The 72,089-nt window shown below is 41.1% G+C and overlaps 1 long non-coding RNA gene across 1 annotated transcript; it reads left to right on the top strand.

The window, feature by feature from the left end:
* Window positions 1–28,734: 28,734 nt before the first annotated feature.
* On the top strand, window positions 28,735–30,075 carry LOC106606445 (uncharacterized). The gene is made up of 2 exons (XR_001329055.2): window positions 28,735–29,043; window positions 29,591–30,075. It is a non-coding gene; the product is annotated as an uncharacterized lncRNA (long non-coding RNA).
* The last annotated feature ends 42,014 nt before the right edge of the window (window positions 30,076–72,089 follow it).

Genomic DNA, 72,089 nt, shown 5'->3' on the forward strand with positions numbered 1-72,089 from the left:
ATGAACATAGAAACAATCACGCACAAAAACATGGGTGGAAACAGAAGGTTAAATACATGAACATGTAATTGGGGAAGGAAACCAGGTGTGTAGAAAACAAAGACGAAACAAATGGAAAATGAAAGGTGGATCGGCGATGGCTAGAAGACCGGTGACGTCGACCGCCGAACGTCGCCCGAACAAGGAGAGTGACCGACTTCGGCGGAAGTCGTGACAGTACCCGCCCCCTTGACGCGCGGCTCCAGCAGCGCGCCGACACCGGCCTCGGGGACGACCCAGAAGGCGAGGCGCAGGGTGATCCGGATGGAGACGATGGAACTCCCGCAGCATCGACGGGTCTAACACATCCTCCACCTGCACCCAGCATCTCTCCTCCGGACCGTACCCCTCCCACTCCACGAGGTACTGAAGGCCCCCCGCCCGGCGCCTCGAATCCAGTATGGATCGAACTGCATACGCCAGGGCCCCCTCAATGTCCAGAGGGGGCGGAGGAACCACCCGCACCTCAGACTCCTGGAGTGGACCAGCCACCACCGGCCTGAGGAGAGACACATGGAACGAGGGGTTAATAAGGTAATCGGGGGAGCTGTAACCTGTAACAAACCTTGCTCAGTCTCCTCAGGACTTTGAATGGCCCCACAAACCGTGGGCCCAGCTTCTGGCAGGACAGGCGGAGGGGCAGGTTTTGGGTCGAGAGCCAGACCCGGTCCCCCGGTGTGAACAGCGGGGCCTCACTGCGGTGGCGATCTGCGCTGGTTTTCTGGCGCCTCACGGCCCGCTAAAGGTGCACATGAATGGTGTCCCATGTCTCCTCAGTGCACCTAAACCAGTCGTCCACCGCAGGAGCTTCATTCTGGCTCTGATGCCAAGGCGCCAGAACCGGCTGGTATCCCAGTATGCACTGGAAGGGGGAGAGGTTAGAGGAGGAGTGGCGGAGCGAGTTCTGGGCCATCTCTGCCCAGGGCACGAACGCCGCCCACTCCCCCGGCCGGTCCTGGCAATAAGACCACAGAAACCTACCCACATCCTGGTTCACTCTCTCCACCTGCCCGTTACTCTCGGGGTGAAAAAACGAGGTAAGGCTGACCGAGACCCCCAGACGTTCCATGAACGCCCTCCAGACCCTTGACGTGAAATGGGGTGCCAGAAGACGTGTGTAAACAGGGCCTCCGCAGTCTATAAAGCCGTAGGGAGACCGGGCAAAGGGAGGACTTAGATAACCGATCCACAACGACCAGGATCGTTGTGTTACCCTGTGAGGGAGGAAGATCCGTTAGGAAATCCACCGACAGGTGCGACCAAGGCTGTTGTGGAACGGGTAAGGGTTGTAACTTCCCTCTGGGCAACCGCCTAGGAGCCTTACACTGGGCGCACACTGAGCAGGAGGAAACATAAACCCTCACGTCCTTAGCCAAAGTGGACCACCAGTACTTCCCACTAAGACAGCGCACTATCCGACCGATGCTCGGATGACCAGAGGAGGGTGGCGTGTGGGCCCAATAGATCAAACGGTCGCGGACAGCAGACGGAACATACAGACGCCCAGCTGGACATTGGAGGGAAGTGGGCTCTGTACGTGACGCACGCTCGATGTCCGCGTCCAGCTCCCACACTACCGGTGCCACCAGGCAAGAGGCCGGAAGTATGGGGGTGTGATCCATGGGCCGCTCCTCTGTGTCATACATCCGGGACAGTGCGTCTGCCTTTGCGTTCTGGGAACCTGGTCTGTAGGAAAGGTTGAAAACAAAATGGGTAAAAAACATGGCCCACCTTGCCTGGCGAGGGTTCAGTCTCCTCGCCGCCCGAATGTACTCCAGATTGCGGTCAGTCCAGATGAGAAAGGGTGTTTAGCCCCCTAAAGCCAATGTCTCCACGCCTTCAAGGCCTTGACGACAGCCAACAGCTCCCAGTCCCCCACATCATAGTTTCGCTCGCCGGGCTGAGCTTCTTCGAAAAGAAGGCACAGGGGCGGAGTTTGGTGGCGTGCCCGAGCGCTGAGAGAGCACGGCTCCTTTTCCAGCCTCGGACACGTCCACCTCCACTATGAACGCCAAAGAGGGATCCAGATGAGCCAGCACGGGAGCCGAGGTAAACAGAGCCCTCAGCTGACCAAATGCCCTGTCCGCCTCAGCCGACCACTGCAAACGCACCGGTCCCCCCTTCAGCAGTGAGGTAATGGGAGCCGCTACCTGACCAAAGCCCCGGATAAACCTCCAGTAGTAGTTGGCAAACCCTAGAAACCGCTGCACTTCCTTTACCGTGGTGGGAGTCGGCCAATTACGCACGGCTGAAATGCGGTCACTCTCTGCCGAAATTATTGCAACCCCTATTACTAGCCTGTTCAACCTCTCTTTCGTGTCGTCTGAGATTCCCATAGATTGGAAAGCAGCTGCTGTCATCCCACTTTCAAAGGAGGGGACACTCTTGACCCAAATTGCTACAGACCTATATCCATCCTACCCTGCCTTTCTAAGGTCTTCGAAAGCCAAGTCAACAAACAGATTAATGACCATTTCGAATCCCACCGCACCTTCTCCGCTATGCAATCTGGTTTCAGAGCTGGTCATGGGAGCACCTCAGCTACGCGCAAGGTCCTAAATGATATCGTAACTGCCATCGATAAGAAACAATACTGTGCTGCCGTATTCATTGACCTGGCCAAAGCTTTCGACTCTGTCAATCACCACATCCTCATCGGCAGACTCAATAGCCTTGGTTTCTCAAATGATTGCATCGCCTGGTTCACCAACTACTTCTCTGATAGAGTTCAGTGTGTCAAATCGGAGGGCCTGTTGTCCGGTCCTTATGCAGTCTCTATGGGGGTGCCACAGGGTTCAATTCTTGGGCCAACTCTTTTCTCTGTATACATGAATGATGTCGCTCTTGCTGCTGGTAAGTCTCTGATCCACCTCTAAGCAGATGACACCATTCTGTATACTTCTGGCCCTTCTTTGGACACTGTGTTAACCTCCCTGGGCAAGGTGGGATGTTTGCATCCCACCTAGTCAACAGCCAGTGGAATCGCGTGGCGTGAAATACAAATACCTCAAAATGCTGTCCGATTTCAAAAAGGCTTTACAACGAAAGCAAAACATTAGATTATGTCAGCAGAGTACCCAGCCAGAAATAATCAGACACCCATTTTTCAAGCTAGCATATAATGTCACATAAACCCAAACCACAGCTAAATGCAGCACTAACCTTTGATGATCTTCATTAGATGACAACCCTAGGACATTATGTTATACAATACATGCATGTTTTGTTCAATCAAGTTCATATTTATATCAAAAACCAGCTTTTTACATTAGCATGTGACTAGCATGTGACTAGCATTCCCACCGAACACTGCCGGTGAATTTACTAAATTACTCACGATAAACGTTCACAAAAAACATAACAATTATTTTAAGAATGATAGATACAGAACTCCTCTATGCGCTCGATATGTCCGATTTTAAAATAGCTTTTCGGTGAAAGCACATTTTGCAATATTCTCAGTAGATAGCCCGGCATCACAGGGCTAGCTATTTAGACACCCAGCAAGTTTAGCACTCACCAAAGTCAGATTTACTATAAGAAAAATGTTATTACCTTTGCTGTTCTTCGTCAGAATGCACTCCCAGGACTTCTACTTCAATAACAAATGTTGGTTTGGTCCCAAATAGTCCATTGTTATATCCAAATAGCGGCGTTTTGTTCGTGCGTTCAAGACACTATCCGAAAGGGTAAATAAGGGTGACGAGCATGGCGCATTTCGTGACAAAAAATGTCTAAATATTCCATTACCGTACTTCGAAGCATGTCAACCGCTGTTTAAAATCAATTTTTATGCCATTTTTCTCGTAAAAAAGCGATAATATTCCGACCGGGAATCTGCGTTTAGGTAAACAGACAAAAGAAAATAAAGCATTCGGTCGACTCGTGCACGCGCCTAAGCCGATAGTACTCTGATCGGCCACTTGCCAAACGCGATAATATGTTTCAGCCAGAGGCTGCCTCGATATCATTCAGCTTTTTCCCGTGCTCTGAGAGCCTATGGGAGCCGTAGGAAGTGTCACGTTATAGCAAAGATCCTCAGTCTTCAATAAAAAGAGCCAAGATGAACAACAACTTGTCAGACAGGCCACTTCCTGCATGGAATCTTCTCAGGTTTTGGCCTGCCATATGAGTTCTGTTATACTCACAGACACCATTCAAACAGTTTTAGAAACTTTAGGGTGTTTTCTATCCAAAGCCAATAATTATATGCATATTCTAGTTACTGGGCAGGAGTAGTAACCAGATTAAATTGGGTACGTTTTTTATCCAGCCTTGTCAATACTGCCCCCTAGCCCTAACAGGTTATAAACTTATGATATACAAGCATGTCAACTAAAGAGTATAAATGTAGGAGTCTACAGAGGTGATCCCCTAACCTTGAAACAGTCATAGTTACCAGGCTATAGGTAAAAGTCTACAGAGGTGATCCCCTAACCTTGAAACAGTCATAGTTACCAGGCTATAGGTAAGAGTCTACAGAGGTGATCCCCTAACCTTGAAACAGTCATAGTTACCAGGCTATAGGTAAGAGTCTACAGAGGTGATCCCCTAACCTTGAAACAGTCATAGTTACCAGGTTATATGTGGTCAGTGTGAATGACATTGTGGAAACGGACACTACTTTGTCAAACACACTCACAGACAGATGACATCAGAGACACACAACCAGTAGCTGAAAAGGGTAAAATTCCAAGTCAGCTACTTGAGGATACAGATCTATCTGTAACAAGGTTGTGTTCAGTCCAGTAGCATCAATGTTGTGTCTTTCTTAACATTAAATCAAATCAAATGTTATTGCTCACATGCGCCAAATACAACAGGTGTAAACCTTGTTTTCGTTCAAAGACGAAAGAATAAAAACATGGGGTCGCCTCGTGCACGCGCCTCCAGTCTCTGTTCTCTGATCGACCACTATCAAAATGCGCTAATGTTTCTCAGCCAGGGCCTGCAAATGCCACCATTCAGCTTTTTGCCGCCTTCTGAGAGGCTATGGGAGCCATAGGAAGTGTCACGTTACAGCAGAGATCCCCTGTTTTGGATAGAGATGATCAAGAAGGCCAAGAAATGGTCAGACAGGGTACTTCCTGTACAGAATCTTCTCAGGTTTTGGCCTGCCAAATGAGTTCTGTTATACTCACAGACACCATTCAAACAGTTTTAGAAACTTTGGAGTGTTTTCTATCCAAAGCTAATAATTATATGCATATTCTAGTTTCTGGGCAGGAGTAATAATCAGATTAAATCGGGTACGTTTTTTATCCAGCCGTGAAAATACTGCCCCCTATCCATAACAGGTTAAGCACCAGCTGTCAGAGCAGCTCACAGATCACTGCACCTGTACATAGCCCATCTATAATTTAGCCCAAACAACTACCTCTTCCCCTACTGTATTTATTTATTTTATTTATTTTGCTCCTTTGCACCCCATTATTTATTTCTACTTTGCACTTTCTTCTACTACAAATCTACCATTCCAGTGTTTTACGTGCTATATTGTATTTACTTTGCCACCATGGCCTTTTTTTGCCTTTACCTCCCTTAACTCACCTCATTTGCTCACATTGTATATAGACTTATTTTTCTACTGTATTATTGACTGTATGTTTGTTTTTCTCCATGTGTAACTCTGTGTTGTTGTATGTTGTCGAACTGCTTTGCTTTATCTTGGCCAGGTCGCAATTGTAAATGAGAACTTTTTCTCAACTTGCCTACCTGGTTAAATAAAGGTTAAATAAATAAATAAATAAAAAACTCTCCATCTCCACCCCTGAAGTGGAAATGAGGTACCCTAGGAAGGAGACGGACTGTTGAAAGAACAGACATTTCTCAGCCTTGACATACAGGTCATGCTCCAACAGTCGACCAAGCACCCTGCGCACCAGGGACACATGCTCGGTGCGTGTAGCGGAGTATATCAGGATGTCATCAATATACACCACTACACCCTGCCCATGCAGGTCCCTGAAAATCTCGTCAGCAAAGGCCTGGAAGACTGATGGAGCATTCATCAACCCATACGGCATGACGAGGTACTCATAGTGCTCTGAGGTGGTACTGAAAGCCGTCTTCCACTCGTCTCCCTCCTGGATACGCACCAGGTTGTAAGCACTCCTGAGATCCAATTTGATGAAGAAGCCGCGCCAACGGAAACCCCTACACACCTCCCCGAGCACTTTCGTGACCACCCGGTGAGAGCCCTCTGTTGCCACGAAATAGTGGGGTCATGACAGGCCAACCAGGGTAGGCCCAGCACCACGAGAAACGCAGGAGAATCAATAAGGAAGAGATTGATTCTCTCCTTGTGACCCTCCTGCGTCACCATGCCCAGTGGAGCGGTGGCCTCCCTAATTAGCCCTGTCCCTAATTAGCCCTGACCCTAATCCACTGGAACAATAGGGATCCTTAAACTATGGGCAAATGATCTGTCAATAAAGTTCCCAGCTGCGCCTGAATCTACGAGCGCCTTATGCTGGGAATGCGGGGAAAACTCAGGAAAATTAATATACAAAAACATGTGTGCAACAGAGGGCTCTGGGTGAGCCTGGTGCCAACTCACCTGGGGTGACACGAGAGTGCCCTGCCTGCTGCCTCGACTCCCAAAAATCGGCCAATGCCTTTTTGAAATCGGACAATGTGGTTACATTAAGGAGACGTGTACCTTTAAAATCGTGTAATATAGTGCTTTGTTTGAGAACTTTGAATTATGACATTTTGTGGTTTTGAATTTGGCGCTCTGATTTTTCACTGGCTGTTGCTAGCGTCCCACCTGCCCAAGAGAGGTTAATGTAACCACATTGTCCGATTTCAAAAAGGCTTTATGGCAGAAGCATAAAGTTAGATTATGTTAGGACAGTTCCAACACAAGAAAAAGCACACAGCCATTTTCATAGCAAGGACAGGTGTCACAAAAACCCGAAAACCAGCTAAAATTATGCACTAACCTTTGACGATCTTCATCAGATGACACTCCTAGGACATCATGTTACGCAATACATGCATTTTTTGTTCGATAAAGTTCATATTTATATCCATAAACCCCATTTTACATTGGCGCGTGATGTTCACAAAATATTTTGCCTCCAATACCTCCGGTGAATCAGCACAACAATTTACAAAAATACTCACCATAAACGTTGATAAAATATTAAACTGTTATTCAAAGAATTATAGATGAACATCTCCTTTATGCAAACGCTGTGACAGATTTCAAAAAAGCTTCACGAGGAAAGCACAATTTGCAATAATCTGAGTACTGCACTCAGAAAAATACACTAGGCAATACAGATACCCGCCATTTTGGAGTCATCTAAAATCATAAATAGCATTAGAAATATTCACTTACCTTTGATGATCTTCATCAGAAGGCACTTCCAGGAATCCCAGGTCCACAATAAATGTTGCTTTGTTCAATAAAGTTCATAATTTATGTCCAAATAGCTCCTTGTTGTTAGCGAGTTCAGTTAGCTACTCCAAGTGTAGGAAGCGTGCGGAAAATGTCACAACGAAAAGTAAAAAAAGTTCTATTTACGTTCGTTCAAACATGTCAAATGTTGTATAGCATCAATCTTTAGGTCCTTTTTCACTTAGAACTTCAATAATATTCCAACCGGACGATTGCAATGTCTTGAAAAACGTTATGGAACACAGCTAACTCTCACGTGAACACGCGCCAATGAACGCCAGTACCTTCCTGAGTCAACAACTTCCTACTTCTCTGTTCGCTCTCTGTTCATCATAGAAGCCTCAAACAACTTTCTAAAGACTGTTGACATCTCGTGGAAGCCTTAGGAAGTGCAAAATGAACCCTAAGTCACTGTGTGTTCGATAGGCAATGACTTGAAAGGACTACAATCACCAGAATTCTCACTTCCTGGTTAGATTTTGCCTGCCATATGAGTTCTGTTATACTCACAGACATCATTCAAACAGTTTTAGAAACATCAGTGTGTTTTCTATCCAAATCGACTAATAATATGCATATTTTAGTTCCTGGGTCCGAGTAGTAGGCCGTTTAATTTGGGTACGTTTTTCATCCAGACGTGAAAATACTGCCCCCTACCCTAGAGAGGTTAACAATGTCTACACTGTATTTCTGATAAATGTTGTATTATTTTGATGGACAAAAAACGTGCTTTTCTTTCAAAAACAAGGACATTTCTAAGTGACCCCAAACTTTTGAACAGTGGTGTATGTACGGTCACTGTGGGGACGACGTCGTCAATGCACTTATTAATGAAGCCAGTGACTGAGGTGGTATACTACTCAATGCCATTGGATGAATCCCGGAACATATTCCAGTCTGTGCTAGCAAAACAGTCCTGTAGCGTATCATCCGCGTATTGAGTGTAGCATCTCCGTATTGAGCGAGCCACTGGTACTTCCTGCTTTAGCAAGAATCAGGAGCAAGAATCAGGAGGATAGAATTATAGTCAGATTTTCCAAATAGAGAATGAGGGAAAGCTTTTTTAATCGTCTCTGTGTGTGGAGTAAAGGTGGTCAAGAGTTTTTTCCCTCTGGTTGCACATGTGACATGCTGGTAGAAATGAGATAAAAAGGATTTAAGTTTGCCTGCATTAAAGTCCCCGGCCACTAGGAGCGCCACCTCTGGATGAGCATTTTCTTGTTTGCTTATGGCCTTATACAGCTCATTGAGAGAGGTCTTAGTGCTAGCAGTACATCTCTGATTTTGTCAATATCAGATTTTTTGAAAAGTTACTGTGAAGTAAAATCATAATAGTCATCATCAAAGTAGTACGTTCTAGTATATATCATACTTTATATGGTTCTACTTTACAAACTTACATTTTCATTATGTAGTTCTCAAAATCTGTAGTGGACAAACCAGTTTAAAATCTATAGGTTTACCAAATGGTTAAGTGATTATCAATTTAGAGCAGTCGGATTAAGTAATAGTAAATTCTGTTTTTACAAATGAAAAGACAATCATATCAAAATAAATGTGAGCATTGCTTTGTGGAAAGCAAATACTTTATATAAACATCTATTGCAATGTGAAACGTATTTCTAGATGAAACCCTGATTAAAGTGTCCTCCCTAATCTTTACGTGGTGTAATCTACTAACATGTAAATCAGGAGTGTCCTGTAAGATCTCAGAGCAGTCCTCAGGGTGTATTATGACAGATTCTCTACCCCCACTGACCTTTCTCCCTCAGCTCCTCTGTCAACAGTCTGCTGGATTGACTAATCTGTTGCTTCCATTACGGTACAGAAAGAGTCTCCAGTGGCCCATAGTTGAGGAATCTTCAGTCCTCCTCTCTTTGTGTGTGTGTTTGTTCATGTGTGTGTGTGTTCGTGTGTGTGTTTATGCGTGTGTGTGTACTATCATCACATGAGTATGTGGGTGCATATATATTCTTCAGGGAGACAATTTTTAAAGCACAATATATACTTTTATCATCCGTGCCTTGGTTATATTTGACCTTAATAAAATCTGGTGTTTTCAGCACAAACTTGAAGTCCTGTACCTGGTTCATAAAACAGTGAAGGAGCTAAACCATATATTTTTATGTTGAGCATAAAATCGATTTCTTGTACATAAAACCTGGTTGACTGTGAAAACGGCAAAATAAGTTAAATATATTTCCTGTCATTTCAGCTCTATTGGCGTAAATTTTGAGATTACAGGTTAAGCCTATACTCTATACACACACACACACACACACACACACACACACACACACACACACACACACACACACACACACACCACTTCACTGTACGGATTCATACTAATAAAGTAGCTGGGCCGTTGGATAAATGTGCACATTATTTTATTACTGGCCCAAAGAGGCTAAACTGTTCCACTAATAATGAGAATGATTGATAGTGGTAATTCACCCTGCATTGTAACTACAGTAGTACACCTTTGTAACCTCACATTCAGTAGTTCATATTGGAGGAGAGAGAGCAAGGCCATTTACTCTACATGTATTCTACCACTGATAAAGTTACTTATGAACAGAACAAATATACAGTATTATTAATGAGTGTACTGTATCTACTGTATTCATCATATTGTCTTTATTGTTGTGTTATTAACTCTTAATTACAGTCTGACCATTTTTATATTATGTATTTGTCATGATGTTTAAGTACAATCTTCATAGAGATACAATACATTACATCTAAACATGCGGAGAGTTTAGTTCTTGTTGTTTGTACTCGCTACTGTTGAAATGGTAGTCCATCAACTTGGAGCTGTCATTGGAGGAAAAAATCAATTTGACAGTGAAGTTGAAAAATGTAACACCTTTTGTCAATCTCTCTGCAGTTATTCCACCTGATTGACTGACAAACACGCACGCACACACACACACACACACACACACACACACACACACACACACACACACACACACACACACACACACACACACACACACACACACACACACACACACACACACACACACACACACACACACACAGGGTTGAGCAGAGTGGGCAGACCTGGTAGCGCCATGCATTGCAATCGAACAATTGTTTCCCTGAAAGATTCCCCCTGCACTGCCACTAGAATAACAGTCACTCTGTGTCAGTGAGTTCAAGTAAAACAAATTAGACCCATGATTAATGAATGGGAATAACAGCTCAACACACTGACAGACCAGGCCACAGTGATGGGAGTCCCAGACGGAGATCCCCTTCAGTCCCCTTCTGCCCTCAGAGCTGACATTAACCCATTTAGTATCAACACCAGGTCTCCCCGAGCTCCCATCACTAGGCTGCTGCTGCCCATATAACTCACTCTCACTATGAGCACCTTACAGGGCCCTAGGAGCCCCTCTCTCTAAACCAGGCCAACCTATGACACACAGTCAGTCAATCAGAGACTCATGTATATCATAGCAGTGTTAGTTGACTTATGAAAGTCTATGACAGTCTATGCACACACACACCTCTCTGTGTGAAATGGCTAGGATATTGAAATACTGAAAAAAAAGGTTCAGCACGGCTAATTAATTTCCATAATGTTAAATGCAAACACGTTTCCGAGCAGGCTCCTTTGTCAGAGCAGTATTGCGTCTCAGTGGAAAATATAACATGTTTGAAACGAGGGTTAGAGTGCCTGCACAATACAACTATCTAGATAAGTAATATGTTGGAACATGGCACTTGCATAGCATCTTCAAAAGTAGAATGTATGTTGAATGATATTTACATTTGTTTTATACAATTCATAAAAACATTTTCAATTCTTTTTTCTAACGAAAGCTGATATCTGGCTACCAAAATACTTGTTATCTGGCTAATATAATACCTTTTTTTCTGGCTAACATGATAACTGTTATCGGGCTAACATTATACCTGTTATCTGGCTAACATAATACCTGTTATCTGGCTAACATACTACCTGTTATCTGACTAACATAATACATGTTGTCTGGCTAACATAATACCTGTTATCTGGCTAAGATAATACATGTTATCTGGCTGACATAATACCTTTTTTTCTGGCTAATATTATACCTGTTATCTGGCTAATGTAATACCTTTTTTTCTGGCTAACATAATACCTGTTATCTGGCTAACATAATACCTGTTAATACCTGTTATCTGGCTAACATAATACCTGTTAATACCTGTTATCTGGCTAACATAATACCTGTTATCTGGCTAACAAAATAACTGTTATCTGGCTAACATAATACCTGTTATCTGGCTAACATAATAACTGATCTGGCTAACATTAAACCTGCTATCTTGCTAACATAATACCTGTACTTTGGCTAACATAATACAAGCTATCTGGGTAACAAAATACCTGTTTTCTGGCTAACATAATACTTATTATCTGGCTAATATACTGTAATGGCTGTACCTTTTCCAGGGAACGTTGCATTGCCAGATATTCCATAATGGGGATGAACGCACACACAAACCTCCTTTGCAAGAGTCTGTGTACAAACCCTTTGCATTTATTTGATTAATCTCCCTAGAGGTAGTATGCATTAAACAGTGCTCACAAAATGCAATCAATCTCAGAGTTTGTGTCAATGCCGCTGTGTAGAAAGACTTATGTGTGCGAATAATGGATAATAGCAGTGGGGTGAATGGGAGCTCAGTAGACTACGAGACAAAGCCGTACAAAGATGTTGGGACTGGAGCAGACCAGTTGGTCAGCAAGTCCAGAAACTGCCATTTGGCGTTGACAGCCATGTTGGAGATGACAGACACGACGTGTCAGCACCCTGAGTGCCCTGCGAGAGTGTTACCGGTGGCCTTCACAAGGATGTCTTTCTGCAAACCGATCACTGCGCAAATATACAATACCCTGGCAAGCATGGAGTCCACCGCCCTCGAGTCTCTGTGGATCCCTAGGTTAGAGAACATAATGACTAACCTAAAGAGGTCTTTGTCGTTAAATGCCAATCGTTCAAATACACCCTGTAACCTCCTCCTCCCTGCATTCTATATCTCCTGTTTACTGTTCGACTGTTAGAGAGCACCTCTCCTCATTCACTACTTCAAGCTGACAAGGAAGTGGAGAGGTGAGAAAATCAATGCAACTGACATTCTACTTCCCAGAATGCCACTGGTGTAAATATGACACTGACCCTGGCAGGCACACCTGTTTTAAATCAATAGCTGACTAACCAAAGTTTGTCAGTATTTAAAAACAGTGTTTTGAAGCAGCGTTAGACATGGTGTGGCACATCACAAAACACATAAACAAGTTGGTTTTAACATAATTTAAATGACAAACTCTACAATAAACACTGCTATACTCAAAAAGGCTGCAAACAGAAAATGCAGAACATGCAGAAAGAGTGAGCTCCTCCACCTGACTGTACCCTCTAACTAAGCTACAGCAGTCTCCGGACCATGTGGCAAAACCCAGACAGGTATGACAAGTGTGTGAGCTATTGACCCTGTTTATGAACTTCCCTGGGGGGCCTTAGAGGGACAGACTGTTTGTAAATGGAATAAGATGTTCACCCTGTGAATTGATTTCGTTCGACACCACCAAGGTCTTGACAAAGAAGGACTACTTTCTCTAGACCTCCCTCGGCTACTGAACTGTTAATTTGGTCATTTGTAACTAAGGGCCCTCGAAATACTGTGACTGCAGGCAAGTAGACATGCAGGGACAGGTTGGGATGTTTGGTAACTGAAGGGGAAAAGTACAATCAGAGAGAGAGGAGGGGAGAGAGGGAGAGCAAGAGAAGATAGATTATCCCGCAAGTTCAAGGTTAAGAAAAGTAGATCTGTCTAGAATAACAAATTGAGAGAATCAATCAACCTGTAATTTTGGCAACTGGTCTATTCAAATGCAACATAAATTACTGACATTTAAGATTCCATTTGTCTGCCTTTTCTATTTCAGGTCATGTGCCTTTCAACATGTCCTTGTTTGTCAACTGAATATTGCCATACGATACTTCCAGACACCTCAGAACTTATCCTCCAAAACTGAGCTGTAGTATTACAGTTAGAAAATGTGGTTTAAGGTAGAGGTTTAGGTAGAGAATGACTTAAAGGTAGAGGTTTAGGTAGGGAATGACTTAAAGGTAGAGCTTTAGGTAGAGAATGACTTAAAGGTAGAGGTTTAGTTAGGGAATGACTTAAAGGTAGAGGTTTAGGTAGAGAATGACTTAAAGGTAGAGGTTTAGGTAGAGAATGACTTAAAGGTAGAGGTTTAGGTAGGGAATGACTTAAAGGTAGAGCTTTAGGTAGAGAATGACTTAAAGGTAGAGCTTTAGGTAGAGAATGACTTAAAGGTAGAGGTTTAGGTAGAGAATGACTTAAAGGTAGAGGTTTAGGTAGAGAATGGGAGCTGGGGGAGAAGATCTGAGCCAAGGTCAATGGTAGATTTTTTTTCTGAAACAGTAGGATGCTTTTAAAGAGGCCAGGAATTCCCTGCAAGCTTACAGTCGCAAATTAACATATCTGGTTTATCAGTTATGTCTAGGGTTCTAGCCTGAAATCCATATAATATGTCCAATATACACAATGTACCTTATACTGTAGTTACATCTCCTTTACAGTGTCCATATTAGGACAGTCTCAGTGTCAGCAGGACTTGTATCAGTCCTCTTCAAAAGATGAATGATACTCACATGCACATAGTCTGAACCAGAGCTAGTTGGCTGTCTTCCAGTACACGGAGAGAGGAGACGGCAATACATCTGCCGGAGTCTACTACCAGACTAAAACTTTCAACACTCAAAGCTCAGATTTGATACCTCTGTTTCAGCCTGGAGAAAAGTGTTAGACATCAACTGCTCTAGTAGAAGTGGAGCTTTTTTTCTGGAATGACTTTATGACTTGCAGGGGAATAGTGTACTGTCTCTCCTGTTAAGTTAATAATGACGTTCTGAGTGTTGAACAAATGCACCGACCTAGGAGTTAGACCAAAGACAAATGTGTTGTAGGAGTAGGGTGAGTTCAGGGAATAAGAGTCATGCCCCATCCATCAGGGAGTGTGTACATGCTCACATGCATACGCACGTACACACACGCATGCACACGCACACACGCATGCACACACCTCTCACAGTGATTAGACTCTCTCAGGAAACCTCTCCCCTTCAACTGGCAGGAAATGACAGAGTGAAATTATTGTAGAGAAAAAAAGCTATTTGATTTTCCAAAGTTATTTTTTATTAAGGAAATGAGTCTGAGGCGTCTTGTACTCAGGAGTGTTACAGTAGGACCTGGCCAAGCAATGGCCTGCAGTCATTCAGTAAAATCAACATGTGAGAAAGACTATGTCTGAAAAAGAGAAGAGATTCATCTGATATTAGAGGTACTGACAGGCAGCTAGTGGCAAGTAAGTTACTGTAAAATTTACAGTAATCTCTTTACAGTACAAATGTACAGGTTGTTCTGAAATAAGTAATTCATCTGGAGAAACAATTAGCAACCACATCCCCCTTTCTTTTTGAGTTATTAAACAATTCAAACAAATATACAATAGCTTGAAGAGTTACAATATTGACACAATACCGTCAAATATGTTACAAGGGTACTATTTTATTTAAATATGAATCATATCACTAGGAGTAAAACATATATGCGTAGAACCTCTTCACTACAGAGGCGAAGGGTTGTGTAAAAGCAAGGAGAGAGAGAGAGAGGAGAAAGTGAAAGAGCTCATTGTTTTAGTTCGTAAAAACCAGTAGCAGATAAGGGCCACATGTCTCTATGGAAACCAGAACCACCTGGAGCCAGAGTCCAATTATGGAAACCACAACGTCAACAGGAACGCGTGCTACGGTAGGGAGTGAGAGTAGAGGAAGAAAAGAGCCCCTGATTATGCAAACTATAATCAGAAGGCTAAATATTTAAACTAAAAGGTTGTGTGGACACTGCGCTACATCACAGTTCAATTCCATCAGGCCAGGTAAGCTATCACTCAAGGCCACAGGCCTCAGCCCGATGACACATTTACAGCGCTTATAATGTGAGAGACTGTCACTAGTCCAGAAACCATATCCTTTTATTTTTATAGGGTGAATGCTGAATACTGTAACGGTTACGTGCTTCCTTAAAACGTGTCTAAATCACCCACATCCCATTGAGGGGAGACATTAAGCTAATATCTCCCCTAATAGCCCCTAGCATGTCTGAGGTATAGGGAGTGAAGGGTACTCTATGATTAGTACTGGATACAGTAAGACTGCTGTTGTGAACAGGCCATTATGAGAGAAGACTTGGTAATTTTTTTTTTTTTTTTTTATTTCACATGAGAACAATTTCTCATTTACAACTGCGACCTGGCCAAGATAAAGCAAAGCAGTGCGACACAAACAACAACACACACAGAGTTACACATGGAATAAACAAACATACAGTCAATAATACAATAGAGAAAGTCTATATACAGTGTGTTCAAATGAGGTAGGATAAGGGGGGTGAGGCAATAAATAGGCCATAGTGGCAAAATTATTACAGTATGGCAAATTAAACACGGGGTGATAGATGTGCAGAAAATGAGTGTGCAAGTAGCAGTACTGGGGTGCAAATGAACAAAATAAATCAAATAAATAACAATATGGTGATGAGGTAGTTGGATGGTGTCACGACTTCCGCCGAAGTCAGTCCCTCTCCTAGTTTGGGCGACGTTTGGCGGTCGACGTCACCGGCCTTCTAGCCATCGCCGATCCACCTTTCATTTTCCATTGGTTTTGTCTTGCCTTCCCTCACACCTGGTTTCAATTCCATCAATTACATGTTGTGTATTTAACCCTCTGTTCCCCCCATGTCCTTGTCTGGAATTGGTGATTGTAAGAGTTTGTGCACGTTATGTCTGGCGAGCAAAGGGTTTCGTCCCATTGTATATATTTATTGTTTTTGTTCACTGTGATTTTTATTATTAAACTGCACCGTTGTAACTCAGTCTTTGCTCTCCTGCGCCTGACTTCTCTGCCGCCAGTACGCACGCATTACAGATGGGCTATTTACAGATTGGCTATGTACAGGTGCAGTGATCTGTGAGCTGCTCTGACAGCTGGTGCTTAAAGTTGGGAGGGAGATATGAGTCTCCAGCTTCAGTGATTTTTGCAGTTCGTTCAAGTCATTTGCAGCAGAGAACTGGAAGGACAGGCGGCCAAAGTTGGAATTGGCTGGAGCGCGTGCTGCGGGTGGGTGCTGCTATGGTGACCAGTGAGCTGAGATAAGGCGGGGCTTTCCCTAGCAACAACTTATAGATGACCTGGAGCCAGTGGGTTTGGTGACGGATATGAAGCGAGGGCCAGCCAACGTGTGCATACAGGTCGAAGTGGTGGGAAGTATATGGGGCTTTGGTGACAAAACGGATGGCACTGTGATAGACTGCATCCAATTTGCTGAGTAGAGTGTTGGAGGCTATTTTGTAAATGACATCGTCGAAGTCAAGGATTGGTAGAATAGTCAGTTTTACGATGGTATGTTTGGCAACATGAGTGAAGGAAGCTTTGTTGTGAAATAGGAAGCCGATTCTAGATTTAATTTTGGATTGGAGATGCTTAATGTGAGTCTGGAAGGAGAGTTTACAGTCTAATCAGACACCTAGGTATTTGTAGTTGTCCACATATTCAAATTCAGAACCGCCCAGAGTAGTGATGCTGGACGGGTGGGTAGGTGTGGGCAGCAATCGGTTGAAGAGCATGCATTTAGTTTTGCTTGCATTTAAGAGCAGATGGAGGCCATGGAAGGAGAGTTGTATGGCATTGAAGCTCATCTGGAGGTTAGTTAACACAGTGTCCAAAGAAGGGCCAGAAGCATACAGAATGATGTCGTCTGTGTAGAGGTGGATCAGAGAATCACCAGCAGCAAGAGCGACATCACTGATGTATACAGAGAAAAGAGTCGGCCCGAGGATTGAACCCTGTGGCACCACCATAGACACTGCCAGAGGTCCGGACAACAGGCCCTCCGATTTCACACACTGAACTCTGTCTGAGAAGTAGTTGGTGAACCAGGCTAGGCAGTCATTTGAGAAACCAAGGCTGTTTAGTCTGCCGATTAGAATATGTTGATTGACAAAGTTGAAAGCCTTGGCCAGGTCGATGAATACAGCTGCACAGTATTGTCTCTTATCGATGGCGGTTATGATATCGTTTAGGACCTTGAGCGTGGCTGAGGTGCACCCATGACCAGCTCGGAAACCAGATTGCATAGCAGAGAAGGTACGGTGGGATTCGAAATGGTCAGTGATCTGTTTGTTAACTTGGCTTTCGAAGACCTTAGAAAGGAGGGTAGGATAGATATAGGTCTGTAGCAGTTTGGGTCTAGAGTGTCTCCCCTTTGAAGAGGGGGATGACCGCGGCAGCTTTCCAATCTTTGGAGATCTCAGACGATACAAAATAGAGGTTGAACAAGCTAGTAATAGGGGTTGCAACAATTTTGGTGGATAATTTTAGGAAGAGAGGGTCCAGATTGTCTAGCCCAGCTGATTTGTAGGGGTCCAGATTTTGCAGCTCTTTCAGAACATCAGCTATCTGGATTTGGGTGAAGGAGAAATGTGGGAGGCTTGGGCAAGTTGCAGTGAGGGGTGCAGGGCTGTTGACCGGGATCGGGGTGGCCAGGTGGAAAGTCATTCATTGGCTCTGAAGTTTAGTGTCAGAGAGAGACATGGTCAGCTTGGCTAGAATCCCTTAAATGTCTTAAGACAATCATTCAAACTACAGTATGACTATAAAATAGAAATAGAAACTAAAACATTTGTATGTAATGAGAGGTGAGCAGTGCAGTTGGCGCTGTCTCAGTTTAATATGCTCTTCTATTTTTGTTTGTAATTTAGCATGTGACCATACAATATGGTGCCTTGGATTGTCACGGCTGTCTTCGTCTTCTGACGATATAGCGAAATCGTCGTCTGAAAATGTAGACCAATACGCAGCGGATGTCGTGTTCATCTTTGAATTTAATTAATCGCTCACATGAACACTATACAAAAAACAATAAACAATGACAGTGCAACAGTTTTTCAGGCTAACAATCTCCCACAAAAGACAAACACAAACACACCCTCATATATGGGACTCTCAATCAAAGGCAAATAGACAACACCTGCCTTCAATTGAGAGTCCCAACCCCAATGAACCCAAACATAGAAACAGACACACTAGACTCAACATAGAATACATGAAAATCAAACAGTGCCCAAAAACCCCGGAATACTTAAATCAAATGCCCTTTTTAGAAAAACACCACCCCTAACCACATAAAACAAATACCCTCTGCCACGTCCTGACCAAACTACAATACCAATTAACCCTTATACTGGCCAGGACGTGACATGGATGTAAAGCCTTACAAACTCTAAGTTCATTGTATTCATTTTAATGGATACATTGATCTAAGCCGAAAAGTGTGCTTTTCACGGATGAGTCCTGGTTTCAACTCTACCGGGCAGATGGCAGACAGTGTGTATGGCTTCGTGAGAGTGAGTGGTTTGCTGATGTCAACATTGTGAATAGAGTGCCCCATGGTGGCAGTGGGGTTATGGGATGGACAGACATAAGCTAAGGACAACAAACACAATTGCATTTTATTGATGGCAATTTCAATGCAAGGAGATACCATGACAAAATCCTGAGGCCCATTGTCATGCAATTCATCCACCGCCATCACCTCATGTTTCAGCATCATAATGGACAGCCCCATGTCACAAGGATCTGTACAGAATTCCTGGAAGCTGAAACTGTACCAGTTCTTCCATGGCCTGCATACTTACCAGACATGTCACACTTTTAGTATGTTTGTGATGCTCTGGATCGAAGTGTATGACAGCGTGTTCCAGTTCCCGCCAATATCCAACAAATTCGCAAAGCCATTGAAGAGGAGTGGGACAACATTCCACAGGCCACAATCAACAGCCTGATCAACTCTATGCAAAGGAGATGTGTCGTGCTGCATGAGGCAAATAGTGGTCACACCAGATACTGACTGGTTTTCTGATCCACACCCCTACTTGTTTTGAAGGTGTCTGTATTCCCAGTCATGTGAAATAGATTAGGGCCTAATTTATTTATTTATATTGACTGATTTACTTACATAATTTGTAACTCAGTAAAATGGTATAAATTGTTGCACTTTGCGTTTATATTTTTGTTCAGTATAATCTCATGCTTCTTCCATAGCAGCTTCCCTCGCCTAACAATAAAATGTCCATATAACTGTAGTATAACAATATCATATCATGCTTGACTTCACACGGAGTCTGTTTGGACAATTGAATCAGCGGTGGCTGCAGTTGTAACTCTGATCAGAGGGGTTGGGTTAAATGCGGAAGACACATTTCAGTTGAATGCGTTCAGTTGTACAGCTGACTAGGTTTCCCCCTTTCCCTTCCCTTTATGTTTTCATTCTCAGCCTCTGATTGCGAGAGGCAGTCAGGCGGAGTCGGCACTAGCTGCTGTCATTGCTCAGGCCACACTCGGTGGCCAAATTACACCCAACAAGGACTCAACGAGCCATAGGTCTAAGGGAGAGCAGTTAGGCTAAAATGAACACAAGCCAAAGTGATTTCATAGGTCAGATCACCGCATGTCGTATGCAATGGTAATTACACGCTAACAAATTCAGCACACGCCTCCAGTATAACATGGCTTTTCCGGCCTGTCGGTCAGTTTGCCTGTTTGCTGCTAGGTCTGTCAGAACAAATTGGTCAGCATGGAGAACATCACCACAGATGGAGGAGGTGAGATGTACACAAGACAAAGTGGGGTACTATGAGGTTCTGGTGGTAGGTGAACTGAGGTAGAGTATATAAAACCCTTGTAAAGACAGAATGGGGTACTATGATGTTCTGGAGGTAGGTGAATTGAGGTAGAGTAGATAAAACCCTTGTAAAGACAGAGGGAAGTAACTCCTAGATATAAAAGTTATTGCCAGCTTTTGTGTTGTGAACAGCAAATATTTGTAATTTGTATATGACTTTGTGGTGTGTTGCTGTAATGTATGTAACGCCATACAATGGACTGTGGGGCTGTTTACGATACAGTTAGGATCAATGAGTTGCAAGAGGCATTGGATTGTTATACAATCTGTCAAAAAAGTCAACAAATGTCACATAAAAGCAGACACACCTTCATGGTAGGCCAACGGAATACTGTACAAGTAAGGGCAAGTGTCATTAATGTACATTTTGTCTTAATTCTGATCCAAGGACATTGTATTACAAGTTCACTACACACCTCAATCAGAAACATGTGCTCCAGGTTATTAATGGGTTTAAAATATGCTGTAGTATGGTGTCCATATTGGGAAACCTGAACATTCACAAAGAGTTGACAAGTTCTAATGACTCTAACTCAAACTCCTTGTGACTCTGAGGCTGTCCTAATATGAATAACGTACCATGAGAAACTTCACCGGGGTTACGACTCCAGTCGTAGGAGTGGGTCAACACAGTGTGAAATATTCCACCATTTTAGCTCCTCTCTCAATCATTGCTGCCCTAAAAGCCAGGTTCAAACCAACATTCTGTTCAGGCTGAATAACGCAGTAAGACATGGTAATGTCATTATCCAGGAGGACACACGAATGGAGGGAGTGAGGACATTTTCTTTCTTGACATTGAAAAATTAACAAGTGTTACTAAACTGAGATTATTGGATTATTTACACCTAGAATATACAGTAGCTACATGATAATATATACTGTATAAACCTCTGTGGTCTGTACATATAAAGACAAAAAAAAAATACATTTTGAAAGCTGAGGTATCAGCAAATCTATCCTCAACACTCAGTGCTATTCCACAGTCTAGCCACATAGTAAGACGTGTTGATGCTATTCCACCGTCTAGACAGATAAGAAGCGGTTTTGTGAATATTTTAATTTAAACTATACTGTCTACACTACAGGACATTTACACATCATAAATGTGTTGAAAATACATATTATATTTGTTGCAATGTAATCTAAACACACTGTCTAGATTAACACTGATAGATATTGCTACTGTGCTGAAAAGAGTACCTCCCTACCCTTAGCCCCCAACCTGTTCCTTATCGGACAGACAGGGGAAGTGGCTGTTCCTCTCCCCACTGACCCTAACTTGCCTCTGCATGCCTGTTATAGGCTAGATCAACTACCTGTTAGAATTGGGCTAGCGTCCTCTGGGCAGATCAATATAACTGATAGCATTGGGCTAACTTCCTCTGGGCAGAGCAATATATTTGTTAGCATTGGGCTAGCTTCCTCAGGGTAGATCAATATAACTGTTAGCGTTGGGCTGGCTTCCTCTGGGCAGGTTAACATGCCTGTTTGCATTTGGCCAGATCAACATACCTGTTAGCATTGAGCTAGATTCTTCTGGACAGATACCTGTTAGCATTGGGCTAGATCAACATGCATGTTACCATTGGGGTAGCTTCCTTTGGGCAGATACCTGTTAACATTTGGCTAGCTTCCTCTCTTGTCACTGGGTTGACGGCATAGAACTTGACGTATGGGTCACAGCCCGGTGACCAAACCTGCAATTATTACTTGTCACAACTGACTGTAAATTAGGTTTTTGTGACATCAGTCCAGTGAAATATCCTTATTTTACATTAGCCGGTTTAAGCATGTCGGGTGATCCCCCCCCCGGTCGCCACTGGAGTGGTGTACCCGTCCAAAAATAACTTGTCTGAGGTGTTTAGAGCGCTGGCTCTGACACAGTGATTATAGGGGGTGCTCTAGGTGAGGAAAGCTGTGGTTTCATGCTGAATATCTGAGAAATCCATTGTGAGTTTCACCTTTTGGAGCACTAGTACTTCACTGAGTTATTTACCATGGGGAGGAAGTCGGTGAGTTAATCCCAGGGCCGTTATAAAGAGCTACATGTCAGCCTTTCTAGAATATGAAGGGGCCTGAGCGTTGCCCCGAGGGACATGAGATTTCTAGGGACACACATTCATATTTACGGATATAATGTCTAAAACGTGTTCATATTTTTTACGGCATGTATTAGATTCAGAACTAGTCTGGAAGGTGACAATATGTTTATTAAAAATGTTGTTCTGACAGGTTAGTCTGAGGTTTTGAAGTCAGGGAAAGGATGAGAAGGTGCCGGGTGATGGACAACTCACCCTGTCACCCGCTCTACTTTAAACCCAATGGACCCTGAGTGAGGGGGAAGAAAAAGCTTAACCTCCTCTCCAACCCTTCATAACCCTCCAATAGATCCATTGTGTAGACTTATAGGCAGCACTTACCTCATTGGTACCACGTACTCATTCCACCCACAATGCTAAGCTCTCGTACAAGGGAGAGGAGGTTGAGGTATGGTAAAGGGAGGGTACAGGGTTGGTTGGAAACAGTAACAGTATATCTTTCTACCAGCAGAGTCAATATATTTTGTGGTTATTTTTCCACGCCATGACATGTTGCTGCAGTCTCGGACAAAACCATACCTTGATATGGAACGCTCTTTTACGGGAGAGTTTGGATGAGAAGGCGTGGATAACATGCATGTGGTGTTTGTGTTTTGGGGAGAAAGCCGTAAGCATGATGCTGGGATTGTCATGACGAGGTTCACACCCGCTCAGTGCACACATACTAAAGTGTATCAGCCACCCAATAAATCGTGCTGGAGGGAAAACACAACACATGATATATTGCTGTCTAATGAACACGAGCAGAGGTGGTGGAGCGGGGTATGTGTGTGTGTCTGTTTATGGTAGGGGGTGGTTGCTTTTCAGGGTGTGTGTGTACACGTGTGTTTGAGTGTGTGCGCACGCACCTGTGTGTGCACCTTTGTGTGTTAGTGTGTGTGTGTGTGTGTGTGTGTGTGTGTGTGTCTGTGTGTGTGTGTGTGTGTGTGTGTTCAGGGGCTGGGTGCAGTTTGGGGAGAACCAGGCTACTTCGCTATTCCTGTGGTGTATTGGACACAAGGCTTATAGTCACAAGAGGTTAATTGTAGGCATTTAAGTGTTAAAGGCAGGGCTGGAAGGTAGAATGACTTTCTATTTATACATGGTCAGAGGTAATGAGGTGAAATGATTCTGTCTGACAGCGATGGGATCTGACCACAGTGGTGGATGGAGAGGCTCCTGACCTGGCCCAGGCTTCAGGGAATGTTTTCACTCCAAACAAGAGAAGCTGAAACATAACCAGACTAATTAATTCCCATTTACATACGCCCTTGGTCTACATCCCAAATGGCTCCGTATTCCCTATGTAGTGCACTACTTCTGACCAGGGCCAATAGAACTCTGGTCAAAAGTAGTGCACTGTACAGGGAATATGGTGTTACTTGGGACGTAGATTCTGTTTCCATTCAGTTCCATTCATACAGCCATCCATTTGTCAGCATTGCGACGATTGATTGACTAATCAATTAATCCCCAGGTGCTCCAATTAAATGGATATTAACCTAATAGGCTGTGAGATGGTGTTATGCTTCCTTTCACTGTTCTGTTTCTTAAACATGTAACATACACTCATACACACACACACACACACACACACACACACACACACACACACACACACACACACACACACACACACTGCGACTGCAATTTCAATGTTCTTCTTTCTGTGGCGCAAAGACAATTTTGTTAAGAAGATTAGACACATTTCCTGGAATGTAAATCAAGAAGGGTTTGGGTTAGGATTATGAGGTGTCTGTTGATTGTCTTCACACAATCATGTGACTGAACAGGCAGTTCCTTCACTCTGTCTTCATACAATCATGTGACTAAACAGGCAGTTCCTTCACTCTGTCTTCATACAATCATGTGACTGAACAGGCAGTCCCTTCACTCTGTCTTCATACAATCATGTGACTGAACAGGCAGTCCCTTCACTCTGTCTTCATACAATCATGTGACTGAACAGGCAGTTCCTTCACTCTGTCTTCATACAATCATGTGTGAAGGGATACATACAGTGCATTCGGAAAGTATTCAGACCCCTTCCCTTTTTCCATATTTTGCTACATTACAGCCCTATTCTAAAATTGATTAAATCATTTTTTATCCTCATCAATCTACACACAATACTCATAATGACAAAGTGAAAACAGGTCTTCAGAAATTGAGAATTGAGGCCATTGTGTTCTTCAATGCTTCAGACATTTTTTGGTACCCTTCCCCAGATCTGTGCATCGACACAACCCTTTCTCGGAGCTCTATGGACAATTGCTTTGACCTCATGACTTGGTTTTTGCTCTGACATGCACTGTCAACTGTGAGACCTTATATAGACAGGTGTGTGCCTTTCCAAATCATGTCCAACCAATTGAATTTACCACAGGTGGACTCCAATCAAGTTGCAGAAACATTTCAAGGATGATCAATGGAAACAGGATGCACCTGATCTCAATTTCGAGTATCATAGCAAAGTGTCTGAATATTTATATAAATAAGGTCTTATATAAATAAGAATCTGTTTTTTTAATCTTTAATACATTTGCAAATTTTTCTAAAAACCTGTTTTCGCTTTGTCATTATGGGGTATTGTGTGTAGATTTATGAAGAAAATGTTTTATTTCATCCATTTTAGAATAAGGCTGTAACGTAGCAAAATGTGTAAAAGGTCAAATTGTCTGAATACTTTCTGAATGCTCTGTATAATAACTCCACCCCACCTAAAACTAAACCAGGGCATTTGTTTAGATAGGGATTGTTGGTTAAGGGCTTGTAAGTAAGCATTTCATGGTAAGGTCTACACCTGTTCTATTCGGCACATGTGCCAAATAACATTTGATTTGATTTGATCAGGGTTATTCTACAGTTTCCAATACTAATGATAACTTCAGGGGTCTTTCTTTGGCTCTTTTCCTTACAGGATATATAGCCTGAAATATAGTAAACCATCATGTCACCTATGTTCAATACGAACCTACAGATCTAGGATCTTCATTTTAGCCAGTTTGCTACAGCAGGAAAAATAATCCTGCAGCAACAAGAAATGAGAATTATTATGTGGATTATAATTAATGTACAGTTTTTGGTAAGGTTTGACACATTTTCCATTTAGGCAAATCATGCCTGACATTTTAAAGTGTAAATTACAAACTTTAGAAGCCTTTTTAAACAAAGAATACACTAAAAGTTTGCATTTTCTTCTGGGCAGGAATATTCATGGCAACAAAAGAGTGATCAAATTAGATCCTACATCTGTACATCAAGTCCATTTATTTTTTAATTTCTAAAGAATTACAGGGCTTCAACAATATGTTGTTAGCTGGCAGGCGTTACCAATAATAAGCAGTGTATTCTGGTACCAGTGATACTGTTAGTGTGATTACAGTAACTTACAGAGGGAGATTGAGTATCCTCCCATCTGTCTCAAAATGTACACACAATAATACTGTGGAATCAAATCATTTGATTGTGGATTATGTATAAAACAATATTGGTCATATTCAGGTCGTTGGGTCATTGTTGTTTATGATTGAAAAAAACAATGTATTCCTAATAACTTACTAAGTTTAATACAGGTAATTAATACACTGAAATAACTAATTAGACAAATTCACAAGATATATGTTATGAATGTGGTTGATGGCTATGCAATTCCACTGTTCTAAACTTGGGAAAAAAGGTGCTATTTACAACATAAAAGGGTTATTCGGCTGTCCCTATAGGATAACCAATTGGAGCACCCATTTTGGTTCCAGATAGAACCTTTTGGGTTCCAGGTAGAACCATTTTAGGTTCCATGTAGAACTCTTTTCACAGAGGGTTCTACATGGAACCCAAAAGGGTTCTACCTGAAACCAAAACCGGTTCTACCTGGAACCAAAAAGGGTTATCCTATGAGAACAGCCGAAGAACCCTTTTGGAACCCTTTTTTCTAAGAGTGTAACCCAGGACTGAGTGTTATTCTCAAGCACACTACCTGCTCTATCTCAAGCACACTACCTGGTCTATCTCAAGCACACTACCTGCTCTATCTCAAGCACACTACCTGGTCTATCTCAAGCACACTACCTGGTCTATCTCAAGCACACTACCTGGTCTATCTCAAGCACACTACCTGGTCTATCTCAAGCACACTACCTGGTCTATCTCAAGCCCACTACCTGTTCTATTTCCACTAGAGGGAGCTCAACACCTTAGGGATCAGATAGGATTATGTGGTATTGTATTATAACAGAAGAGGTCACTGATCATCACTTAACTCTATCTATCTACAGGATATTATTGTCAAAGATGGCATCTATCTGATAATACTGTACGTAGCCCTAGGTCGTGTCAAGTCAATTAAATCATACTGATCACTCTGTACCAATCCATTCATGACTTCACAGCAGCTCAATTCCTTCTTAATAACTATGGTTTCCATATTAGTAGGAAAATACTTAACCATTGGTGACAAAATTGGGAAAGAAAACTGACAAACACTGTTTGACCAGAAAAAAGTGATTTACTCTTCAGGGATTGTTATAAGAATGTCAATTCTGCTCTCTCTTCTTGGACACTGAAAATTTGACTTGATCACCATGCTATTCTTCCCTCCATGTTGTTATGTTCTAAGTTACAATTTGCTTACATTTTGTAATAACATTGCTGACATGCAAAACATCTTGGGACTATGTCAACAACAGAGTAATGACACAAATACCAAAAGATAATTTTCCTTTAATAAACTATTATGTAAGTTTCATTATTTGTAAATGTTTATAAACATTTATAATTACAATGCATGAGCATTCATAACACGTATGATCGCTAATAAGCATTTGTAATGGCTTATTTGTTAAAGTTATTATGAAGTCTGTCCGACATTCATGTTTGTTAAAATTCATATCCTCCGGTTTTAATGTTGCAAGATGTTGATGTCTCTTGCTTTCTGTAATGTGTTGGTATGATATACAGCACAAGGTGTTTCTATAAAGTAAATACAATACACTCTCAAACATGACAAGATTTCACTTTTGAATTTAAAATAATTTGGGAGACGCCCCATACACGTAATTTGGATCTGTGTCCCTTGTTTGTTCAGATTAAAGCCATTTGTACCATAGTCATAGTTCCCCCCATTACCAAGGGCCAGTAGTAGTGTGGGTAGTAAGGTGTGGTCCTGGGGCTGAGCCCTGATCCCTGATCCCCTGACTCGTTCTCGGGGTGAGATCTGGAGGACGGCTAGGTGGGACTGGGACAGGACCTACATTCGTTGATCATTTGGTAGGCGCCTGCAACCATACCCCAAAAGAAAACGTGCCAAAAATATCACACGATTTTGAGCTGCTTATTTTAATTATTATCAAAACACCAAGGGAATCCCAATCTCCTTCCTTGGGTTGATCGTTTTTCGTCAATTACTGCCTGACTTCCTTAATAACTGTTAGGCAAAATGATTAATTTCCTTTTTACTGTATATATGCACATATATTATACAGTACACTCTGAGAATATTGTAAAGCATAGAAAGAGAACAAAGATAGAGGGATAGAAAGGAGGGGAAGGAGTAAAGAGAGATAGAGAGGAAGGAGTAAAGAGAGAGATATAGAGAGGAGGGAGGAGTAAAGAGAGATAGAGAGGAGGAAGGAGTAGAGAACGATAGAGGAGGAAAGAGAGAGATATAGAGAGGAGGAAGGAGTAAAGAGAGAGATGTAGAGAGAGGAGGAAGGAGTAGAGAGAGAGAGATAGAGATGAGGAAGGAGTAAAGAGAGAAATAGAGAGGAGGAATGAGTAAAGAGAGAGATATAGAGAGGAGGGAGGAGTAAAGAGAGATAGAGAGGAGGAAGGAGTAGAGAACGATAGAGAGGAGGAAGGAGTAAAGAAAGAGATAGAGAGGAGGAAGGAGTAGAGAACGATAGAGAGGAGGAAGGAGTAAAGAGAGAGATATAGAGAAGAGGAAGGAGTAAAGAGAGAGATGTAGAGAGAGGAGGAAGGAGTAGAGAGAGAGAGATAGAGATGAGGAAGGAGTAAAGAGAGAAATAGAGAAGATGAAGAAGTAAAGAGAGAGAGATAGAGAGGAGGAAGGAGTAAAGAGAGAGATATAGAGAGGAGGAAGGAGTAAAGAGAGAGATAGAGAGGAGGAAGGAGTAAAGAGAGAGATGTAGAGAGAGGAGGAAGGAGTAAAGAGAGATGTAGAGAGGATGAAGGAGTAAAGAGAGAGATGTAGAGAGAGGAGGAAGGAGTAAAGAGAGATGTAGAGAGGAGGAAGGAGTAAAGAGAGAGATGTAGAGAGAGGAGGAAGGAGTAAAGAGAGAAATACAGAAGAGGAAGGAGTATAGAGAGAGATGAGGAGGAAGGAGTAAAGAGAGAAATAGAGAAGAGGAAGGAGTATAGAGAGAGAGAGGAGGAAGAAGGAATAAGGGGAGACATAAAGAAGGAAAGACGAAAGTGCACTCAGGTAGTGATTAACCAACCAATGGGCGCAGCAATGAAATGTCTGTCATTCAAAGTGCCCTTTCCCCCTAGCGCTCATGTTACACAGGCTGAAACACAGTTTGTTTGTTCGCCTCGGAGTAGGCTCTGCTTTTTCCCTTCCTGTCTGCGAGCCGGCGGGGATAGGGGCTAGGGCAGCTATGGCATGACAAGGCGGTCAGTCCGTGGCACCCGTCCCACATTTCCATTGGCGCCTCATGAGAGAGCCTGAAAAAGGTGAGACGGTTGATTAATATGCTCTCCGTCACACTCAAGGCTATCAAAAATAAGTCAGAGGCCATCTTTGCATTATGGAATGCTACCGTGAATTTTGTTTAACATATCGAGAGAAAGAGTTGCCACATATTTTGTTCATTCCATCATATAGAGATAGTACAGATCTATGTATTCATGTCAGGCTTTAGCAAAAATGTGGATAACCTTGCATGGCAAAGGTAGATTGTGCTTTCGGAAACACAGTACTCGACTTAATCAAATAAGAAGGTGCTTTGGAGCTTACAGATATGATATAGAGTCTGCCACTGTCACACCGTAGCAGAAGAGAATAATTGCAGCTAATCAACAGCAGCTGACATCCTGGCACTTGGCTCACTCACTGCCGATAGTTAAACCGTCACAGCTTCGATACGTATTTCATTACGTGCGTTTTTGATTTAAGCGTCTTGGAGAGATTACTACAGGCAAAACCAACACAAAACAGTGATTCACTGTCTTAATGTAAATATTCTTCTTGGCTCCTTGTCTTCTCTCTTCGTCTACCCAGTATGACTTTTCCAGAGTCGGAGGGTGACCTGCCTGCCGTGGTCGTGCAGCACCGGGCCGGAGCAGACTGGGCCTTCCTCGCTTCATTAATTCAATTCAGCCTCGCAGAAAAACAGCCACTTCTCTCTCATAGAGCGCCCTTGTCTACGGAGGCTAACCTACTGCTCAGATAGAGCAACGTCATCGCATGCTGCCTGGTAGCCCGCTACACTGTGTCAACCAAACGCTAACGCTAGTAGAGTTTTATCTTCAGCAGTGTTGTAAAGTGGTCACAGGTTTGCTAGATGGGAGGTCATTTTAAGACCTCGCCACACTGTGTTTATGCTTTCTTTAGATTTTATTATATTTATTTTAACTTGACACCTCACTGGCCCGTGGTTCTAAATGAGATTAGATTTGTAAAATAATTATATAGGATGTATAACTATAAGTCATTTATTGATAGTTAGTAATTAATATATATGCAATAAACAGTTATAAAGCACATTGATTGATTGTTTGTTTGTAATTTAGCAGTTTAACTTGTAAACCCGTAATACATCCCACGGAACTATACCTTAATATGTTACCAAAATATTTTCGGGCCGACGTATTTTTTTATGTTCTTCGCTAATCCTTCTCATCCTGTTGCTCTCCGTCTCTCAGAGGAGATGAAGCACACCTATTTAAGTATTGTGTGGTTTAGTAACTTACCTCACAAAGGGACACCTGATATGCTTTGCTTGTTTTTTTTCATGTGTTTAATGACTGTGTACAGGATTTAGTCTGGTTTGCTTCCTGATGCTATATTAATGTACTCTTGGCTGTAGTACAACAAAACAGGTCACACTATACTATGTACAGTTGAAGTCGGAAGTTTACATACACTTAGGTTGGAGTCATTAAAACTGATTTTTTACCACTCCACAAATGTCTTGTTAACAAACTATAGTTTTGGCAAGTCAGTTGGGATATCTACCTTGTGCATGACAGAAGTAATTTTTCCAGCAATTGTTTACAGACAGATTATTTCACTTATAATTCACTGTATCACAATTCCAGTGGGTTAGAAGTTTACATACGCTAAGTTGACTGTGCCTTTAAAGAGCTTGGACAATTCCAGAAAATGATGTCATGGCTTTAGAAGCTTCTGATAGGCTAATTGACATCATTTGAGTCAATTGAAAGTGTATCTGTGGATGTATTTCAAGGCCTACCTTCAAACTCAGTGCCTCTTTGCTTGACGTCACGGGAAAATAAAAAGAAATCAGCCAAGACCTCAGAAAAAAATGTAGACCTCCACAAGTCTGTTTCATCCTTGGGAGCAATTTCCAAACGTCTGAAGGTACCACGTTCATCTCTACAAACAATAGTACGCAAATATAAACACCATGGGACAATGCAGCCGTCATACCGCTCAGGAAGGTCTCCTAGAGATCAACGTACTTTGGTGCGAAAAGTGCAAATCAATCCCAGAACAACAGCAAAGGACTTGTGAAGATGCTGGAGGAAACAGGTACAATAGTATCTATATCCACAGTAAAACAAGTCCTATATTGACATAACCTGAAAGGCCGCTCAGCAAGGAAGAAGCCACTGCTCCAAAACCACCATAAAAAAGCCAGACTACGGTTTGCAACTGCACATGGGGACAAAGATCGTACTTTTTGGAGAGATGTCCTCTGGTCTGATGAAACTGTTTGGCCATAATGACCATCGTTATGTTTGGAGGAAAAAGGGTGAGGCTTGCAAGCCGAAGAACACCATCCCAACCGTGAAGCACGGGGGTGGCGGCATCATGTTGTGGGGGTGCTTTGCTGCAGGAGGGACGGGTCACTTCACAAAATAGATGGCATCATGAGAGAGGAAATTTACGTGGATATATTGAAGCAACATCTCAAGACATCAGTCAGGAAGTTAAAGCTTGGTCGCAAATGGGTCTTCCAAATGGACAATGACCCCAAGCATACTTCAAAAGTTGAGCCAAAATGGCTTAAGGATAACAAAGTCAAGGTATTGGAGTGGCCATCACAACGCCCTGACCTCAATTCTATCGGAAATTTGTGGGCAGAACAGAAAAAGCGTGTATGAACAAGGAGGCCTTCCAACCTGACTCAGTTACACCAGCTCTGTCAGGAGGAATGGGCCAAAATTCACCCAACTTATTGTGGGAAGCTTGTGGAAGGCTACCCGAAACTTTTGACCCAAGTTAAACTATTTAAAGGCAATGCTACCAAATACTAATTGAGTGTATGTAAGCTTCTGACCCACTGGGAATATGATGAAAGTAATAAAAGCTGAAATAAATCATTCTCTCTACTATTATTCTGACATTTCACATTCTTAAAATAAAGTGGTGATCCTAACTGACCTAAGACAGAGAATTTTTACTAAGATTAAATGTCAGAAATTGTGAATAACTGAGTTTAAAAGTGTTTGGCTAAGGTGTATGCAAACTTCCGACTTCAACTGTATCTATTTCCCACAGGCTTGTACCGTTTGTCATTTGTACGGCGTCCATATTAGGACAACTTCAGTTCTGCTGAGATTGAGGCTATCCTAATATAGACACTGTATACCTGGCAGTGTCACGTTATGATCACATGTACTGCACATCATTTGAGTACATAAATTGGTGACACTTTGTAATCACTGTCTTGAGTAAGCCATTATAAATGCTTATTCATGCTGATAAATGCTTTATAAATGCTTTATAAATTTGTATTTGAATAGAATTTATTGTATATCGTTCAAGTACATGAATTGGTCATACTTTATAATACCTTTCTTGAATAAGCACGCTTACCAATGAAATACATGTCTTAATAGTAATAGTTTATACCTAATAGTATCAACATATTATTACACTTAATATTGCAACTTCATAGTAAATAATTTATAAATAGTTGATGAATGCTTTTAACCATGAATAGATATGTTTAATTACTGAAATCATCTCTGCACACTTGTGTTGACCTGAAATGATTTCCTAATCATTTCTTGTGGTCTTACATGATATCCCTGAACGCGTGAACCCCCTCAGTGAAATGCACAGTTGGTGTAAAGCACAGACTGAAGTCTAGGCCAACAAAGTTCATAACCACACTACTCTTGGCAGGAGTGTGTGGTTCTCTCTCAAAACCAAACAAGCAATCAAAAGGGTGAATTGATATGAAAGCCTCTGAGTACCCCGGTATGTCAAATGCACTTCAGGCCAGTTTTCGTCATATTATACTCCTGGGGAGGAGTGAATCTTTACTCATCAGAAACGTTGCTTACATATTGGGCATGAACACAAATGCAATCCTTTAACTTGGAAGTTTGGCTGTAAATGTGATCCTGTGAGTGAAGGAGGGAGAGAGAAAGAGAGAGAGATAAAGAGCGAGAGAGAAAGAGAAAGAGCAAGAAAGAGGTCTGTATCATTCATGTCGTGTTCAGAGCGCACTTTGATAGAGACGGATGGAAGCATTTACATTTTATGGTTGGCTTTTTACGTTTGTTTTTTCACAGATGAGCAATTTTGCCCTGAACAAATAACTCAACCCGATTGCTGATAATTGAGAAAGATGGCAGCCATATTGGCCTAGTTCATAGGTCAGAGGCCCTGGCTGATTGCCAGCTGTGACTGGGTCACTACAAATGTGTCATTAATACCTGTGGACTGTCAGGCGCAATGACTCTCAGGATTAGGATTCTCTACAGCTAAAACAACCACTAAGCTCCTGACATTATAATGCTGTAATATGGAGCAGAAAGGTCTATATTTAGCCATTGTAACATTTCAACGATCTTACGCTACCTTGGTGGTGGTAATACAACCTCCATGACAAAATGACCACATGACCAAACTCCTGATCAGTCTGACAGTCCAAAGGTAAGATCGTCACCCAGGACTATCTGAACACACTGCTGACATAATGACCCCTTGACCCTCGTTCTGAAGCACGTTAACATGGACATGGCTAACAGCGACTCTTCAACATGGACATGGCTAACAGCGACTCTTCAACATGGATATGGCTAACAGCAACTCTTCAACATGGACATGGCTAACAGCGACTCTTCAACATGGACATGGCTAACAGCGACTCTTCAACATGGACATGGCTAACAGCGACTCTTCAACATGGACATGGCTAACAACGACTCTTCAACATGGACATGGCTAACAGCGACTCTTCAACATGGACATGGCTAACAGCGACTCTTCAACATGGACATGGCTAACAGCGACTCTTCAACATGGACATGGCTAACAGCGACTCTTCAACATGGACATGGCTAACAACGACTCTTCAACATGGACATGGCTAACAACAACTCTTCAACATGGACATGGCTAACAACGACTCTTCAACATGGACATGGCTAACAATGACTCTTCAACATGGACATGGCTAACAACGACTCTTCAACATGGACATGGCTAACATTGACTCCTCGGCAACTGTGATGCCAAGGGTTCATTCATGGAGTGTAGCCTCAAGTTTGAACCCAGCCTGAACCCCACAATGCCTCAAAACACCAGTTTGACACATGCACTTGTTCATATCCACCCAATTCCCAAGGGCCTAGCTAGCTGCTAGCAGAGACAAAACTCATCAACCTGTCCCTCAATTAGGCCATATTTCCTCAACACCAGTCCCAATAGAGCCTGTATACGACTGTGGTTGCAGGGCCCCCTGCTCTTTTGTTTTGGAGACCCCACAGTGGCCCTTTGATTGGATTTGCAGGTTGGCCCTGGCTGCATTGGCAGCTGCTAGAGAGATCACTCCCTCCCTCCATCCCTCCCTCCAGTTTGCATGGCACACGCTGAGAGACAGTGCACCAGGGGAAAGAAGGAACGCTTCCAGGTAATTTCCATAAATATGAGCTATGGGCCTCTTTTCCACTTTGGTGAGGGTCCCTGAGGGAGAGCTTTAGCCTGGGATGCATACACCAGAAGGACATCCACAGAGCAATAATTTCCCCGCAAAAACGCTTCTGGATTTACAGATACCCCACTGATTGCCATTTAATGGTAGAGACCAAAGAGTTGAGGTCAAAATCACCTCACCAACAGCTTCTTTTGAACTTTTGAATCATCGAAATCATAAAGAACCTACTACACATACAGTACTGTATGAGTGAGTTGTGGATACGTTATCTCTCACTTATGTGATTAGGTAATGATTTGTACGATTTATGATGGAGACATCCTTAAACTAATGAGGATCCTAAGACTTAAAGGTGTTGAGTATCAGGGGATTGTGACAAGAAAGAAAAGAACATTGAATTATACTGACGCTTTTGAAAAGGGTTGCAGGGTTGACACAAACATTTTGTAAATTCAATGCAAGGTATTGACTTAGGCGTCAACAACCGTGTTGCAAATATTTTCACAAAATCTTCACAATGTGATGCTTAGCAATGATACCATGTTGGAAATATCAATAGTCTTGGAATACCCATTTACGTCAATACTGTATGTATTTTCATCTATAAATCATCACATAACTCTTCATGAGATTATGTGTTTTCAGCTTGATGGATTACAAATAGATTAAAAACTCATACATGAGCTTCTTACTTCAGAATCCGCAGAGGTTAAAGATGTCATTATAAAAATGAATTGCAACCGGACTCAATGCTACAAATAAAAGCCAAGAATCAAATGCCCAAACGTTCAAGAACTCCGCAAAGCTCACCTAGCATCTCATTTGTTGTGTTTCCAGCATTGCAAGCAGCCATTTTTATTTTCTTTAAACGGCAATAAAATAGATACTCTAAATCGCTGTGTCACAGTCCATTACACTTTAGGCCGTTCGCTCCATGTCATCTCTACTGTCTTGGCAGAGATATCCCAGAATCCTTTACCTGGCTTTAGGCACAATTAACTCTGTGAGGAAAAGGCCTGCGCGGGTCACGAGCCCACTCGTCCCAAAATCAAAAGAAGCCTTTCTATAAAAACCAATGTTCCTGCCAACATGTGGACTGAGGTAGTGACGGAGAAGGATGGTAATGGCTTTCCTTCATTGAATGAACAGAGCAGGAACACTTATATTTACCTTTGAGTGAGAGCAAAGAGACAGACAGAGAAAAGTGGAAAGAGCATAAAAACAGTAACAAGGGCTCTTAAAGTCACTTGGCGTAGCTCGATGCTGAAATCTGACTTATTTTAGGGTATGATTTCAGGGTCGTATTGGAGATGTAGGTTACTACTGTATTTTACCAAGGGGAGGCCAGAATGGTGATAAAACAAAATGAACTTGTTTTAAGGACGAGAAACTCCCTTTAGTCAACCACTTTATAGCCACCTGCTCTGTGAACGAATCTGAGAGGATCAGGACAAGTTGCCATTAACGAGACAGTTATATGGGCTCTGGCTCTAAATGACATATACTGTAACAATGACATTTAAACTAATGGTTAAAAACACTATCCCGCAGTATCTACACAGTTTGATTGGATACTGTATGGCTCCTTAACCAAAGGAGGGTGTAGTCTCCAGAAAGCAGAGCCTCATTCACTTCCTTGTGCCAAATCCTGACTTGGACTTTTGCATAAATTCTGCATTGTTGTCAAAGGTTAGACCTGGATCTAAATGTGCATGTGGACCAGTTACCACTAGGAATTATAAGGTCCATAAGTGGGCTGCATCTACCTTGCTGGACAAAGTCAGGCTTTTTCATGGCAAAGATCTGGCTTAGTTATGGCAACCAAACCTGGTTGACTTCTGGACCGTATTTCCAAATGGTAACCTGGCCACATCAGCTATTGGTTCCGGATGGATTTGGGCCTTAATAATTTTGCTGAGAATTCAGCACAAGGTGTGAGGACAGTTCTAAATGTATGTCAAGGCAGTCCATAACACATCTACAGAATTAAAGTTAGAGGAAAAATCCATGGATAAACGTTGGATAGAAGGGACCGAGATCACTAGTGCTTACTCTAGAGGTTGACCAGGTCTGAATAATATTTGTGTCACTGCTCACTCTAAGCCCCTTCTCTTCCTCTCCTCCACTAGCTCCTAGCCCTCTTTGTAAGAGGTTGAACTCTACCTCGCTCGGACAGTAAATCAACCTTCTCTGGGGAAGCCATTTATAAAATGCATGACATCTGGTTTCCTCTTTCTGATTGCTGATTACACCTCAGAGTTTTTTAATGCGGCCTGGCCAAGCACCGCCCTGCAGTCACAGGACGAGCTAAAGAAACCTCAGAGCTGTAAATTAACAACATATATTATCCTCGACCGCCATATACGTTCCACTTATCACCTCAGTCTCATAGCATGACATTGTAAAAAATCCCCCCTTTCTGTGGTTGATAAAAGAGAGGCGAGGAGAGGAGAGGAGAGGAGAGGAGAGGAGAGGAGAGGAGAGGCGAGGAGAGGAGAGGCGAGGAGAGAAGCCCCTAATGGTTTTACCAGTGTGTTGTATCCCTGCTCTTGTCTAATATTAAATCACTGGTTATATTTGTTGCTGCTGACTTAGCGTTGAATGGCAGAACAGACAGTAGTCACAAAGTGGTGTCTAACAAAATATGGATTGTCTCCCAGTGAAACCAAAGTGAAAGTCAACATTGAGCAGAGGAGTGGGACCTGAATGGACCTATTACAGTAAGGGTGTTGTGTATGCCCCCGGTGTGTGTTATGTTGAGGATTAAACAACATATCACATGCCAAGGTCACACACATTTCACTTTTATGCAATGGTCTGTTCCCGAAGTCGGCTTTAAAGTGTGACGCAGAGAGAACAAACAAATAAAAGTCCCTGCTGATGGTTTAAGAATTAGGATTTGTAAATGAAGTGCATCGATAACATTGTTAATCAATCTGATTGAATTTTAATGGCGGGATATCTTTTTTTTTTTTGGGGTCAAAACCTCTAAATGGCAAATCCACATGCTCAAATGACACTTTACATTAAGCCAGTTAATATGCTACTGTACATGTCTCAGACAAGAAGCACTGTACGGGATGATGGATCAAATATAACCGTCACATTATTCCAAAACTCCAAAACAACTGCAAGGTTTCAAGGCCTGGAAGAGAATCAATCTGTCTCTGTAGCAGCCATAAACGGATCCTGTCATCTCACCTCATACTCTGATGAAGGCTTCGCTCCAAAACACTGTGCTTTTAACAAACAATCTGTGTTGTTGAAGCAAACGTTCATTGTCCTACCAATAGTTACTGAGTATCTTGTCATCTTCAGTTATCCTTCCACTGAGCTATCCTCATAGCAGAGTATGGACAATTAAGGTACAAGAAACCACACACTTTACAGTAGATATCATACCTTTAGAGCAAGAGAGAAGAGGGATCCATGTTTCCATCGGGTTGACTTTATCAAGCGGTGGTGGTGATGGTGGTAGTGGCTGTTTCCTCTAAAGTGAGGGGGAAGGGGTAATGGGTGTGATCACATTGACTTAACAGTACATTTACTATACTTTACAGTTCAGAATAAGCTAACAGTGCAACCTTGGCGTACAATACACAACACTTACTCTAGCTGTAGTGAGGCGTGATCTGTTTTTACATGTACCTTTCCACTGTTACAAGCTGTGATGAGTCAAGCTGACAGAAGCGATAGGCCACTCGCGACTGTGTTTGCGCAGTACAGGTTTCTGCAGAGCTTCTGAGCATGGAACAAATAACGCCTCCAGCTCATTCTTACACAGCCTCTGTGATTTTAACCATGGTCTCATCCACACTCCACACTGTCATCCTACAGTAAGGAGTGTAAAAAAAGAGAAAAAAGTTCAAGGCCCTAAATGGCTTCTTTCATCAGTAATTGATATGTGCTTGTTTTAGTTGAGCGGCCCAATGCCTCTCTTGCAATGTTGTGTTAGGGATACATAAGGGCTACGGCAGAATATAGAGGTGCAGGTTGGGGTGGAAACGTGTCATGGCCGGGGAGAGTGGCAGGCCTACAAGCCCAGGCTGTCAGGATGACTAATAGCCCGAGGCAGCAGGTCTCACTGTGGGGTGTTAACAATCAGGCAGGGTGCAGGGCATTCGTTTGACAGGGCCTTAGGTAAGACTGACTCCTGGCTGCACCAGTCAGCATACAGAAAGGCCTATCCCTAGAGGTTTGTGTTGCTGTGCTGCTGTTTGCTTGTGTGTACTGATTTGTTGGAAATTCAATACAATTATTCAAACATTACACTGTAATAAGCTAATACAATCTAACTAATACGGAAATCAACATATGGGATTTTACATTTTCATTGAAAGGCCGATCACTAGGAGCTTTGTGACTGTAATACATCCATTGTATGATACTAAAACAAGTATAATTGCTCAAACTAAAATCAACCAAAGATAGAAACAGAAGGGTATATTGTCCCATATCAACACTAAAACAAATCATATTGTACACGATCCGCTTACACCTAGGGCTCTGTGTGTAAAGGAATGAAATTGAGAATCTTTATTTGACAAGTCACCTCAGACCTCCATTCATCAACTCAACCTGACATTTACACACTCACTCACCCTTAGGAAGGTAAAATAGAAAACTAGATGTTCCATTTTTCAATAAAATGACATTTTGGAAGCCGATGGAAAAAGCCCTGCAAGACAGCTAATTAAGAGGCATTAGCACTCATCGGTTAGTAATATCTTCAATTAGAAGTTGTGAGGTGTGCACATAGGACCCCAGCGGCTACAGATTTGCTATCTTAATTTGACCAGTTTCTAACAGCAGGAAAATAATCATTCAGCAAAAGGAAATGTTCATTATTATGTGTGTTATAATGAATGGATATTTTTGTAGGCGTTGATCAACTTTTCGGTAGGTTAAATCAAGTCTGAAATGTTAAAGTGGCAATTACAAACGTTATAAGCCTTTTTAAAACCTGAATACACTACAAGTTCGCATTTCCTTGCCACAACAGAGTGGTCAAATTAAGAGAGAACACCTGTACGTCCTTTACTCTGTGCAAGGCCTGCGTTTATTGCACCTTAGGTTTGGTAAATATGTTTCAAAACAGCCTGTTTGCTTTCAGATTTTTATTTAATTCATCATCGCTTGTGAGGTGTTTTCCTTTTAGGGTCTTAATACGTTGAACAGTATGTTCTAGTTAGCAGGCAGTATGTTCTAGTTAGCAGACAGTATGTTCTAGTTAGCAGACAGTATGTTCTAGTTAGCAGACAGTATGTTCTAGTTAGCAGACAGTATGTTCTAGTTAGCAGGCAGTATGTTCTAGTTAGCAGACAGTATGTTCTAGTTAGCAGACAGTATGTTCTAGTTAGCAGACAGTATGTTCTAGTTAGCAGACAGTATGTTCTAGTTAGCAGACAGTATGTTCTAGTTAGCAGGCAGAATGTTCTAGTTAGCAGGCAGTATGTTCTAGTTAGCAGACAGTATGTTCTAGTTAGCAGGCAGTATGTTCTAGTTAGAAGACAGTATGTTCTAGTTAGCAGACAGTATGTTCTAGTTAGCAGGCAGTATGTTCTAGTTAGCAGGCAGTATGTTCTAGTTAGCAGGCAGTATGTTCTAGTTAGAAGACAGTATGTTCTAGTTAGCAGACAGTATGTTCTAGGTAGCAGACAGTATGTTCTAGTTAGAAGGCAGTATGTTCTAGTTAGCAGACAGTATGTTCTAGTTAGCAGACAGTATGTTCTAGTTAGCAGGCAGTATGTTCTAGTCAGCAGGCAGTATGTTCTAGTTAGCAGGCAGTATGTTCTAGTTAGCAGACAGTATGTTCTAGTTAGAAGACAGTATGTTCTAGTTAGCAGACAGTATGTTCTAGTTAGCAGACAGTATGTTCTAGTTAGCAGACAGTATGTTCTAGTTAGCAGGCAGTATGTTCTAGTTAGCAGACAGTATGTTCTAGTTAGCAGACAGTATGTTCTAGTTAGCAGACAGTATGTTCTAGTTAGCAGACAGTATGTTCTAGTTAGCAGACAGTATGTTCTAGTTAGCAGACAGTATGTTCTAGTTAGCAGACAGTATGTTCTAGTTAGCAGACAGTATGTTCTAGTTAGCAGACAGTATGTTCTAGTTAGCAGACAGTATGTTCTAGTTAGCAGACAGTATGTTCTAGTTAGCAGACAGTATGTTCTAGGTAGCAGACAGTATGTTCTAGTTAGCAGACAGTATGTTCTAGTTAGCAGACAGTATGTTCTAGTTAGCAGACAGTATGTTCTAGTTAGCAGGCAGTATGTTCTAGTTAGCAGGCAGTATGTTCTAGTTAGCAGGCAGTATGTTCTAGGTAGCAGACAGTATGTTCTAGTTAGAAGGCAGTATGTTCTAGTTAGCAGACAGTATGTTCTAGTTAGCAGACAGTATGTTCTAGTTAGCAGACAGTATGTTCTAGTTAGCAGACAGTATGTTCTAGTTAGCAGACAGTATGTTCTAGTTAGCAGACAGTATGTTCTAGTTAGAAGACAGTATGTTCTAGTTAGCAGACAGTATGTTCTAGTTAGCAGACAGTATGTTCTAGTTAGAAGGCAGTATGTTCTAGTTAGCAGACAGTATGTTCTAGTTAGAAGCCAGTGTGTTCTAGTTAGCAGGCAGTGTGTTCTAGTCAGCAGGCAGTATGTTCTAGTCAGCAGACAGTATGTTCTAGTTAGCAGACAGTATGTTCTAGTTGGAAGGCAGTATGTTCTAGTTAGCAGACAGTATGTTCTAGTTAGCAGACAGTATGTTCTAGTTAGCAGGCAGTATGTTCTAGTTAGAAGGCAGTATGTTCTAGTTAGCAGACAGTATGTTCTAGTTAGAAGGCAGTATGTTCTAGTTAGAAGGCAGTATGTTCTAGTTAGAAGGCAGTATGTTCTAGTTAGAAGGCAGTATGTTCTAGTTAGCAGACAGTATGTTCTAGTTAGCAGACAGTATGGTCTAGTTAGCAGACAGTATGTTCTAGTTAGAAGGCAGTATGTTCTAGTTAGAAGGAAGTATGTTCTAGTTAGCATGCAGTATGTTCTAGTTAGCAGACAGTATGTTCTAGTTAGAAGGCAGTATGTTCTAGTTAGCAGGCAGTATGTTCTAGTTAGCAGACAGTATGTTCTAGTTAGCAGACAGTATGTTCTAGTTAGCAGACAGTATGTTCTAGTTAGCAGACAGGATGTTCTAGTTAGCAGACAGTATGTTCTAGTTAGAAGACAGTATGTTCTAGTTAGCAGACAGTATGTTCTAGTTAGCAGACAGTATGTTCTAGTTAGAAGACAGTATGTTCTAGTTAGCAGACAGTATGTTCTAGTTAGCAGACAGTATGTTCTAGTTAGCAGACAGTATGTTCTAGTTAGCAGGCAGAATGTTCTAGTTTGCAGGCAGTATGTTCTAGTTTGCAGACAGTATGTTCTAGTTAGCAGACAGTATGGTCTAGTTAGCAGACAGTATGTTCTAGTTAGCAGAAAGTCTGTTCTAGTTAGCAGGCAGTCTGTTCTAGTTAGCAGACAGTATGGTCTAGTTAGCAGACAGTATGTTCTAGTTAGCAGACAGTATGTTCTAGTTAGCAGACAGTATGTTCTAGTTAGAAGGCATAATGGTCTAGTTAGCAGACAGTATGTTCTAGTTAACAGACAGTATGACCTAGTTAGCAGACAGTATGTTCTAGTTAGCAGACAGTATGTTCTAGTTAGAAGACAGTATGTTCTAGTTAGAAGACAGTATGTTCTAGTTAGCAGACAGTATGTTCTAGTTAGCAGACAGTATGTTCTAGTTAGCAGACAGTATGTTCTAGTTAGCAGACAGTATGTTCTAGTTAGCAGACAGTATGTTCTAGTTAGCAGGCAGTATGTTCTAGTTAGCAGGCAGTATGTTCTAGTTAGCAGGCAGTATGTTCTAGTTAGCAGGCAGTATGTTCTAGTTAGAAGGCAGTATGTTCTAGTTAGCAGACAGTATGTTCTAGTTAGCAGACAGTATGTTCTAGTTAGCAGACAGTATGTTCTAGTTAGAAGGAAGTATGTTCTAGTTAGCAGGCAGTATGTTCTAGTTAGCAGACAGTATGTTCTAGTTAGAAGGCAGTATGTTCCAGTTAGCAGACAGTATGTTCTAGTTAGAAGGCAGTATGTTCTAGTTAGCAGGCAGTATTTTCTAGTTAGCAGGCAGTATGTTCTAGTTAGCAGGCAGTATGTTCTAGTTAGCAGGCAGTATGTTCTAGTTAGCAGACAGTATGTTCTAGTTAGAAGACAGTATGTTCTAGTTAGCAGACAGTATGTTCTAGTTAGCAGACAGTATGTTCTAGTTCGAAGGCAGCATGTTCTAGTTAGCAGACAGTATGTTCTAGTTAGCAGACAGTATGTTCTAGTTAGAAGGCAGTATGTTCTAGTTAGAAGGCAGTATGTTCTAGTTAGCAGGCAGTATGTTCTAGTTAGAAGGCAGTATGTTCTAGTTAGAAGGCAGTATGTTCTAGTTAGCAGGCAGTATGTTCTAGTTAGAAGGCAGTATGTTCCAGTTAGAAGGCAGTATGTTCTAGTTAGCAGACAGTATGTTCTAGTTAGCAGACAGTATGTTCTAGTTAGTAGACAGTATGTTCTAGTTAGCAGGCAGTATGTTCTAGTTAGCAGGCAGTATGTTCTAGTTAGCAGGCAGTATGTTCTAGTTAGCAGACAGTATGTTCTAGTTAGAAGGCAGTATGTTCTAGTTAGCAGACAGTATGTTCTAGTTAGCAGACAGTATGTTCTAGTTAGAAGACAGTATGTTCTAGTTAGAAGACAGTATGTTCTAGTTAGCAGACAGTATGTTCTAGTTAGCAGACAGTATGTTCTAGTTAGCAGACAGTATGTTCTAGTTAGTAGACAGTATGTTCTAGTTAGCAGACAGTATGTTCTAGTTAGAAGGCAGTATGTTCTAGTTAGCAGGCAGTATGTTCTAGTTAGAAGGCAGTATGTTCTAGTTAGCAGGCAGTATGTTCTAGTTAGCAGGCAGTATGTTCTAGTTAGAAGACAGTATGTTCTAGTTAGCAGACAGTATGTTCTAGTTAGCAGACAGTATGTTCTAGTTAGAAGGCAGTATGTTCTAGTTAGAAGGAAGTATGTTCTAGTTAGCAGGCAGTATGTTCTAGTTAGCAGACAGTATGTTCTAGTTAGAAGGCAGTATGTTCTACTTAGAAGGCAGTATGTTCTAGTTAGCAGGCAGTATGTTCTAGTTAGCAGGCAGTATGTTCTAGTTAGCAGGCAGTATGTTCTAGTTAGCAGGCAGTATGTTCTAGTTAGCAGGCAGTATGTTCTAGTTAGCAGACAGTATGTTCTAGTTAGCAGACAGTATGTTCTAGTTAGCAGACAGTATGTTCTAGTTAGCAGACAGTATGTTCTAGTTAGCAGACAGTATGTTCTAGTTAGAAGGCAGTATGTTCTAGTTAGCAGACAGTATGTTCTAGTTAGAAGGCAGAATGTTCTAGTTAGAAGGCAGTATGTTCTAGTCAGCAGGCAGTATGTTCTAGTCAGCAGGCAGTATGTTCTAGTCAGCAGGCAGTATGTTCTAGTTAGCAGACAGTATGTTCTAGTTAGCAGACAGTAAGTTCTAGTTAGAAGGCAGTATGTTCTAGTTAGAAGGCAGTATGTTCTAGTTAGCAGGCAGTATGTTCTAGTTAGCAGGCAGTATGTTCTAGTTAGCAGACAGTATGTTCTAGTTAGCAGACAGTATGTTCTAGTTAGCAGACAGTATGTTCTAGTTAGAAGACAGTATGTTCTAGTTAGAAGACAGTATGTTCTAGTTAGCAGACAGAATGTTCTAGTTAGAAGACAGTATGTTCTAGTTAGAAGAGAGTATGTTCTAGTTAGCAGACAGTATGTTCTATTTAGCAGACAGTATGTTCTAGTTAGAAAACAGTATGTTCTAGTTAGCAGACAGTATGTTCTAGTTAGAAGATAGTATGTTCTAGTTAGCAGGCAGTATGTTCTAGGTAGAAGACAGTATGTTCTAGTTAGAAGACATTATGTTCTAGTTAGCAGGCAGTATGTTCTAGTTAGCAGACACTATGTTCTAGTTAGCAGACAGTATGTTCTAGTTAGAAGACAGTATGTTCTAGTTAGCAGACAGTATGTTCTAGTTAGCAGGCAGTATGTTCTAGTTAGCAGGCATTATGTTCTAGTTAGCAGGCAGTATGTTCTAGTTAGCAGACAGTATGTTCTAGTTAGCAGACAGTATGTTCTAGTTAGTAGGCATAATGTTCTAGTTAGCAGACAGTATGTTCTAGTTAGCAGGCAGTATGTTCTAGTTAGCAGGCAGTATGTTCTAGTTAGCAGGCAGTATGTTCTAGTTAGAAGGCAGTATGTTCTAGTTAGAAGGAAGTATGTTCTAGTTAGCAGGCAGTATGTTCTAGTTAGCAGACAGTATGTTCTAGTTAGAAGGCAGTATGTTCTAGTTAGCAGACAGTATGCTCTAGTTAGAAGGCAGTATGTTCTAGTTAGCAGACAGTATGCTCTAGTTAGAAGGCAGTATGTTCTAGTTAGCAGGCAGTATGTTCTAGTTAGCAGGCAGTATGTTCTAGTTGGAAGGCAGTATGTTCTAGTTAGCAGGCAGTATGTTCTAGTTAGCAGGCAGTATGTTCTAGGTAGCAGACAGTATGTTCTAGTTAGCAGGCAGTATGTTCTAGTTAGCAGACAGTATGTTCTAGTTAGCAGACAGTATGTTCTAGTTAGCAGACAGTATGTTCTAGTTAGCAGACAGTATGTTCTAGTTAGCAGACAGTATGTTCTAGTTAGAAGACAGTATGTTCTAGTTAGAAGACAGTATGTTCTAGTTAGCAGACAGTATGTTCTAGTTAGCAGACAGTATGTTCTAGTTAGAAGGCAGTATGTTCTAGTTAGCAGACAGTGTGTTCTAGTTAGAAGCCAGTGTGTTCTAGTTAGCAGGCAGTGTGTTCTAGTCAGCAGGCAGTATGTTCTAGTCAGCAGACAGTATGTTCTAGTTAGCAGACAGTATGTTCTAGTTGGAAGGCAGTATGTTCTAGTTAGCAGACAGTATGTTCTAGTTAGCAGACAGTATGTTCTAGTTAGCAGGCAGTATGTTCTAGTTAGAAGGCAGTATGTTCTAGTTAGCAGACAGTATGTTCTAGTTAGCAGGCAGTATGTTCTAGTTAGCAGGCAGTATGTTCTAGTTAGCAGGCAGTATGTTCTAGTTAGCAGGCAGTATGTTCTAGTTAGCAGACAGTATGTTCTAGTTAGCAGACAGTATGTTCTAGTTAGCAGACAGTATGTTCTAGTTAGAAGACAGTATGTTCTAGTTAGAAGGAAGTATGTTCTAGTTAGCATGCAGTATGTTCTAGTTAGCAGACAGTATGTTCTAGTTAGAAGGCAGTATGTTCTAGTTAGCAGGCAGTATGTTCTAGTTAGCAGGCAGTATGTTCTAGTTAGCAGACAGTATGTTCTAGTTAGCAGACAGTATGTTCTAGTTAGCAGACAGTATGTTCTAGTTAGCAGACAGTATGTTCTAGTTAGCAGACAGTATGTTCTAGTTAGCAGACAGTATGTTCTAGTTAGCAGACAGTATGTTCTAGTTAGAAGACAGTATGTTCTAGTTAGCAGACAGTATGTTCTAGTTAGCAGACAGTATGTTCTAGTTAGCAGACAGTATGTTCTAGTTAGCAGACAGTATGTTCTAGTTAGCAGACAGTATGTTCTAGTTAGAAGACAGTATGTTCTAGTTAGAAGACAGTATGTTCTAGTTAGCAGACAGTATGTTCTAGTTAGCAGACAGTATGTTCTAGTTAGAAGACAGTATGTTCTAGTTAGCAGACAGTATGTTCTAGTTAGCAGACAGTATGTTCTAGTTAGCAGACAGTATGTTCTAGTTAGCAGGCAGAATGTTCTAGTTTGCAGGCAGTATGTTCTAGTTTGCAGACAGTATGTTCTAGTTAGCAGACAGTATGGTCTAGTTAGCAGACAGTATGTTCTAGTTAGCAGGCAGTCTGTTCTAGTTAGCAGGCAGTCTGTTCTAGTTAGCAGACAGTATGGTCTAGTTAGCAGACAGTATGTTCTAGTTAGCAGACAGTATGTTCTAGTTAGCAGACAGTATGTTCTAGTTAGAAGACAGTATGTTCTAGTTAGCAGACAGTATGTTCTAGTTAACAGACAGTATGACCTAGTTAGCAGACAGTATGTTCTAGTTAGCAGACAGTCTGTTCTAGTTAGCAGACAGTATGTTCTAGTTAGAAGACAGTATGTTCTAGTTAGCAGACAGTATGTTCTAGTTAGCAGACAGTATGTTCTAGTTAGCAGACAGTATGTTCTAGTTAGCAGACAGTATGTTCTAGTTAGAAGACAGTATGTTCTAGTTAGAAGACAGTATGTTCTAGTTAGCAGGCAGTATGTTCTAGTTAGCAGACAGTATGTTCTAGTTAGCAGACAGTATGTTCTAGTTAGCAGGCAGTATGTTCTAGTTAGCAGGCATTATGTTCTAGTTAGCAGGCATTATGTTCTAGTTAGCAGGCAGTATGTTCTAGTTAGCAGGCATAATGTTCTAGTTAGCAGGCAGTATGTTCTAGTTAGCAGGCATAATGTTCTAGTTAGCAGGCAGTATGTTCTAGTTAGCAGACAGTATGTTCTAGTTAGCAGGCATAATGTTCTAGTTAGCAGACAGTATGTTCTAGTTAGCAGACAGTATGTTCTAGTTAGAAGACAGTATGTTCTAGTTAGCAGACAGTATGTTCTAGTTAGAAGACAGTATGTTCTAGTTAGCAGACAGTATGTTCTAGTTAGCAGACAGTATGTTCTAGTTAGCAGACAGTATGTTCTAGTTAGCAGGCAGTATGTTCTAGTTAGCAGACAGTATGTTCTAGTTAGCAGGCAGTATGTTCTAGTTAGCAGACAGTATGTTCTAGTTAGCAGACAGTATGTTCTAGTTAGAAGACAGTATGTTCTAGTTAGCAGACAGTATGTTCTAGTTAGCAGGCAGTATGTTCTAGTTAGCAGGCAGTATGTTCTAGTTAGCAGGCATAATGTTCTAGTTAGCAGACAGTTTGTTCTAGTTAGCAGACAGTATGTTCTAGTTAGCAGACAGTATGTTCTACTTAGCAGACAGTATGTTCTAGTTAGAAGACAGTATGTTCTAGTTAGCAGACAGTATGTTCTACTTAGCAGACAGTATGTTCTAGTTAGAAGACAGTATGTTCTACTTAGCAGACAGTATGTTCTAGTTAGAAGACAGTATGTTCTAGTTAGCAGACAGTATGTTCTAGTTAGAAGACAGTATGTTCTAGTTAGCAGGCAGTTTGTTCTAGGTAGAAGACAGTATGTTCTAGTTAGAAGATAATTTTCTAGTTAGCAGGCAGTATGTTCTATTTAGCAGACAGTATGTACTAGTTAGCAGACAGTATGTTCTAGTTAGAAGACAGTATGTTCTAGTTAGCAGACGGTATGTTCTAGTTAGCAGGCGGTATGTTCTAGTTAGCAGACAGTATGTTCTTGTTAGCAGGCATAATGGTCTAGTTAGCAGACAGTATGTTCTAGTTAGCAGGCAATATGTTCTAGTTAGCAGGCATAATGTTCTAGTTAGCAGACAGTATGTTCTAGTTAGCAGACAGTATGTTCTAGTTAGCAGACAGTATGTTCTAGTTAGCAGACAGTATGTTCTAGTTAGAAGACAGTATGTTCTAGTTAGCAGACAGTATGTTCTAGTTAGCAGACAGTATGTACTAGTTAGCAGACAGTATGTTCTAGTTAGCAGACAGTATGTTCTAGTTAGCAGACAGTATGTTCTAGTTAGCAGGCATAATGTTCTAGTTAGCAGGCATAATGTTCTAGTTAGCAGGCAGTATGTTCTAGTTAGCAGACAGTATGTTCTAGTTAGCAGACAGTATGTTCTAGTTAGCAGACAGTATGTTCTAGTTAGCAGACAGTATGTTCTAGTTAGCAGACAGTATGTTCTAGTTAGCAGACAGTATGTTCTAGTTAGCAGACAGTATGTTCTAGTTAGCAGGCAGTATGTTCTAGTTAGCAGACAGTATGTTCTAGTTAGCAGACAGTATGTTCTAGTTAGAAGACAGTATGTTCTAGTTAGCAGACAGTATGCTCTAGTTAGCAGGCAGTATGTTCTAGTTAGAAGACAGTATGTTCTAGTTAGAAGACAGTATGTTCTAGTTAGCAGACAGTATGTTCTAGTTAGCAGACAGTATGTTCTAGTTAGCAGGCATAATTGTCTAGTTAGCAGACAGTATGTTCTAGTTAGCACGCAATATGTTCTAGTTAGCAGGCATAATGTTCTAGTTAGCAGGCAGTATGTTCTAGTTAGCAGGCATAATGTTCTAGTTAGCAGACAGTATGTTCTAGTTAGCAGGCAATATGTTCTAGTTAGCAGGCAGTATGATCTAGTTAGCAGACAGTATGTTCTAGTTAGCAGGCATAATGTTCTAGTTAGCAGACAGTTTGTTCTAGTTAGCAGGCAGTATGTTCTAGTTAGCAGGCATAATGTTCTAGTTAGCAGGCAGTATGTTCTAGTTAGCAGACAGTATGTTCTAGTTAGCAGACAGTATGTTCTAGTTAGCAGACAGTATGTTCTAGTTAGCAGACAGTATGCTCTAGTTAGCAGACAGTATGCTCTAGTTAGCAGGCAGTATGTTCTAGTTAGAAGACAGTATGTACTAGTTAGAAGACAGTATGTACTAGTTAGAAGACAGTATGTTCTAGATAGCAGACAGTATGTTCTAGTTAGCAGACAGTATGTTCTAGTTAGAAGACAGTATGTTCTAGTTAGCAGACAGTATGTTCTAGTTAGCAGACAGTATGCTCTAGTTAGCAGGCAGTATGTTCTAGTTAGAAGACAGTATGTTCTAGTTAGAAGACAGTATGTTCTAGTTAGCAGGCAGTATGTTCTAGTTAGCAGACAGTATGTTCTAGTTAGCAGACAGTATGTTCTAGTTAGCAGACAGTATGTTCTAGTTAGAAGACAGTATGTTCTAGTTAGCAGACAGTATGTTCTAGTTAGCAGACAGTATGTTCTAGTTAGAAGACAGTATGTTCTAGTTAGCAGACAGTATGTTCTAGTTAGCAGACAGTATGTTCTAGTTAGCAGACATTATGTTCTAGTTAGAAGGCAGTATGTTCTAGTTAGCAGACAGTATGTTCTAGTTAGCAGACAGTATGTTCTAGTTAGCAGACAGTATGTTCTAGTTAGCAGGCAGTATGTTCTAGTTAGCAGACAGTATGTTCTAGTTAGCAGACAGTATGTTCTAGTTAGAAGACAGTATGTTCTAGTTAGCAGACAGTATGTTCTAGTTAGAAGACAGTATGTTCTAGTTAGAAGACAGTATGTTCTAGTTAGCAGACAGTATGTTCTAGTTAGCAGACAGTATGTTCTAGTTAGAAGACAGTATGTTCTAGTTAGCAGACAGTATGTTCTAGTTAGCAGACAGTATGTTCTAGTTAGCAGGCAGTATGTTCTAGTTAGAAGACAGTATGTTCTAGTTAGCAGGCAGTATGTTCTAGTTAGAAGACAGTATGTTCTAGTTAGAAGACAGTATGTTCTAGTTAGCAGGCAGTATGTTCTAGTTAGCAGACAGTATGTTCTAGTTAGCAGACAGTATGTTCTAGTTAGAAGACAGTATGTTCTAGTTAGCAGACAGTATGTTCTAGTTAGCAGGCAGTATGTTCTAGTTAGCAGGCATTATGTTCTAGTTAGCAGGCAGTATGTTCTAGTTAGCAGGCATAATGTTCTAGATAGCAGGCAGTATGTTCTAGTTATCAGACAGTATGTTCTAGTTAGCAGGCATAATGTTCTAGTTAGCAGACAGTATGTTCTAGTTAGCAGGCAGTATGTTCTAGTTAGCAGGCAGTATGTTCTAGTTAACAGGCAGTATGTTCTAGTTAGCAGGCATAATGTTCTAGTTAGCAGACAGTTTGTTCTAGTTAGAAGGCATAATGGTCTAGTTAGCAGACAGTATGTTCTAGTTAGCAGACAGTATGTTCTAGTTAGCAGACAGTATGTTCTAGTTAGCAGACAGTATTTTCTAGTTAGAAGACAGTATGTTCTAGTTAGCAGGCAGTATGTTCTAGTTAGCAGGCAGTATGTTCTAGTTAGCAGGCAGTATGTTCTAGTTAGCAGGCATAATGTTCTAGTTAGCAGACAGTATGTTCTAGTTAGCAGACAGTATGTTCTAGTTAGCAGACAGTATGTTCTAGTTAGCAGACAGTATGTTCTAGTTAGCAGACAGTATGTTCTAGTTAGCAGACAGTATGTTCTAGTTAGCAGACAGTATGTACTAGTTAGCAGACAGTATGTTCTAGTTAGCAGACAGTATGTTCTAGTTAGCAGACAGTATGTTCTAGTTAGCAGGCATAATGTTCTAGTTAGCAGGCATAATGTTCTAGTTAGCAGGCAGTATGTTCTAGTTAGCAGACAGTATGTTCTAGTTAGCAGACAGTATGTTCTAGTTAGCAGACAGTATGTTCTAGTTAGCAGACAGTATGTTCTAGTTAGAAGACAGTATGTACTAGTTAGAAGACAGTATGTTCTAGTTAGCAGACAGTATGTTCTAGTTAGCAGACAGTATGTTCTAGTTAGCAGACAGTATGTTCTAGTTAGCAGACAGTATGCTCTAGTTAGCAGTCAGTATGTTCTAGTTAGAAGACAGTATGTTCTAGTTAGCAGACAGTATGTTCTAGTTAGCAGACAGTATGTTCTAGTTAGCAGGCAGTATGTTCTAGTTAGCAGACAGTATGTTCTAGTTAGCAGACAGTATGTTCTAGTTAGCAGGCAGTATGTTCTAGTTAGCAGGCATTATGTTCTAGTTAGCAGGCAGTATGTTCTAGTTAGCAGGCATAATGGTCTAGTTAGCAGGCAGTATGTTCTAGTTAGCAGACAGTATGTTCTAGTTAGCAGGCATAATGTTCTAGTTAGCAGACAGTATGTTCTAGTTAGCAGGCAGTATGTTCTAGTTAGCAGGCAGTATGTTCTAGTTAGCAGGCAGTATGTTCTAGTTAGCAGGCAGTATGTTCTAGTTAGCAGACAGTATGTTCTAGTTAGCAGGCATAATGGTCTAGTTAGCAGACAGTATGTTCTAGTTAGCACGCAATATGTTCTAGTTAGCAGGCATAATGTTCTAGTTAGCAGGCATAATGTTCTAGTTAGCAGGCAGTATGTTCTAGTTAGCAGACAGTATGTTCTAGTTAGCAGGCATAATGTTCTAGTTAGCAGACAGTATGTTCTAGTTAGCAGGCAATATGTTCTAGTTAGCAGGCAGTATGATCTAGTTAGCAGACAGTATGTTCTAGTTAGCAGGCATAATGTTCTAGTTAGCAGACAGTTTGTTCTAGTTAGCAGGCAGTATGTTCTAGTTAGAAGACAGTATGTTCTAGTTAGAAGACAGTATGTTCTAGTTAGCAGGCAGTATGTTCTAGTTAGCAGACAGTATGTTCTAGTTAGCAGGCATAATGGTCTAGTTAGCAGACAGTATGTTCTAGTTAGCACGCAATATGTTCTAGTTAGCAGGCATAATGTTCTAGTTAGCAGGCAGTATGTTCTAGTTAGCAGACAGTATGTTCTAGTTAGCAGGCATAATGTTCTAGTTAGCAGACAGTATGTTCTAGTTAGCAGGCAATATGTTCTAGTTAGCAGGCAGTATGATCTAGTTAGCAGACAGTATGTTCTAGTTAGCAGGCATAATGTTCTAGTTAGCAGACAGTTTGTTCTAGTTAGCAGACAGTATGTTCTAGTTAGCAGGCATAATGTTCTAGTTAGCAGACAGTTTGTTCTAGTTAGCAGGCAGTATGTTCTAGTTAGCAGGCAGTATGTTCTAGTTAGCAGACAGTATGTTCTAGTTAGCAGACAGTATGTTCTAGTTAGCAGACAGTATGTTCTAGTTAGCAGACAGTATGTTCTAGTTAGCAGGCAGTATGTTCTAGTTAGCAGACAGTATGTTCTAGTTAGCAGACAGTATGTTCTAGTTAGCAGACAGTATGTTCTAGTTAGCAGACAGTATGTTCTAGTTAGCAGACAGTATGTTCTAGTTAGAAGACAGTATGTTCTAGTTAGCAGGCAGTATGTTCTAGTTAGCAGACAGTATGTTCTAGTTAGCAGACAGTATGTTCTAGTTAGCAGGCAGTATGTTCTAGTTAGCAGGCATTATGTTCTAGTTAGCAGGCAGTATGTTCTAGTTAGCAGGCATAATGTTCTAGTTAGCAGGCAGTATGTTCTAGTTAGCAGACAGTATGTTCTAGTTAGCAGGCATAATGTTCTAGTTAGCAGACAGTATGTTCTAGTTAGCAGGCAGTATGTTCTAGTTAGCAGGCAGTATGTTCTAGTTAGCAGGCATAATGTTCTAGTTAGCAGGCAGTATGTTCTAGTTAGCAGACAGTATGTTCTAGTTAGCAGGCATAATGGTCTAGTTAGCAGACAGTATGTTCTAGTTAGCACGCAATATGTTCTAGTTAGCAGGCATAATGTTCTAGTTAGCAGTCATAATGTTCTAGTTAGCAGGCAGTATGTTCTAGTTAGCAGACAGTATGTTCTAGTTAGCAGGCATAATGTTCTAGTTAGCAGACAGTATGTTCTAGTTAGCAGGCATAATGTTCTAGTTAGCAGACAGTATGTTCTAGTTAGCAGGCAGTATGTTCTAGTTAGCAGGCAGTATGTTCTAGTTAGCAGGCATAATGTTCTAGTTAGCAGGCAGTATGTTCTAGTTAGCAGACAGTATGTTCTAGTTAGCAGGCAGTAATGTTCTAGTTAGCAGACAGTATGTTCTAGTTAGCAGGCAGTATGTTCTAGTTAGCAGGCAGTATGATCTAGTTAGCAGACAGTATGTTCTAGTTAGCAGGCATAATGTTCTAGTTAGCAGACAGTTTGTTCTAGTTAGCAGGCAGTACGTTCTAGTTAGAAGACAGTATGTTCTAGTTAGAAGACAGTATGTTCTAGTTAGCAGGCAGTATGTTCTAGTTAGCAGACAGTATGTTCTAGTTAGCAGGCATAATGGTCTAGTTAGCAGACAGTATGTTCTAGTCAGCACGCAATATGTTCTAGTTAGCAGGCATAATGTTCTAGTTAGCAGGCAGTATGTTCTAGTTAGCAGACAGTATGTTCTAGTTAGCAGGCATAATGTTCTAGTTAGCAGACAGTATGTTCTAGTTAGCAGGCAATATGTTCTAGTTAGCAGGCAGTATGATCTACTTAGCAGACAGTATGTTCTAGTTAGCAGGCATAATGTTCTAGTTAGCAGACAGTTTGTTCTAGTTAGCAGGCAGTATGTTCTAGTTAGCAGGCAGTATGTTCTAGTTAGCAGGCATAATGTTCTAGTTAGCAGGCAGTATGTTCTAGTTAGCAGACAGTATGTTCTAGTTAGCAGACAGTATGTTCTAGTTAGCAGACAGTATGTTCTAGTTAGAAGACAGTATGTTCTAGTTAGCAGGCAGTATGTTCTAGTTAGCAGACAGTATGTTCTAGTTAGCAGACAGTATGTTCTAGTTAGAAGACAGTATGTTCTAGTTAGCAGACAGTATGTTCTAGTTAGCAGGCAGTATGTTCTAGTTAGCAGACATTATGTTCTAGTTAGCAGACAGTATGTTCTAGTTAGCAGGCAGTATGTTCTAGTTAGCAGGCAGTATGTTCTAGTTAGCAGACAGTATGTTCTAGTTAGCAGGCATAATGTTCTAGTTAGCAGACAGTATGTTCTAGTTAGCAGGCAGTATGTTCTAGTTAGCAGGCAGTATGTTCTAGTTAGCAGGCATAATGTTCTAGTTAGCAGGCAGTATGTTCTAGTTAGCAGGCAGTATGTTCTAGTTAGCAGGCATAATGGTCTAGTTAGCAGACAGTATGTTCTAGTTAGCACACAATATGTTCTAGTTAGCAGGCATAATGTTCTAGTTAGCAGGCAGAATGTTCTAGTTAGCAGACAGTATGTTCTAGTTAGCAGACAGTATGTTCTAGTTAGCAGGCATAATGTTCTAGTTAGCAGACAGTATGTTCTAGTTAGCAGGCATAATGTTCTAGTTAGCAGACAGTATGTTCTAGTTAGCAGACAGTATGTTCTAGTTAGCAGGCAGTATGTTCTAGTTAGCAGACATTATGTTCTAGTTAGCAGGCATAATGTTCTAGTTAGCAGGCAGTATGTTCTAGTTAGCAGACAGTATGTTCTAGTTAGCAGGCATAATGTTCTAGTTAGCAGACAGTATGTTCTAGTTAGCAGGCAATATGTTCTAGTTAGCAGGCAGTATGATCTAGTTAGCAGACAGTATGTTCTAGTTAGCAGGCATAATGTTCTAGTTAGCAGACAGTTTGTTCTAGTTAGCAGGCAGTATGTTCTAGTTAGAAGACAGTATGTTCTAGTTAGCAGACAGTATGTTCTAGTTAGCAGGCAGTATGTTCTAGTTAGCAGGCAGTATGTTCTAGTTAGCAGGCATAATGTTCTAGTTAGCAGACAGTACGTTCTAGTTAGCACGCAATATGTTCTAGTTAGCAGGCATAATGTTCTAGTTAGCAGGCAGTATGTTCTAGTTAGCAGACAGTATGTTCTAGTTAGCAGGCATAATGTTCTAGTTAGCAGACAGTATGTTCTAGTTAGCAGGCAGTACGTTCTAGTTAGCAGACAGTATGTTCTAGTTAGCAGACAGTATGTTCTAGTTAGCAGGCAGTATGTTCTAGTTAGCAGACAGTATGTTCTAGTTAGCAGGCATAATGTTCTAGTTAGCAGACAGTATGTTCTAGTTAGCACACAGTATGTTCTAGTTAGCAGGCATAATGTTCTAGTTAGCAGGCAGTATGTTCTAGTTAGCAGACAGTATGTTCTAGTTAGCAGGCATAATGTTCTAGTTAGCAGACAGTATGTTCTAGTTAGCAGGCAATATGTTCTAGTTAGCAGGCAGTATGATCTACTTAGCAGACAGTATGTTCTAGTTAGCAGGCATAATGTTCTAGTTAGCAGACAGTATGTTCTAGTTAGCAGGCAGTATGTTCTAGTTAGCAGACAGTATGTTCTAGTTAGCAGAGCAGAATGTTCTAGTTAGCAGGCAGTATGTTCTAGTTAGCAGACAGTATGTTCTAGTTAGCAGACAGTATGTTCTAGTTAGCAGACAGTATGTTCTAGTTAGCAGACAGTATGTTCTAGTTAGCAGGCAGTATGTTCTAGTTAGCAGACAGTATGTTCTAGTTAGCAGACAGTATGTTCTAGTTAGAAGACAGTATGTTCTAGTTAGCAGACAGTATGTTCTAGTTAGCAGGCAGTAAGTTCTAGTTAGCAGGCATTATGTTCTAGTTAGCAGGCAGTATGTTCTAGTTAGCAGGCATAATGGTCTAGTTAGCAGGCAGTATGTTCTAGTTAGCAGACAGTATGTTCTAGTTAGCAGGCATAATGTTCTAGTTAGCAGACAGTATGTTCTAGTTAGCAGGCAGTATGTTCTAGTTAGCAGGCAGTATGTTCTAGTTAGCAGGCATAATGTTCTAGTTAGCAGGCAGTATGTTCTAGTTAGCAGACAGTATGTTCTAGTTAGCAGGCATAATGGTCTAGTTAGCAGACAGTATGTTCTAGTTAGCACGCAATATGTTCTAGTTAGCAGGCATAATGTTCTAGTTAGCAGGCATAATGTTCTAGTTAGCAGGCAGTATGTTCTAGTTAGCAGACAGTATGTTCTAGTTAGCAGGCATAATGTTCTAGTTAGCAGACAGTATGTTCTAGTTAGCAGGCAGTATGTTCTAGTTAGCAGGCAGTATGTTCTAGTTAGCAGGCAGTATGTTCTAGTTAGCAGGCAGTATGTTCTAGTTAGCAGGCATTATGTTCTAGTTAGCAGGCATAATGTTCTAGTTAGCAGGCAGTATGTTCTAGTTAGCAGACAGTATGTTCTAGTTAGCAGGCATAATGTTCTAGTTAGCAGACAGTATGTTCTAGTTAGCAGGCAATATGTTCTAGTTAGCAGGCAGTATGATCTAGTTAGCAGACAGTATGTTCTAGTTAGCAGGCATAATGTTCTAGTTAGCAGACAGTATGTTCTAGTTAGCAGGCAGTATGTTCTAGTTAGCAGACTGTATGTTCTAGTTAGAAGACAGTATGTTCTAGTTAGCAGGCAGTATGTTCTAGTTAGCAGACAGTATGTTCTAGTTAGCAGGCAGAATGTTCTAGTTAGCAGACAGTACGTTCTAGTTAGCACGCAGTATGTTCTAGTTAGCAGGCATAATGTTCTAGTTAGCAGGCAGTATGTTCTAGTTAGCAGACAGTATGTTCTAGTTAGCAGGCATAATGTTCTAGTTAGCAGACAGTATGTTCTAGTTAGCAGACAATATGTTCTAGTTAGCAGGCAGTATGATCTAGTTAGCAGACAGTATGTTCTAGTTAGCAGGCATTATGTTCTAGTTAGCAGACAGTATGTTCTAGTTAGCAGGCAGTATGTTCTAGTTAGCAGGCAGTATGTTCTAGTTAGCAGGCAGTATGTTCTAGTTAGCAGACAGTATGTTCTAGTTAGCAGACAGTATGTTCTAGTTAGAAGACAGTATGTTCTAGTTAGCAGACAGTATGTTCTAGTTAGCAGGCAGTATGTTCTAGTTAGCAGGCAGTATGTTCTAGTTAGCAGGCAGTATGTTCTAGTTAGCAGGCAGTATGTTCTAGTTAGCAGGCAGTATGTTCTAGTTAGCAGACAGTATGTTCTAGTTAGCAGGCAGTATGTTCTAGTTAGCAGTCAGTATGTTCTAGTTAGCAGGCAGTATGTTCTAGTTAGCAGGCAGTATGTTCTAGTTAGCAGGCATAATGTTCTAGTTAGCAGGCAGTATGTTCTAGTTAGCAGACAGTATGTTCTAGTTAGCAGGCATAATGTTCTAGTTAGCAGACAGTATGTTCTAGTTAGCACGCAATATGTTCTAGTTAGCAGGCAGAATGTTCTAGTTAGCAGGCATAATGTTCTAGTTAGCAGGCAGTATGTTCTAGTTAGCAGACAGTATGTTCTAGTTAGCAGGCAGTAATGTTCTAGTTAGCAGACAGTATGTTCTAGTTAGCAGGCATAATGTTCTAGTTAGCAGACAGTATGTTCTAGTTAGCAGGCAGTATGTTCTAGTTAGCAGGCAGTATGTTCTAGTTAGCAGGCATAATGTTCTAGTTAGCAGGCAGTATGTTCTAGTTAGCAGACAGTATGTTCTAGTTAGCAGGCATAATGTTCTAGTTAGCAGACAGTATGTTCTAGTTAGCAGGCAATATGTTCTAGTTAGCAGGCAGTATGATCTAGTTAGCAGACAGTATGTTCTAGTTAGCAGGCATAATGTTCTAGTTAGCAGACAGTTTGTTCTAGTTAGCAGGCAGTATGTTCTAGTTAGAAGACAGTATGTTCTATTTAGAAGACAGTATGTTCTAGTTAGCAGGCAGTATGTTCTAGTTAGCAGACAGTATGTTCTAGTTAGCAGGCATAATGTTCTAGTTAGCAGACAGTATGTTCTAGTTAGCACGCAATATGTTCTAGTTAGCAGGCATAATGTTCTAGTTAGCAGGCAGTATGTTCTAGTTAGCAGACAGTATGTTCTAGTTAGCAGGCATAATGTTCTAGTTAGCAGACAGTATGTTCTAGTTAGCAGGCAGTATGTTCTAGTTAGCAGGCAGTATGTTCTAGTTAGCAGGCATAATGTTCTAGTTAGCAGGCAGTATGTTCTAGTTAGCAGACAGTATGTTCTAGTTAGCAGACAGTATGTTCTAGTTAGCAGGCATTATGTTCTAGTTAGCAGGCATAATGTTCTAGTTAGCAGGCAGTATGTTCTAGTTAGCAGACAGTATGTTCTAGTTAGCAGGCATAATGTTCTAGTTAGCAGACAGTATGTTCTAGTTAGCAGGCAGTATGTTCTAGTTAGCAGGCAGTATGATCTAGTTAGCAGACAGTATGTTCTAGTTAGCAGGCATAATGTTCTAGTTAGCAGACAGTTTGTTCTAGTTAGCAGGCAGTATGTTCTAGTTAGAAGACTGTATGTTCTAGTTAGAAGACAGTATGTTCTAGTTAGCAGGCAGTATGTTCTAGTTAGCAGACAGTATGTTCTAGTTAGCAGGCATAATGGTCTAGTTAGCAGACAGTACGTTCTAGTTAGCACGCAATATGTTCTAGTTAGCAGGCATAATGTTCTAGTTAGCAGGCAGTATGTTCTAGTTAGCAGACAGTATGTTCTAGTTAGCAGGCATAATGTTCTAGTTAGCAGACAGTATGTTCTAGTTAGCAGTCAATATGTTCTAGTTAGCAGGCAGTATGTTCTAGTTAGCAGACAGTATGTTCTAGTTAGCAGGCATAATGTTCTAGTTAGCAGACAGTTTGTTCTAGTTAGCAGACAGTATGTTCTAGTTAGCAGGCAGTATGTTCTAGTTAGCAGGCAGTATGTTCTAGTTAGCAGACAGTATGTTCTAGTTAGCAGACAGTATGTTCTAGTTAGCAGACAGTATGTTCTAGTTAGCAGACAGTATGTTCTAGTTAGCAGGCAGTATGTTCTAGTTAGCAGGCATTATGTTCTAGTTAGCAGGCAGTATGTTCTAGTTAGCAGGCATAATGTTCTAGTTAGCAGGCAGTATGTTCTAGTTAGCAGACAGTATGTTCTAGTTAGCAGGCATAATGTTCTAGTTAGCAGACAGTATGTTCTAGTTAGCAGGCAGTATGTTCTAGTTAGCAGGCAGTATGTTCTAGTTAGCAGGCATAATGTTCTAGTTAGCAGGCAGTATGTTCTAGTTAGCACGCAATATGTTCTAGTTAGCAGGCATAATGTTCTAGTTAGCAGGCAGTATGTTCTAGTTAGCACTCAATATGTTCTAGTTAGCAGGCATAATGTTCTAGTTAGCAGGCATAATGTTCTAGTTAGCAGGCAGTATGTTCTAGTTAGCAGACAGTATGTTCTAGTTAGCAGGCATAATGTTCTAGTTAGCAGACAGTATGTTCTAGTTAGCAGGCATAATGTTCTAGTTAGCAGACAGTATGTTCTAGTTAGCAGGCAGTATGTTCTAGTTAGCAGGCAGTATGTTCTAGTTAGCAGGCATAATGTTCTAGTTAGCAGGCAGTATGTTCTAGTTAGCAGACAGTATGTTCTAGTTAGCAGGCATAATGTTCTAGTTAGCAGACAGTATGTTCTAGTTAGCAGGCAATATGTTCTAGTTAGCAGGCAGTATGATCTAGTTAGCAGACAGTATGTTCTAGTTAGCAGGCATAATGTTCTAGTTAGCAGACAGTTTGTTCTAGTTAGCAGGCAGTATGTTCTAGTTAGAAGACAGTATGTTCTATTTAGAAGACAGTATGTTCTAGTTAGCAGGCAGTATGTTCTAGTTAGCAGACAGTATGTTCTAGTTAGCAGGCATAATGGTCTAGTTAGCAGACAGTATGTTCTAGTTAGCACGCAATATGTTCTAGTTAGCAGGCATAATGTTCTAGTTAGCAGGCAGTATGTTCTAGTTAGCAGACAGTATGTTCTAGTTAGCAGGCATAATGTTCTAGTTAGCAGACAGTATGTTCTAGTTAGCAGGCAGTATGTTCTAGTTAGCAGGCAGTATGTTCTAGTTAGCAGACAGTATGTTCTAGTTAGCAGGCATAATGTTCTAGTTAGCAGACAGTTTGTTCTAGTTAGCAGGCAGTATGTTCTAGTTAGCAGGCAGTATGTTCTAGTTAGCAGGCATAATGTTCTAGTTAGCAGGCAGTATGTTCTAGTTAGCAGACAGTATGTTCTAGTTAGCAGACAGTATGTTCTAGTTAGCAGACAGTATGTTCTAGTTAGCAGACAGTATGTTCTAGTTAGCAGGCAGTATGTTCTAGTTAGCAGACAGTATGTTCTAGTTAGCAGACAGTATGTTCTAGTTAGAAGACAGTATGTTCTAGTTAGCAGACAGTATGTTCTAGTTAGCAGGCAGTATGTTCTAGTTAGCAGGCATTATGTTCTAGTTAGCAGGCATTATGTTCTAGTTAGCAGGCAGTATGTTCTAGTTAGCAGGCATAATGGTCTAGTTAGCAGGCAGTATGTTCTAGTTAGCAGACAGTATGTTCTAGTTAGCAGGCATAATGTTCTAGTTAGCAGACAGTATGTTCTAGTTAGCAGGCAGTACGTTCTAGTTAGCAGGCAGTATGTTCTAGTTAGCAGGCATAATGTTCTAGTTAGCAGGCAGTATGTTCTAGTTAGCAGGCAGTATGTTCTAGTTAGCAGGCATAATGGTCTAGTTAGCAGACAGTATGTTCTAGTTAGCAGGCATAATGTTCTAGTTAGCAGACAGTATGTTCTAGTTAGCAGGCAGTATGTTCTAGTTAGCAGGCAGTATGTTCTAGTTAGCAGGCATAATGTTCTAGTTAGCAGGCAGTATGTTCTAGTTAGCAGACAGTATATTCTAGTTAGCAGGCATAATGGTCTAGTTAGCAGACAGTATGTTCTAGTTAGCACGCAATATGTTCTAGTTAGCAGGCATAATGTTCTAGTTAGCAGGCATAATGTTCTAGTTAGCAGGCAGTATGTTCTAGTTAGCAGACAGTATGTTCTAGTTAGCAGGCATAATGTTCTAGTTAGCAGACAGTATGTTCTAGTTAGCAGGCAATATGTTCTAGTTAGCAGTCAGTATGATCTAGTTAGCAGACAGTATGTTCTAGTTAGCAGACATTATGTTCTAGTTAGCAGACAGTTTGTTCTAGTTAGCAGACAGTATGTTCTAGTTAGAAGACAGTATGTTCTAGTTAGAAGACAGTATGTTCTAGTTAGCAGGCAGTATGTTCTAGTTAGCAGACAGTATGTTCTAGTTAGCAGGCATTATGTTCTAGTTAGCAGACAGTATGTTCTAGTTAGCAGACAGTATGTTCTAGTTAGCAGGCAGAATGTTCTAGTTAGCAGACAGTATGTTCTAGTTAGCAGGCAGTACGTTCTAGTTAGCAGGCAGTATGTTCTAGTTAGCAGGCATAATGTTCTAGTTAGCAGGCAGTATGTTCTAGTTAGCAGGCAGTATGTTCTAGTTAGCAGGCATTATGGTCTAGTTAGCAGACAGTATGTTCTAGTTAGCAGGCATAATGTTCTAGTTAGCAGACAGTATGTTCTAGTTAGCAGGCAGTATGTTCTAGTTAGCAGGCAGTATGTTCTAGTTAGCAGGCATAATGTTCTAGTTAGCAGGCAGTATGTTCTAGTTAGCAGACAGTATGTTCTAGTTAGCAGGCATAATGGTCTAGTTAGCAGACAGTATGTTCTAGTTAGCACGCAATATGTTCTAGTTAGCAGGCATAATGTTCTAGTTAGCAGGCATAATGTTCTAGTTAGCAGGCAGTATGTTCTAGTTAGCAGACAGTATGTTCTAGTTAGCAGGCATAATGTTCTAGTTAGCAGACAGTATGTTCTAGTTAGCAGGCAATATGTTCTAGTTAGCAGGCAGTATGATCTAGTTAGCAGACAGTATGTTCTAGTTAGCAGGCATAATGTTCTAGTTAGCAGACAGTATGTTCTAGTTAGCAGTCAGTATGTTCTAGTTAGCAGTCAGTATGTTCTAGTTAGAAGACAGTATGTTCTAGTTAGCAGGCAGTATGTTCTAGTTAGCAGACAGTATGTTCTAGTTAGCAGGCATAATGTTCTAGTTAGCAGGCAGTATGTTCTAGTTAGCAGGCAGTATGTTCTAGTTAGCAGGCATAATGTTCTAGTTAGCAGGCAGTATGTTCTAGTTAGCAGACAGTATGCTCTAGTTAGCAGGCATAATGTTCTAGTTAGCAGACAGTATGTTCTAGTTAGCAGGCAATATGTTCTAGTTAGCAGGCAGTATGTTCTAGTTAGCAGACAGTATGTTCTAGTTAGCAGGCATAATGTTCTAGTTAGCAGACATTATGTTCTAGTTAGCAGGCAGTATGTTCTAGTTAGCAGGCAGTATGTTCTAGTTAGCAGGCATAATGTTCTAGTTAGCAGGCAGTATGTTCTAGTTAGCAGGCAGTATGTTCTAGTTAGCAGACAGTATGTTCTAGTTAGCAGACAGTATGTTCTAGTTAGCAGACAGTATGTTCTAGTTAGCAGGCAGTATGTTCTAGTTAGCAGACAGTATGTTCTAGTTAGCAGACAGTATGTTCTAGTTAGAAGACAGTATGTTCTAGTTAGCAGACAGTATGTTCTAGTTAGCAGGCAGTATGTTCTAGTTAGCAGGCATTATGTTCTAGTTAGCAGGCAGTATGTTCTAGTTAGCAGGCATAATGTTCTAGTTAGCAGGCAGTATGTTCTAGTTAGCAGACAGTATGTTCTAGTTAGCAGGCATAATGTTCTAGTTAGCAGGCAGTATGTTCTAGTTAGCAGGCAGTATGTTCTAGTTAGCAGGCAGTATGTTCTAGTTAGCAGGCATAATGTTCTAGTTAGCAGGCAGTATGTTCTAGTTAGCAGACAGTATGTTCTAGTTAGCAGGCATAATGGTCTAGTTAGCAGACAGTATGTTCTAGTTAGCACGCAATATGTTCTAGTTAGCAGGCATAATGTTCTAGTTAGCAGGCATAATGTTCTAGTTAGCAGGCAGTATGTTCTAGTTAGCAGACAGTATGTTCTAGTTAGCAGGCATAATGTTCTAGTTAGCAGACAGTATGTTCTAGTTAGCAGGCAATATGTTCTAGTTAGCAGGCAGTATGATCTAGTTAGCAGACAGTATGTTCTAGTTAGCAGGCATAATGTTCTAGTTAGCAGACAGTTTGTTCTAGTTAGCAGGCAGTATGTTCTAGTTAGCAGACAGTATGTTCTAGTTAGCAGACAGTATGTTCTAGTTAGCAGGCAGTATGTTCTAGTTAGCAGACAGTATGTTCTACTTAGCAGGCATAATGGTCTAGTTAGCAGACAGTATGTTCTAGTTAGCACGCAATATGTTCTAGTTAGCAGGCATAATGTTCTAGTTACCAGGCAGTATGTTCTAGTTAGCAGACAGTATGTTCTAGTTAGCAGGCATAATGTTCTAGTTAGCAGACAGTATGTTCTAGTTAGCAGGCAATATGTTCTAGTTAGCAAGCAGTATGATCTAGTTAGCAGACAGTATGTTCTAGTTAGCAGGCATAATGTTCTAGTTAGCAGACAGTTTGTTCTAGTTAGCAGGCAGTATGTTCTAGTTAGCAGGCAGTATGTTCTAGTTAGCAGCCATAATGTTCTAGTTAGCAGGCAGTATGTTCTAGTTAGCAGACAGTATGTTCTAGTTAGCAGACAGTATGTTCTAGTTAGCAGACAGTATGTTCTAGTTACCAGACAGTATGCTCTAGTTAGCAGGCAGTATGTTCTAGTTAGAAGACAGTATGTACTAGTTAGAAGACAGTATGTTCTAGTTAGCAGACAGTATGTTCTAGTTAGAAGACAGTATGTTCTAGATAGCAAACAGTATGCTCTAGTTAGCAGGCAGTATGTTCTAGTTAGCAGACAGTATGTTCTAGTTAGAAGACAGTATGTTCTAGTTAGCAGGCAGTATGTTCTAGTTAGCAGACAGTATGTTCTAGTTAGCAGACAGTATGTTCTAGTTAGCAGACAGTATGTTCTAGTTAGCAGGCAGTATGTTCTATTTAGCAGGCATTGTGTTCTAGTTAGCAGGCAGTATGCTCTAGTTAGCAGGCATAATAGTCTAGTTAGCAGGCAGTATGTTCTAGTTAGCAGACAGTATGTTCTAGTTAGCAGACAGTATGTTCTAGTTAGCAGGCATAATGTTCTAGTTAGCAGACAGTATGTTCTAGTTAGCAGGCAGTATGTTCTAGTTAGCACGCAGTATGTTCTAGTTAGCAGGCATAATGTTCTAGTTAGCAGGCAGTATGTTCTAGTTAGCAGACAGTATGTTCTAGTTAGCAGGCATAATGTTCTAGTTAGCAGACAGTATGTTCTAGTTAGCAGGCAATATGTTCTAGTTAGCAGGCAGTATGATCTAGTTAGCAGACAGTATGTTCTAGTTAGCAGGCATAATGTTCTAGTTAGCAGGCATAATGTTCTAGTTAGCAGACAGTTTGTTCTAGTTAGCAGGCAGTATGTTCTAGTTAGCAGACAGTATGTTCTAGTTAGCAGGCATAATGTTCTAGTTAGCAGACAGTATGTTCTAGTTAGCAGGCAATATGTTCTAGTTAGCAGGCATAATATTCTAGTTAGCAGGCAGTATGTTCTAGTTAGCAGACAGTATGTTCTAGTTAGCAGGCAGAATGTTCTAGTTAGCAGGCAGTATGTTCTAGTTACTGTACCAGGCAGTATGTTCTAGTTAGCAGGCAGTATGTTCTACTTAGTAGGCAGAATGTTCTAGTTAGCAGGCAGTATGTTTCAGTTAGCAGGCAGTATGTTCTAGTTAGCAGGCAGTATGTTCTAGTTAGCAGGCATAATGTTCTAGTTAGCAGGCATAATGTTCTAGTTACTGTACCAGGCAGTATGTTCTAGTTAGCAGGCAGAATGTTCTAGTTAGCTGGCAGTATGTTCTAGTTAGCAGGCATAATGTTCTAGTTAGCAGACAGTTTGTTCTAGTTAGCAGGCAGTATGTTCTAGTTAGCAGGCAGTATGTTCTAGTTAGCAGGCATAATGTTCTAGTTAGCAGGCAGTATGTTCTAGTTAGCAGACAGTATGTTCTAGTTAGCAGGCATAATGTTCTAGTTAGCAGACAGTATGTTCTAGTTAGCAGGCAATATGTTCTAGTTAGCAGGCATAATATTCTAGTTAGCAGGCAGTATGTTCTAGTTAGCAGACAGTATGTTCTAGTTAGCAGGCATAATGTTCTAGTTAGCAGACAGTATGTTCTAGTTAGCAGGCAATATGTTCCAGTTAGCAGGCAGTATGATCTAGTTAAAAGACAGTATGTTCTAGTTAGCAGGCAGTATGTTCTAGTTAGCAGGCAGAATGTTCTAGTTAGCAGGCAGAATGTTCTAGTTAGCAGGCAGTATGTTCAAGTTAGCAGGCAGTATGTTCTAGTTAGCAGGCAGTATGTTCTAGTTAGCAGGCAGAATGTTCTAGTTAGCAGGCAGTATGTTCTAGTTACTGTACCAGGCAGTATGTTCTACTTAGTAGGCAGAATGTTCTAGTTAGCAGGCAGTATGTTTCAGTTAGCAGGCAGTATGTTCTAGTTAGCAGGCAGAATGTTCTAGTTAGCAAGCATAATGTTCTAGTTAGCAGGCATTATGTTCTAGTTACTGTACCAGGCAGTATGTTCCAGTTAGCAGGCAGTATGTTCTACTTAGCAGGCAGAATGTTCTAGTTAGCAGGCAGAATGTTCTAGTTAGCAGGCAGTATGTTCTACTTAGCAGGCAGAATGTTCTAGTTAGCAGGCAGTATGTTCTAGTTAGCAGGCAGTATGGTCTTCCCTGTGGCTCAGTTGGTAGAGCATTGTGTTTGCAACGCCAGCATGGTGTGTGCAATGCCAGGGTTGTGGGTTCGATTCCCACGGGGGGCCAGTACAAAAAAAAAAAAAATGTATGAAATCTATGTATTCACTACTGTAAGTTGCTCTGGATAAGAGTGTCTGCTAAATGACTAAAATGTAAAAAGTATGTTCTAGTTATCAGTCAGTATGTTCTAGTTAGCAGGCAGTATGTTCTAGTTAGCAGGCAGTATGCTCTAGTTAGCAGGCAGTATGCTCTAGTTAGTGGGCAGTGGTAGATTTGGGCTGGTACAAGACAGCATTGACCTTGGTTGTAACAGCCCTGATCACGTCGGTCTCAATTCCATTTCAAATTGAAGGCGAGGACGAGTGAGGAAAATTTAAATAGGAATCTCAGTTTACTTCCTGAATTGATTGAATTTAAATGGAATTGATCCCAGTCCTTGGTCTGGGAAATGTAAGAACCAGGCTGGATCCCCTGAGTCCTGACACAACAGAGAGGACTAGCCTTATCTGATTATGTCTAAACTCATGGGCAATATTATGACCACTCCTTCTCAGTGTCCTTATATCACTAAAACTCAATTTGTGGAAATCCAAGAAAACCAATATAAGCTTCTATTGTATGTTACTGTTCCATAGCATCCACACTCGCATGTTCTTGATATATCGCCTCATACATGGAAAGTGAAATAAGAAAACACTCCAACTACATTAGGAAAAACGTTTAGACAACTTGGATCATTACAGTCTAATATTAGTAGAGGGAGAGAAACAGGATACTTCATTTGTAGCCACCACCAGTTAAGTACGACAGCTTTGAGAGATGCACTAATGAAAAAAAAGAGGCTTGTCTCTTAGCCAGCTTCCTCAATCTTCAAACTGAGAACCCTCTCAATGCAACCTATACTGCTCCCTCTCTTTCCAGAACCAAGTTCAAGATGGAGACAGTTGTGTTGACAGAGAGAAATACCTGCAAGGCCCTGACGTGCGTCACACACTCCTAAAAATAAACCCTTCTACAAAAAAGAAAACACATTGAACACATTATTTTGGCTCGGACATGGTTTGTTTTTTCTCGATATTGAGAGTATTTAATTTTTTTTTATGTAAAAAAATAAAAGCGTCAAGGGGGCCACAGGCAGAGTGGTTGCAGGTATTTAGACTGGAGCAGACGTTACAGCGGGGTGCAGAGACACAGGCTAATGGGGCATGTTAGCCTGCAGGCCTCGACGTTGCAGGCCCCGATGCTGCCACCCGCAGCTGGGCCTCTGGAGAGCAGTTTCCTCACAGGTCTACCAGTACACTGTTACACAGCACACTGGGAATTATCTACAGGACTACACCCAGCCATGTGTATCCAGCTAGGGCCCCCCTATGATGACAGGGATAAAGACCTATGGAACAGACTACATGGTTAGTGCCTTCAGAAGGTATTCATACCCCACATTTTCTCGTGCTACAGTCTGAATTCAACATTGACAAAATAAAAAAAAGTCCTATCTGCATATAATACCCCATAATGACAAAGTGAAAACATGTTTTCAGAAATATTTGTACATTTATACAGAAATATCAAATTTACATAAGTATTCACACCCCTAGTCAAAACTTTGTCGAATTACCTTTGGCAGCAGTTACAGAGGTAAGTCTTTCTCGAAAAGAAGGGCACCTATTGAAAAAGGGGTAAAAAAAATACATAGTATATGTACAGAGCATTCAGGAAGTTTTCAGACCACTTCACTTTTTCCACATTTTGTTACATTACCGTCTTATTCTAAAATGCATTAAAACACATGTTTCCTCAGCAATCTACACACAATACCACATAATGACAAAGCGAAAACAGGTTTTTAGAAATATTTGCAAATGTATTAAAAAAACAGAAATACCTTATTTACGTAAGTACTCAGACCCCTTGCTATGAGATTTGAAATTGAGCCCAGGTACATCCTGTTTCCATCGATCATCCTTGAGATGTTTCTACATCTTGACTGGAGTCCACCTGAGGTAAATTCAATTGATTGGAAATTATTATTATTTGTATATATTTTACCTTTATTTAACTAGGCAAGTCAGTTAAAAACAAATTCTTGTTTAGAATGATGGCCTACCCTGGGCCAATTGTGCACTGCCTTATGGGACTCCCAATCACAGCTGGATGTGATGCAGTCTGGATTTGAACCAGGTACTGTAGTGACTCCTCTTGCACTGAAATACAGTGCCTTAGACCACTGCACCACTCGGGAGCAGGAACACACCTGTCTATATAAGGTCCCACAGTTGACAGAACATGTCAGAGCAAGAACCAAGCCATGAGGTCAAAGGGATTGTTTGTCGAGTTCTGAGACAGGATTGTGTCGAGGCACAGATCTGGGGAAGGGTACCAAAAAATGTCTGCAGCATTCATAAATGGAAGAAGTTTGGAACCACAAAGACTTGTCCTACAGCAATCGGAGGAAAAGAGCCTGGGTCAGGGAGAAGGGCCTTGGTCAAGGAGGTGACCAAGAACCCAATGGTCACTCTGACACAGCTCCAGAGTACAACTATCTCTGTAGCACTCCACCAATCAGGCCTTCATGGTAGAGTGGCCAGATTGAAGTCAATCCTCAGTAAAAGACACATGACAGCCCACTTGGATTTTGCCAAAAGGCACCTAAAGACTCTCAGACCATGATTAAAAAGATTCTCTGCTCTGATGAAACCAAGGTTGTAGTCTTTGGCCTGAATGCCAAGTGTCACGTCTGGAGGAAACTTGGCACCATCCCTACAGTGAAGCATGGTGGTGGCAGCATCATGCTGTGGGGATGTTTTCAGCGGCAGGGACAGGGAGACAACTCAGGATTGAGGAAAAGAGGAATGGAGTAAAGTGCAGAGAGATCCTTGATGCGCTCCAGAGCGCTCAGGACCTCAGACTGGGGCGAAGGTTCACCTTCCAACAGTACAACGACCCTAAATACACAGTTAAATAAAGGTTAAATAAAATAAAATAAATAAAACACAGCCAAGACAACGCAGGAGTGGCTTCGGGACACATCTCTGAATGTTGTTGAGTGGCCCACCCAGAGTCCGGACATGAACCCAAACAAACATCTCTAGAGGACCTGAAAATAGCTGTGCAGCGACGCTCCCCATCCAACCTGACAAAGCTTGTGTGGATCTGCAGATAAGAATGGGAGAAACTGCCCAAATACAGGTGTGCCAAGCTTGCAGCATCATACCCAAGAAGACTCGAGGCTGTAATCGCTGCCAAAGGTGCTTCAACAAAGTCCTGAGTAAATGGTTTGAATACTTATGTAAATGTGATTTCTCCGTTTTTATTATTAATACATTTGCAAAAATGTCTAAATACATGTTTTTGCTTTGTCATTATGGGGTATTATGTGTAGATTGATGGGAAAAAGCTATTTAATACATTTTAGTATAAGTCTGTAACGTAACAAAACGTGGAAAAAGTTAAGGGGTCTGAATACTTTCTCAATGCACTATACAGTATATATTGGAAATACTGTTACAACAATAATGTTACATAAGGCCTCTTCACACAAGATTGATTTAGCAAAAACGACACTTTTTTAAATGAAAATTAAATATGTTCTGACATCATGGTGTGCACAGGCCTTTGCCTGATAAAGTTATTCAGGCTGCTGACATCATCAAGCAAGAAACACTCGCTCACTTTCCATAGCACCAACACATGCTTGTGTATTTTCCACTTGTGGTCTGTTCATTTGCAGATTAGTGTAAAACTTAAACAAAGGTTTGTTAAACAGTGTTAATAGCCAATTAGCGTGAGCAGAGGTGACTGGTTTTACTTCGACCCCTCTACAACAAGAGGTTTTCCATGCCATTTTATTTCCCAGGTGTGTTCAGCATGGTTTTATATGGTGTGGGTGGACAGGTTTACACACTCAGTTAACAGTAAGAGAACGTGTCAGAACAATGAAAAGAGACCACCAGAAATATCTTTCTGGCATACTGACCCCCTTTCTTGGCAGAGATACCTTAGTGAATGCTGAATGCTGTTTCGAGACTTGTGTTATGGTGCCCTGGGTCATGTTCAGTTGGGAGGTACTACCTGAACTCTGCCCTACTGAACCAGTGGCGTGTATTCATGGATGCCAAGGGAAGCCAGGCTTCCCCTCCAAAAATGACCAAGAAAAAATTACATATAAAATAATTGATATTTTGTCTCTCTGTTTGATAATTGTCCTTTAATTTGCAAGAGTCTGAATGTATCTCACCGGCGAAAGCATCTGAGCAAGCAAAATAGCGCCCCTCTGTCTGATCAAAAAGAGTATGACATTGTTGCCACCCATAGCATTAAATGCAAGGGAAGCCATCAACCATTTGGCCTCCCTTGATAAAATAATAGCCAATCAGCGTTGAACTAAACTGAGTGAGCTCAACTGTGAATGGTCATGGCGCACCCCCGAAAAACTGTACAGGGAAGCCAGTTTGGATGTGGCTTCACACCAATCACATCATATCAAAAGCAAAATGTCACTGACAGAAAAAACTTTGATTGTTGCATCTCATTGTATCGTTGTCCTCCGGTGGCTTGCTAGCTAAAATTGTCCCTTTGCCTAAATTAGCGATGGACGGAGATAGGGATTTAGACTTGTGCTTTTACTTAATTCTCCATACTGGACAATGATTATAATGGCGATTCTGATCCAACCATAAATTCATACATTTTGTGCCCCCATTGTGCTAGATCTTGTAGGCTGATGTTAACTAGCTGGCTCACTGTTGCCCATGAAAGGAAAAGGTTAGCGAACAAGCATTTTAGCCAGGTAGCCTAGGACAACAAAACTAAAAGTGTGCAATGTACTGTATGACAGTGTCATAGACCGTTTTGTCAACATGAAAGAGAGGAGGATGGCATTGGCATTTCTCTACAAGTAGGGTGAGTCAACATCTTTTTTCTACTTGCACGAATGTGCACACACACACCCACACATGCACACATACACACACACAAATCAGAACCATGGACATCCACATCATTTTTAGCTTACAATGATTGGACTCAATTGTTTTTGTTATCTTTTAGTCGTCACTGTATTAGACGAAGCAGAGGTGATTAGATGATGTTGAAATGTTGAAGTTGAAATGGTGCTGGAATAATGGCGACAGCTTCTGTTTTCTTTGAAATTTCGGTAACTCTCCGTGGGTCTAAATCAATAGTTGTTAGTAGTCCGAAAATGTCAGAAACATTAACTTTCTTTACCATGCTGTAGGTTATGTAACTGTTTGTTACATGCTATATGTTTTGTGGATTTCACCAGGGTTTTGTGATGAAACAAAGGTGTGGTTGAATTTATTCTGCCACTGTGTCTTCTTATTGTCTCGGCCTTAAGCCTATATATCATGGTAGCATGGGGTAATGAATACTCAGGGAGAAAAAGGTGTAGATTCACGTGCAGAGCGCGGCAGGTGTTTATTTCGCAGAAGGCAGGAATCGTGGTCACAGGCAGACAACAGTCATACACAGGTAGGGAAACAGGCAGGTGAATCAAAACTAGGACTGAAGGCTATAACTGGTTCTCACAAACGAGCTCGGAAACGGCTTAGTGGAGTCAAAACGAACAACACCTCACAAAGGCACAAACAGAATGAACTGAACTAAATAAGGAGCTGATGAGACCAGGTGAGTAACTAACACAGGTGAAATCAATGAACAAAAATGAGACAGGGCTACGTTCAAGAACACAAAGAAACAGGGCTACGTTCAAGAACACAAAGAAACAGGGCTACGTTCAAGAACACAAAGAAACAGGGCTACGTTCAAGAACACAAAGAAACAGGGCTACGTTCAAGAACACAAAGAAACAGGGCTACGTTCAAGAACACAAAGAAACAGGGCTACGTTCAAGAACACAAAGAAACAGGGCTACGTTCAAGAACACAAAGAAACAGGGCTACGTTCAAGAACACAAAGAAACAGGGCTACGTTCAAGAACACAAAGAAACAGGGCTACGTTCAAGAACACAAAGAAACAGGGCTATGTTCAAGAACACAAAGAAACAGGGCTACGTTCAAGAACACAAAGAAACAGGGTTACGTTCAAGAACACAAAGAAACAGGGCTACGTTCAAGAATACAAAGAAACAGGGCTACGTTCAAGAATACAAAGAAACAGGGCTACTTTAAAGAATACAAAGAAACAGAACACACTGTTGAATAAGAAAATAAATACAGAACCTTATACAAGACTAATGAACTAACATGTTATAGAACAAACAACGCAATAATCACTCATAGCTTTTTTTCTGGATTGGCTTCCCTGGTGATTTTATCCACATACCGCTATTGCACAACACTGCTGTTAAGAACGACACAACACTGATATTCTGTTATTATCTATGTATATAGTCACTTTAATAACTCTACCTACATGTACATATTACCGAAA

The sequence above is a fragment of the Salmo salar genome, chromosome ssa06, assembly GCF_905237065.1.
Source record: "Salmo salar chromosome ssa06, Ssal_v3.1, whole genome shotgun sequence".
NCBI lineage: Eukaryota > Metazoa > Chordata > Actinopteri > Salmoniformes > Salmonidae > Salmo > Salmo salar.